Source organism: Sylvia atricapilla, chromosome 2 (assembly GCF_009819655.1).
Source record: "Sylvia atricapilla isolate bSylAtr1 chromosome 2, bSylAtr1.pri, whole genome shotgun sequence".
NCBI lineage: Eukaryota > Metazoa > Chordata > Aves > Passeriformes > Sylviidae > Sylvia > Sylvia atricapilla.
This window is the reverse complement of record NC_089141.1, coordinates 88,045,779-88,117,867: the sequence shown is the minus strand read 5'-3', so window position 1 is coordinate 88,117,867 and position 72,089 is coordinate 88,045,779. Positions and strand designations below refer to the sequence as shown.

General features: G+C 38.2%; 1 protein-coding gene across 1 annotated transcript; it reads right to left on the bottom strand.

Annotated features, from left to right (window-relative positions):
• Nucleotides 1-33,409: 33,409 nt before the first annotated feature.
• On the bottom strand, nt 33,410-55,512 carry SLC5A7 (solute carrier family 5 member 7). Its single transcript, XM_066339925.1, has 8 exons — nt 55,317-55,512; nt 48,068-48,181; nt 45,056-45,211; nt 42,350-42,498; nt 38,666-38,809; nt 36,708-36,861; nt 35,029-35,246; nt 33,410-34,291 (listed from the first exon to the last, which is right to left on the bottom strand). Exons 1-8 carry the CDS (start codon nt 55,492-55,494, stop codon nt 33,668-33,670), a joined length of 1,737 nt encoding a protein of 578 aa, XP_066196022.1. The 5' UTR covers nt 55,495-55,512; the 3' UTR covers nt 33,410-33,667.
• Nucleotides 55,513-72,089: the final 16,577 nt, after the last annotated feature.

Below are 72,089 nucleotides of genomic sequence, written 5' to 3'. Positions count from 1 at the left end.
TCTGTTTATGATATGTTAATGGTTTAACATCAAACTATATTTTTATTTGTTTCTATGTTTTTGTTTTGTTTGTTTGCTTTTCAGTCAGAGGCATTCTAAACTCCTTTAGCATAAACAAATCCTTATGTAGTTCTTTGGAATAAAAGCAGGGGTAAATTCAGTCCCTCAATGGGCAGATATTATGTACCACAGACAACATCCATCATACACTGAGACAAAGGTTTAGTGTTGTATTATGATAAAATACACTATCTTTTCTTGATATCTGTCTGTAAAAACCAGTCATCTGATCCCTGCTACATTTAATTCTTCATACACGTGGGTATCAATTCCTTCTTTGTTGTACAGTATCTGAACATTGCTCTGAACATGCTGATGAGCTTTGCTAAGGTATCACACAGCATTCAACCAAAGACAACAGAAATTTCATTCATACTTAAGGTGACATAAGGTATCAGTTGCCTTGATTTATGTCTGACTCTCTGCTGGTTTGTTTACAAGATTAATTATTCTTCCTAGGTGCATCCAATAGCATAACCCATAATATTTCTGTGTATCTGACTGCAAAAGGCATTAATAAATATACTTAATAAGTTAGGCTCATTTAGGACCACACATGTCAGATGTTCTGTGGATTTGCTAATTAGCAGTGCTGCACACTCCAAATAGGAACCTCCAGAACCTGTTACAAGCAGTCTGGTATTCAGGAAGATTAATCACCAGGCTGCAGAGCTCAGATGCTGAATGAGAATGTTCAGTGGAGAAATTAAATCCCTCCAGGCAAACTGTAACTTGCACACCCTTTTTCCACAGTCATCACTCAGCTACATGTTTATTTAAGATAGCAAATTACCACTCATGCCTCATCGTAAATGTCTTACTGAGAGATGAAAGATCCCCATCCAGCTCTACCCACAGGTGCTGAGCTTGGGTCCTAACAAAATGTATACACGAGAAACCACTTACTTGGTGTTTCTTCCACAGTGAAGGGAATAAAAACTGTGTGTGACTTAGAGCACCAACTAAATTTGTGAATATTACGAGAATCCTATGCCTCCTGTGTCAATTTTTCTCTTGTTGGTTTTCAAGTATGTGTGGAGGAAAAAGGTGCACAGTAGACAGTCACATATATTTGCCTAAAATACCAGCTTTACAGAGAAGGATCTGGGAGTCCTGTAGGGCAGAGAAGTTGGCTGTGATCCAGCAAAGTGCCCTTATGGCAAAGAAAGTTGATACTACCTTGGGCTGCTTTAGGAAGAGCATGGCCAGTAGGTGAGGGAGGGCATCCTTAGCACTAGTGAGAGCACACATGGAGTGCTGTCTCCAGTATGAGAGAGACACGAACATACCGGAATTAGTCCATCAAAGAGTCAGAAAGACGTTTAAAAAGATTTGAGCATCATTTCTACGATGAGAGGCTGAGAGACCTGGGAATGTTCATCCTGGAGAAGACAAGGGAGAAGAGGGGAAAAGGACCACATTAGAGGAGGCAGGCTTTTCTGGTCTTCTGATAAAATTTACAGATTCAGGATGCAAGACAGTATCTCCTGTCAGCTTGTGTTGTGCAGCAGAAAATATGTATATTTTTTGATTTTCTTGGACAATTCTATAACTGATCTTTTGCCCTTTCCAGAAAGAAATATGTCAGTGACTAATGGCTTCAGTCACATTATATGGCAAAATTAAACACACAATAGTATTAGGAAAAGCTATTTTTCTTCTCTTCTTCTGATGTTTATGACAAATGCTTCTGTGTCTAGCTGTAAATAGTTGATGACTAATTCACTAAATTAATGGTAGCAATTTAAGATGAACTATAGCAATATCAACCACGCAGAAGATATGCTTGTGAAAAAAATTACAGTGGGTTCATTCCTCCTCTATATTTTTAGGTTTTACCTAGGATCATATGTCTCTAGGATTTCCTTTAACAGCCTCATGTCCTTAAGCTTCTGTATACAAGAGCTGTTGTGGAAAAAGGCAGGGCATCTGGACTCTGTCTGACATAATGCAATTTTGTTTTTCTTCTAAGGTCAGCCAAGTTCATTGCTGAAAGCCAGCCCAGCTGGGAAGATTCTTCTGTGACTCTTATTCTTTTAAGAAAGCATTAAACCAGATTTCAGTTTCTGGAAATGTAATGGGTTAAAATACAGCAATAGGTTTTTTTTTCCCCTCTCATTTATTTTTATAAATTAATGGAGGTTATAAGCAAAAAAAGTCTACATTCTCAGAAACGGCGGCAGCAGAGTCAGATTTATCATGTCAGTTTTCTCTGAGATGTGCAGCTTCCAATAAATGTAATGTGCCATCAGCATGGAGAAAAATGTGTCCCTGAAAGAATAGGTATTGTAGAGCTGAAGAGATTCTCCTCCTAGAAGCAAAAAAATCACACTGGGTTCAAGATAACGTAAAGTTTTCAAATGTACAGGTTTTCTCAATGGATTTATTAGGCAGAAAAATAAAAAAGGCCTCTAGCAGTTTGTTTTTTAAGTTACAAAACTTATTGAAATACAGAATTCCCTAGGCATAGAAGGTTAAGCCTTGTAGCTTGGGCAAAGTAAGCTTTAGAAGTAACTCTGAACAGGCATTAGCTGGCAAAGAAGAATACTCTTCATGTCCCTCTAAGGCTTTAGATATGCTTTTAACTCTGAATAATAATACCTGGAAGAGATCTACTCCCTTTATTTCCAAAGTAAAAAACCAGAATTTTCATGTTGTATTTGGAGTAAAACCAAAGCACTTCTCAGCCAACCCAAAAGATCCCTTTTGCAATGGTGGGACTAGATACAACCTGATGAGATGGGAGTGGGCAAGAAAAGTCTGCGTTTCATCACAAACCGTCATGGCTGATTCTAAAAACTAGGGAAAACTGACATGCCTTTGTTATGTCAGAATTCCTGCCATCCCCAAATTAAGATGTTGACTCCTGCTTGTGCTATATGCATGCTTTATGTTCCAGCCATGTGTTCTTTCTTGTAGTCTTGCTGGTATGTGCCAGACCTCTGTGCCTGTGTTCTTATCACAAATTATTTGAACCAGTAAATATTTTTTTATTCATGCCTTTGGAGGCCATGTGTTGGTATTTAATAAACTGTATGAGACATTGTCAGGTAGTCTGCAACCTGACTGACCAATAAAATTGTCGACATGTTTCCATACATGGGCTCTTATCTGCAAGTAAGCTAGCAACTGTAGGCAACCTATGACCTTTAAAGTGTAAATCTAATTTCCATTTGGTGTAAATAAAAACTACAGAGACAGCATGGAATAAACTAGCCTATGCAATTTTCATAAAGATCAGTCGTCCTTCTAATTAAGAAAGATTAAAAGAGATTGAGAAGCACTGTGCTAGGTGATACTTAGGCAATCAGAATGAATAAATCAGTTCTCTCAATGTAATTTATATTTTCAGTTAATGTGATTGTCTGTGAACTGCCTGCAGTGTATTTTTAAGGTATGACATTTGCATAGGCGCTTGCTGAAAAAAAATCCAGCCATTACTGTTGTGAGTGGAATCTGAAGTAGTGGGAACATGCTGAGCAGCAGGATGAGAAGACTGGAGATTTAACCCTTTTGGGGATCCTAGCTTCAGAGGAAAAATTGCTGTATTTTGTTTATTATCTATAGTGCACAAAAATCAGAAGCAAAGCAGTAGCCTGCTGTGGTGGAAGTGAACTGAAAAGATCTGAGGAGGCTGTATTTTCAGTGGGCACTGATTTGGCCCAGGGTTTTTTGTATTCACTATGAATGACCTTGCCCTGAAGTACAAGTTTCCAGGCCAACAAACCATTATGAATCCTACAAAACTCTTGTGGCTCACTGATAAGGAACTGACAAGTTGCTACACCACACAACTCAGTACACCTGGTTAGTAGTACTTGGACTACCAATCATCTGACCAGAGTGTAGCCCCTACTGTTCAGCACTTTCAGGAGGCTTGAGAAAATGAATGTTTTGGATGTTTCCACACATGCAACAGAGAAAGGGAGAAAGGAGATATGATATCAACAGGTTCTGTAATATCCAAACTTAGAGTACATGGACTGTGTTTATGGGCTTATAACTATGTGATGGTAGTCATGAAACTGTAACATGTTGAGGTGATCAGTGATCAATGTGTGCAGACAGGGAGAACATGTTTTTCCTTTCCTTTTCCTTTATTTTATTTTATTTTATTTTATTTTATTTTATTTTATTTTATTTTATTTTATTTTATTTTTGTTTTTAGAAAATATTTTTATTTTAAGAAATAGATATTTCTTTAATTGAGAACAGCTTTAGGAATTTTTGACTCTTAGCAAACCCCATAAGAATTAAAAATTTGATAATGTATTTTCTTATAGGAAATTATAGGAAGCTTAGCAATCAAAAAATAACATTCCATATACAGAGCACTTGTTCACATCATCAGACACGTAATTCTGTCCCAAAAGTCTGAACTGAAGTGGGTATAAATAATGGGTTGCAGCACATAACTTGATGAACAATCAATAGCAATTTTTTGCAGGAAGCAAAAGCTTAACAACACAAAAAATCACCACATTCAATTGTGCTGTTGTTACCATCATTATCACCACAAACCCTGTTTCAACAAAAGAAGTGGATAGCAAAATGAATAAACAGAGGACAAAAAAATAAAAAACAGTCCCAAAATCATCCCTCAGGATGATCAGAGAGAAAAAATGGAGGAAAACAGACAGCTCACGGAGACACAAATATTTGCAGAAACTGTGTGAATTTTTTTGTAAGGGTTGGCTGGAAGAGTCACACATTGTCACAGTGACGCTTGCACTTGGCTGGTGGCAGGGCCTGTTTGCTTGTCCAGGTGTGTCTCAGTTTGGAAAGACAGGTGTCTGCTAGGGAAAGCCAGAGCTTCTCTTGGAATGGAGAATGTAGACTCCCTCCCTCCTAATTATTATAATTTTGAAATTAAGAGGCTTTTAGGCAAAGATGTGGGAATAGGAATAACAGTTCTTTACTAGGAATATTAAAAATAAAAATGTAGTATACTGTATGTTCATGTTTTTATCTCATAGACTGCAATATAAATATACAATGTGTAATAAAAATGAATTTGCTAGTTTAACTTATTCATTAAATTTTATCTTCATTTTTGTATTCTTTAATTATTTTTTTTTCTTATTCTCCTTGTTCCAAGTAATCTTCTTTGCTATTCTAATTACTCTTCTTTGCCATTCTAACTACTCTTCTCTGCTTCTACTATGTGTCTAAGTTCTTATTCCTTTACTTTTCTTATTTTATGTATTTTTAAATGCTTATTACTCTTCTTCTATTTTAAAATTCTTATTACAATTCTTCTTTTATGTATTTTTAAACTATTCTTCCTTGTCTTCTCCATCTTCTTAGTCTTCATCTTCTTCATCATCTTTAGCTTCATCTGCTTCATCATCATCATCATCTTCTTCTTCTTCATCGTCTTCATTTTCATCATCATTGTCTTCAACTTCTTTGTTGTTGTCTTGGAGTAATTTATGCTGAGAGTCTGCTCCAGCACTTTCTGCTTTATGGCCAAGAAACAGCTGCTGTACCTTCCAGGACCAGGGCAGGCTGTGTGTCCATGTATGTCACCCTTAGTTTTTTGCTGCTGCGGATTTGTACAACAGGCCCAGCTGTTGGCTGTGCTGGCACCCTGTGCTCCATGCCTGGTGACAGCAGAGAGGCTGCCATGTGACACTGCCCTGTCCCTGTTCCTCCTGCTGTGGTGCCTGCACCTTGCACAGCTCTGTGCTCTCCCAGGCAGTGGAATCCCCAGCCAGTGCCCTGATCTCTAATGAATCCAGAACCTCCTCTACAGTGCTAGTCCTTGTAACTTCAGCTGCCATGCACAGCAGACCACTCCCTGTGCTGAAGTTTTTAAGCAAAAGCCTAAAATGTCAAAAGCAGGAAACACCCAGCTAAATTTGCTCTTCAGGCATCAGCCCATCTGGTGACAGAGTCCTGCTGCTTGTTCTCACAGGACAGTGCCTTTGCCATCTGAGAGTGATGGGGTTTGTTCCTCATCTTCGCTGGAGTCACTCTGTAAATACAAACCTGTGTAATGTGCATATATTGTACAAACAAGGGGCAATAGCTGTAATGACAGACATGAATCCATAATTTAAGTACAGAATAAAGCCTCATAGAAGCACAGGACTTCGGTTCAAGACCATTAACTCTAACAAAAATGCACATTTTTCATTAGGCTCTGATAGCCTGCTGCAAAGTAGGGCAACTGCTGTGCAGTGTTTGTAAAAACAAATTGCTAATCAGTCAATAAGGATCTTTACTGTGCACTCTGCTACAGCCAGCTTTTACCCATTTTCTACTACAGTGAATTATTTTAACTCCTTGAATTGTTACTTAGTGAAAAAGAAAATATGTTTTATTTATACAGCATTCACTGCGGCCATGCATAGTGAATTTTGTGTCTTGAGTCCATTTTGTTAACATTTATACAGGTGATTTATTACCACTTGGATTTGCCTCATAACTTTTTTTTCTAAGGTTCAGAAAATTTTTATTGTATACTGAAAGCCGGTAATGAATTGAATCAATCATTCTTTTAGAAATAGATTTTATAATTCCATTACAAGTGCCCCATGCAACTTAAATCTTAATGACAGGAGCTGTTGTTACTGGAGCACAAAAGACTGCTGATCAGTGTGGGGTGTATTATTCACATTGAGGAAAACTACATGCTGTACAACATATATGTATGTGTGTGTCTACATACATATATGTATATATATATATGTATGTATGTATGTATGTATGCATGTATGTAAAATATATATGAAAACACAGAACTGATTTTTTTTACTGTTAGGAAATAAAGTTTAATCATTTTTTTTTACATACAATCAGATTTATTCATGTTAATGGTACTAGACACAAAACGCAAAAGTGTGTGCTATCTAGAATATGCAAGAGTTGCCACATTTCTTTTAACAATAAAATAGAGCAACTGTAGTGGTCCTTGCTAGGTATGAATTGATGAAGTCCTGTGGTTTTATGACAAAAGAGAATATGATATAATATAAAAGTGTCTTGATTTTGAATGGAATATGAGTAAATTCCTTATTTCTCTAGCTAATGATAGCATTAATATTTTGGATTGAAATGCTGAGAGTAGTATTTTGGTGGAACTGAAGTTTCTAGCTGTGGACGAGAAGTACTGATTTTAAGGGAAAGCCAGAGGTTTAAACACTAGTAGCTTGGAAAATAATGTTGGGACCTGGAGAAATGTAATAATTATCTGTAATATTTAAATGTTATCAGGATTAAATATTAGTCTTATTTTTAATGTTTGACCTTCAGATAAGCTGAGATGAGAGACAAATTGCTAGTTGGAAATGGGGTAAATAATTAAATATGAAAAGTAGCCCTGTAAGATGAATGCAAGAAATCTTAGACATCTTTATTTTTGAGGAAAATCCCAGCTATATCTCTGACATGTATTTGATCCTAAGGATGAAAGATTGCCTCATGAATATTTGGGAGACAGGTATTTGTTGATGAAATAATTTCACTATTATGACTGAATAGAAATCTGAATTTTAGCAGGATAAGCTTGAGAAATACTGTATTCTCCATATTATGGTAGTGTTGTACTTTGGTGTTGTATGTTGGATTAGATTATTTATTACAAAGATACATGTACATAGTTCTCTATAAACAAGGATATAGTCCTTAGTGTAAAGGAAATGGAAAGTGAACTGCAAGAAGTAAAATACTTTTATGCATTTTTCCCTTGTGAGATGCCAGTGTGTATTCTGAAGTAATTCAGGAGCTTTGTGCTACAGCATTATAAATGGCATTATTATATTGGCTGGCTGGATGTTATCAAATGAGTGTATTAAATCCCTTCTGCTCAATCTGACAGAGCTAGGGGATGCACATTTCAGTAAGGTGGCTGATACAGGCTTCTGGAAAAGCATTTTGCTTTTGTACAGTGACAATGAAGTTAATCCTAGTATTCTGAGAAGCACACATGCCATAAGGAACTATGAAATACCTGCTTGTTTTGAAGTGAGTGGTTGAAGTGAATGCAGGCAACTTAATGGTTCAGGAGTTTAAGCCTGAGGGGTAACAAGATGGGATGATGTGAAAGCCTGGTAGGTGACACCTCATTATATTCAGGAGTCTGGAAACCAGTTACTAGCACAGTCTTTATAAACTAATCCCTTTTCCTGTCATTCATCCTCTCATATATTCAAGAAAGCACCCAGTCATAGGAAATCTGCCCAAGGAGCAACAAATCTAAGATTACTTAGACAATTTTTATGCTCTATTTTTGGTGTTTCAGAAGAGTATCTGTTTGAAGTACCTGTTGGACCATCTCAGATTTGTATTCCTTTCACTCAGTTGTGTGTGTCCATAGCAATGGTGCCATCCACTAGGTCTGTAAATTAATTAATTTAGAGTGATGAACTGCAAATACCACGTGAGAGTGGTAGCAGCCATAGTCCATTGAAGTAAAAATATTCCCACTGACTGACTCATCATAATTGAAACTTTCTATGCTTTCAAATAGGTTTGCTCTGCTTTAAGCATTGAGCTTTATCATAATGTTCTCTTTATAAGGGTTAATTTTTCAGCTTTAGTGTTTCCATTCTTCTCCTTCAGGGTTTTTACTCTGAGCCAATGATGCTGAGGTGGTTGCACTATGTCAGTGTAATGAGTGATGTCTTGTGTCCAGCAGAATGAATCACAGAGACAATAACATTTAGAATTCCAGCCTCTGGGAGATGAGCTTTAGTGAGTTGAGGTTAACCCTCAGCTTACTGTAACAGCCTCTTCCTCAACTGGATTTGAAAGAAATCCAAGGGACTAGACACAAGGAAGAATTTTTTTATGATGAGGGATGGTGAAACCCTAGAACAGGTTACCTGCAGAGGTGGTGGTTGTCCCATCCCTGGCAACATTCAAGGTCAGACTGGATGAGGCTTTGAGCGACCTGACCGAGTTGAAGATGCCCCTGCTCACTGCAGAGGTTTGGGTTAGATGGCCTTTAAAGGTCCCTGCCAACCCAAACCATTCTATGTTCTACAGTGTCGTGACCTGTCTGGTTTGTCTTCATCTTGTGTCTCAGTATTGCAGAGAAACACTTGGAGTTCTTGTGAGATTTTTTTTGTCTGCTGCATGTGAGCAAGCTCTACTGCTCCACTCGACCATCTGGTCCCATCCCACTGCTTCTTCTGTGGGTCCTACTCCCTTGCCTAGTCTTGCTTCTTGGGTAACAGCACTTGGTTTACCTCCAGGGATAAGGGAGGGATATTAGATTTAGAGGTAACAAGACTGCTGAAAGCAACTGTAACCCAGCACCAGGTTTAGTTAGCTCAGGCTATGATTGTGAAGGTACATCTGCATTGCCTCTGTTGCCACATCTGTTTGTTTAGTCTATCTGAAACATGTCATCATATCATCACATTGTCCAAAATAGCCTTATTCAAAGTTGGTAAAACTTTGTTAGAGAGCTGAATACATGAAGATTACCTCATATTTGCAGCAATACAGTACAAATGAAGAGCTATTTCCAGACTCATGTCTAGACTCCTCCTTAGGAGTAATGCCAATGGTTTGGAAGGCTGATGAGTGGAAAAATTTTGCCCAAGAATATAATTCTGTTTTTTTATTTGGTGATAAAGCATTTTGAGGCTCTCCTAGCTTGTGACTATCTGACAAACATAAATCTAAGCATAGAAATGCAAGTAAAAAGAAGAGGAAAATTTCCGGTGCTCATTTTTTTCCAGGTATTTCACCCAATGGAGCTGCATGAAAAGATGACTGCTTTCCTTGGAGCAAATTGTGTTCCTCTTTGAGAGCTGAGGCAAAACAAATGCCTGCTGTAGTGACACTGATATGCTTTGGAAACACGTTGTGGTCAGTGCAGTTTCCATCACTTTTCTGGTTATCTAGAGTGATGGAGCATTTACTGGGATGCTCCTCTCTGCTGGCTCTGCTTCAGTGTGATCTCACACTGACCCTTAAGTCTCCAGGGCAGCATTTATATTCTAACTGTACAGAAGCTATGCTGATTTCTCTCATATCGAAACAGCCTCTGGGTTGCTTTTTTCTGCTTCACAATGGAAAACAACAGCTTTTCTAAGCTGCTCTCTTCATCTGTACAGAGTCCCTCTGGAACTCTGTGCCACAGAGATCCAAACCTCAGACCACTCTCTTCCCTTCAGGTGCTTTCTCTTCTGCAGGACACGCAATGGGAACAACAGACTTGTGTTCTTTGAAAAACCTTTTGTACTTCTAAATAGACTTGAGCCTATTTAATTGCAAAAATTGTACATGACAGCTCATAGAGGCAATGTCATCCTCTGCTGACAGGTTCTGCACTGTGGTAAAATACTGTCCCTGTCAGGTTTGACATGCCTAACAGAAACCAGAGCCCCTTGGCATCCCTCAAATCACATCTGCAAATTTCCATGAAAGTACTTGTATGTGGGCAGAATTCCAAATATCTAGAAGGATATTTGCCCAGCAGATGTGTGAGTTTTTTTATATTTCTGTGTGAAACTCATGGACAAACACTCTTAAACTAATTAGTGAACACAAATTATAATGTATTAGGCCTTTTAATATTTTTTTTTGTGGTAGAAAATAGATTTTGTATTGGTAACCTTGGATTCCGGCTGGATCCCACTAGTTTGGACAGAAATACATCAATGCTTTGCTGCTCACCATGCCGCTTGATTGGTTGGAAAGCTGCAAGGTAGTTCTAGTATGGAGTGAAACTTGTGGTTAAGATGGTCAAGGAGCCACAGTTGGCAGGGGGCAAGCCAAACAAGTGTGATGTTCTTTAATCCTTTGTTTTGCTGAGAGTGGTTTTGCTAATATCTGTGAGTTAGAGAGGTACTGGACATACCTGGCACATTCAGCTGAGTGAGAAGAAAGAATTCAAAGCAAATGGAAGGCCTGGCATGTCACCAGCTGACCCTCCAAAACCTTTGAGCTGATGTAGAATGGCTACAGGTTCCTAAGGAAAACAAATCCCCCACATTTCAAAGGATAGACAGTTTAAGGATGTGCTGTTTGCATTAAAGCCAATGAACACATCTTTTTTCTCACCATAACTGAGGGGTGGCTGTGTGCTGAAGTACATCCCAGAGGACAGAGTTCTCAGCCATCTGCAATGAGACTAGGACAAGGGTATGTTATCCTTGTCTATCCTGAGCAATTTTATTTTCTCTCTGTAATCATGCACAGTGGAGGGCAGGTAAGTTGTGTGCATGAATCTTGCTTTTACAGATATGCAGAAGTCAACGAGGGCATGGGCAGCAGAGTATAGATACTTGGAAGAGTTTCCAAGTCCATCAGATAAGACAGGACAAGAAGCTTAATATGAAGAGTAATATGCTTTAATGCCTTATTGGACTATTAGTCCTACATAGTAAAACACAGAACAAGAAGACAAATGCAATTTGCAAACTTTTATAGTACATGTTATTTGCAGAGGGAAAGAGTGAGCAAGAGGAAAAAACACAGTGGAGTAAAGCTATCCAGATGCTGCCTCCCTAGGCACAACACTGAGCTCAGCCCTGGATTATCACAAAAAATACACATGCATACTTTCATCCCAAGGGAACCTGTAGGCCAATGAAAATACAGATTATTGCTTCTGTCCTGTCTCAATTTCTCATGCTTTGAACAATAAAGATTTTTAATAAAGCCAGAGCAATTCTTTTTGCTCTTTCATTCTGACTGGCATTAAAAGCCAGTAAAATCTTAGGTGTTGATTTTTGCATTTTTCTGAGTAAATATGTCATCAAAACCACTCTCTTCCATGTAATTTATTGTTAAAGTAATGCTTTTGCTGGGAGGGAGAAAAGATATCCATCCACATCATGCAGCTTAAGTATTAAGCTTTATTAAAGCTTAAGCTTTATTAAACTCAGTAACACAAGGAAAAACAAATGATTCACTGCCATAAAACACTGTAAATGTTCTAGGAAGTAATCTCCTGACACCACAGATCAGAGAGGCATCTAAAGTCTTGTAGATCCAGTTTACGTATGCTTTCACTATTGCATGCTCTTGTATTAGACAAAGCTCAAAGCAGACAGCACCTAATTCTCTTTACTCAGATGCATTTGCCAATTCAGACAAAGCCTTGCTGCTTACTTGAACTTTCAGTACTTGGGAATACAAAAGATCTCTATAATGTTAGTGTTCTCTTGGGTTTCTTAGTCAAAGCCAGCTCTGGTAAACTGCATCTCTTATGTTTTAGAATAAGTGCTGCTGGGACTCCTCTTTCTGTGGTCTTGCTCAATGGCTGCTCAGCAGTTTTCCGGGATATGAGGATACCTCAAGAGCCTCTGTGCCTAAAATGGCATCTCTCCCAAAGGAAAGCGTAATGGAAGAGGATGGATTCATAGTTTTATTCCTATTTCCAGAACAACCAGTAGTAGTGCTTGAGAATCACGTTTGGTTGTTTTTTTTTTTTCTTATTTTTCCTTTATACCCTTCCTAGCAAGAGTGATTTGTACTGTACCATCAACCTGAGCTGGAATTTGAGCTGTACACACTGATGACTTACTGCAGTAAGCAACACTGTCATTCAGCTGCTTCAGTGTTTGCCTAGCTGCCTTTTAGAAACTAATTTGAGGTATGCTGACTTGAACAGTTAATTAAATTTGGGAGGCTGTGCAATTTGCCCAGCAATATTTTAGGAAGGTCTGTAAGCACTGGTTGTTGAGGGAAGAGGCATCTTTACAGAACATAAAGCAGAGATGAAGTCAGAAGTAATCCAAGGTCTCTGGTGTATTATATCATGGTATATTTGATTAGCAAACAGATATCAAGAACTCATTCTTGAAAAAACAGCTGCAATTGCAAAGTAATGGTCACATATTTCTCAAAATTGGGAGAGTGTGACAGAACTGCTATTCCTGTATCATAAATGCAAAAGGGGGGAAGCAGGACAACTCTCAGGTTTGTTTCATGGACCTGCTCTGAGAGCTGTGATTTTTCTCCCGCTATAATCCTGAAAAGTCTGTATTTTAATGCTCATTGTAATACCTTTCCAATGAAAGGCAGAAAAAAGAAAGAAGGAAACTAATGCTTTCTTTTCCAGAGACTTACCTGCTACTTAGGTTTTTTGTACAACTTCCTACTGAAATTATCTGAAACCTGCAGGCTGATGGAGACTTTGTACTACCAAGGGTCTCGGTACTGAGAGGATTTGCTTTTGTGATAGCTGTGATGTTCCCTGTCTCTGCAGCCAGGATTTCTGGCTTTAGAAGGGGGGCACTGGCACTGGTAAAAAGCTGTGGAAGACCTAGCACCCTTGTTATCCAGAACTTTCAAAACTGGTGACAATGTGAGTTTCTGTTCTGGTGTATAGATAGTGTTCCTTGTGGAAATAAGGGGATGAATTAGATACCTTCAAACAACTTTAGAAAAAGAAATCTAAACTATAATTGCAATCCCAGTCACACTTTTCCCTGATACTTGTGAGACACAGGTTTTGTTTGTACATGGCATACTCTAAGTTTACATTAACATTCTTCCACTATGATGCTAGGAGAATGGTTTTTAAAAAGACTTTGAACAAATAGTAAAAAATTTCCAGGAGAACTTTAAATCAACTACTCACTGTTAGCCAAATTAATTAAATAAAAGCAAAGCAAATGAAAACTCTCTCTTTTGGTAAGAATAAAAACCTCCAAAGAACCCAAACCCAAATATTTTTTGCATGCCTGAATAGGGAAAGTGTTTTACTGGATGGTGACAAAACAAAATTCATCCCCAGTTCACAGTATGTAGAAAGCCAAACCATTCTAGCTGAAACACTTGAGAGAATCCAGCATGTTCAGCTCAGTGGCTCAACAAACTGTGTTGCTATCTTGAAAGTGGTATGTGTACAAAGCCAAGAGTTCCTTAATCTGCTTTCCCAGAAGTTCATCACATTAAATGGTTCCAAGAAGACTCCTCTACTGCATGCTAAATCATCAAGCCTTTGCTCTGCTTATGCTATTTTGCTTTTACTTCCAGTACTGGGAGGTTTTCCATGCTATGCTTCAGCCAGCATAGGTAGCTTGACGTCTGCACAGCGGGATTTTAACTCTGGGTACACACAAGAGAGGAGAGAAAGAACACAAGTCACCCTCTAGCTTTCTCAGATCTAATTTTGGAGAATATGAAAACATGAGAAAGTAGTGTTTCAAATAAAATATCCAGGTTTTTCCCATGGATGTTCTTCCATCACAGCTCTGATAATAGGGCAGGAATATTAAGGTTTCTTTAGGTTTTGAATTTACTTGCCTGAATTGAGAGACCTGGACTTGGATGATTTCACTGAGGAAGTCATCTGTATATTTGCAACATATGTGCTGTGATACACATTATTTAAGCAGTTTACATAGGAAGAGTTATTATTAAGGAATATAGTCCAGCTATCCTTGTTTTTCATTAGTATGATATTCTTCAACAAGACTTGTTAGTCCCATTTAATCACCAGAAAATCAAAGCAGACATTCATATTTAGGAAAATCTGGCCCTGAACAGTCACTTGTATGTCCAAGTGTGAAGATCGATAGCCCTGCCTGCACAGTACTCCTCTGTATTTCCCTTTCATCTTTATTGGTATTGGTGTTAAATGGGCAGTTTGGGGACAGGAAACTGCAGAACAGATTCATTACAGTGACTTCTTACCTCAGGCAGCAGCAGCTTGAATTTAAAGGATATCTGCCCTCCCCCAAAGCAGAATGCATATATGAAGACAGATCAATGTCCACATCTCCCATTTGCAATAATTCATTTAGTTACATTAATAAAAGCTATCTATTTGATTTGTAAAATTGAATTACAAAGCCCACTGGAGCTGACTGAAATTATCTTGTCTCCTGCCCTAGTGCCTGACTGCCAAATCAGGGGGGTGGAGGTTAAGATCAGTTTTGCTATGGCTCATTTACTCCAGCTCTGCTGGTTTATTCCATTTAGCTCTAAGTAGGATGAAGGGAGACAAGGTTCAGCCAATTTGTCCTGTGCTGGAGTACAGCATTCAGACCCGTAATAACTGGAGTGCTGTAGGTACAAGTAGTGGAGCTTGTGAGCTCCTGCAGGTCATGAACTCTGGTACAATGACTGCTTCTGAGTCACATGCTGGACTTTTGCCTAGTTTATGTGAAAGCAGCTCCTATGGTTGTTAGTCATTGATAGCTCAGGTCTCCAGCTGGAGCACATAAATGAAATTGCAAAAGGAGTTTGAAGGCTAAGAGAATAGGAAAGATGGGGGGTAAAAAAATTTAAAAAGGCTGCATGCAACACTGCTGTAAATCCAAGACACAAAGAAAGCAGCTGGAGAAACAGAACACAGCACTAATTTTAAAAAAAGCTTTTATTCTCTTCGTTTTTTTTTCTCTGAAATGCATGTTTGGTGCCTACAGCGGTGCTCATGTGTCCATTTGGTAGATTGCTCTGTCCCATGTACCTCTTTCTTTTCTCTCTTTTTTGATCGCCAGATGTGGTTCTTTTTGTTGACAGAGGCCAATTTAAAATTATACCATATAACCCTACAAAAATGTTGTGAAACCCCCGGACTGTTTATGCCTCTGCATGACACTTGTCCATAGTTATGACCTCTAGCCTAGCCATACCTGGAGTGCTCCTGCAGCACTCAGCACAAATCTGGGAAGCCAGTGCCCATCTGTTTGCTCCTAGAAGCCTGAAGTGTCTGTAGGATGCTGCTGTATGGTGATTTAACCACGGGGTAAGACACCTGCTTTTTTTGGCTGATGTCAGACCCCAGGGAGGGTAGGTATCACACAGTGAGGCTGAGCAGTGGTGAGATGCCTAACTAGTACTTTACTGTGCTAAGAGGCCAGTAGCCAGCAGGAAAATGTGTAACATGAAAATGAAAGTGATTTTGCTCTCTGAATCCTGAGCTGAGAGTCTGTCATGGTTTTGCTGTTTACCCACAGGTAAGTGATGCTGGAGAAGGAAAACAGCCAGACATACACTTAGGCTGCAATTTTACCATGTTGCTAGCCAGAAGAAGTTTCTCCAAGATATATTCTGTGCAGTCACATTCCTTTCTTGTTATTAATGCATAACAGCTTGGGCAAGGGTAATTCTCCCTTTTTTGGCTTAGAACACAGTTGGGAATTGGCATTGAAGTCATAAGACCTTTACCTGCTTTCTGTAGGAGACAGCCTTCCCTTTCCCGAGTCTCTTTACTAAGAAAAGAAGACTCCCTCTCTCACATCTGAATTATGACTGCACCATCCTGAACATCTCATGGAGAAAGGGACGTACTGAGTCCCTGGATAGCTGAGCAGAAATTAAAAAGAAAACAAAAACAATTCACATCATGCAGGGTAAACTGGCCCTTGGAGAAACATCTATCCAAGTGCTTGAAAGATTTACCTCAATGCTCACAGAAAAGCAATAAAACATATCCCATTTATAAGGATAGATAGATTTGTAAGGAAGACTTGAGGACATCTGAAATATTCCAGATTAAAACAGTTTTTGTCACAGACATTTAATAGGTTGTTTAACTGGGAGACACATATGCATATTTTTAGTTTTATATGTGTAAGGGCTTATAAGTACTTCCCAGAACCCACTAAGAAAAGAATAAGCTGATTTTGGTGAAGAATCAAACTCCAAACTGTCAGTATTCTGCATTTATAGGTTTTGAGAGGTGATAAAAGTTAGTGTTTTAGTGGACATTGTATTTCTGACCAGGCATGATTAAATGTTACAAACCAAACTCTACACACTCAGATCCTGCAGAAATACTTAGGATTTCTAAAAGCCATATTTGCAGTTAAAGACTAAATATGGTAATCAACTGGAAAAGAAGAAAACCTGTTTTGTTTGAGGAGGGTTCATTCTCATCCTTTACAGGAATGACTAGAAAACAAAATATCACTTTGGGTTAACATAACCCATATAGCTCAGTCTTGCTTCAGTGCATGTTTCATTGTGCAAGAACAGACACAAGATGAGCTTAGCTGGATGCCAAGCTTGAAGAGAAATATAACCACATGATTCCTCTACCATTCACATTGTCTGTCCCCAGGCAGGTATTCAGTTTTTGTAAGTGATGAGCTCATTAGGATTTCTGCTTCTTAAAAGCCCCTCAGGGACATTTGTCTGTTTGCCATTCTGTATTTAAAGTCTGTAACTGCAAAAAATTTATTGCAATGTCGTCACTCAGCTATCAGAATAATATCAATACCTTGGACTGATAACACAAATATCTTCCTGAGGATGGTTAATGCATGTTGGCCAATCAGCTTTGGAAATCAAACAAAGAGTTCCAGAACTTTTAACAATATTACCATGTTTGTTTGGATGACAGTTTATTTGCTTTAACACAACTGTATTTTCAGTTGTCTAGCCGTGAAATTTTCTTGCAGGCTACAGGAATGTCAAGGCCTGTGTTTGCATGTGCAGATCACCCACGAGGAGAAATTGTAAGAAGGGATGGAGAGTGGCTTACAAAATTGGACTCATGAGAAGGAGATAACCAAAATCAGAAACCATCTTTGGAAAATGTCACCGACACAAGCATTTGGAAAGATGATTTTAGGAGAAAATGAAAACTTTTGGCTGCAATAGAAGTTCTGGGCATAAGTCTGCCATCATTTTAAACTGGCGCACAAGGCTTATAAATGCCAAGTATATTCTGTCATGATAGAATAGGAGAACTATTAGAATGCAGTAACTCCCTAATTAGGGCAAGTCTCCTGTATGATGATGCTTTCATTCAGAGAATACATATTTTACTAAGAAACACAGAAAGCTAACTTAAAAAAAAAAAAAAAGTCAACTTTATGCAAGAAGCATTCCATCTCCCTATTGTTAATAGTAGACAGTGTGTCCAGGTCTTTTTTATGTAAAGGGATTTAAAAGCACCAAAAAAGGATTTGGAATCATCCTGACACAGACTGAGAACAGAGCAGCTGTTTAAAGTGAGCAATACATCCAGGCTTGTAGAGCTCCAAAAGACACAGTTGCAGGGACCTGTATATAAGAAGGCTGCGAGAGTGCAACTATCCTGAATGTGAATGAAGGATTTAACTAATGCTAAAATAGCCACGTCAAAGTTTTAGGCAGCTTGCCTTTGGCCCCTGAAGGAATTCCTAGGAAGCTACTTCTAGAGGCATTCACTGATGGGGAAAACTAAGCTGCAGTAAATGCATACTAAAAATAATAACTTTTTTATTTTATTTTATTTTTTTTTAATGCAACATCATGACCCTATCTTCATCACTGAGTTCCTGATACCACACATTCTCCATACCATATTTTGCAGTTCTGCAGTTGTGCTTCTGAGTGTCTTCTTCACTGAACATTCTAATAGCTCACTTTTGCAGCTCTGCCTGTGGTAAGATGATGAATTATTCCATTCCATTCTCCCTAATAAATAAGTCTTTTGAAACAGAACTTTACTGTTCATATTGTCCTATGCTTAAATTTAGATTAGTTCAGAACCCATTTTTCAGATCTGAGATGAAACTCTTTGCAAGCTAAATGTCAGAGTATGTGAAAAAGGATGAATCTATACATCGCTTTATTTATTCTGTGTACTGATATCTATGCATTGTCTCAGGGTCTTATTAGTTCTTTAAAAAAACAGACATTAAATATCTTTCCAGCTTCAGCTAACAAGCAATTTGTGGTGTCTGCTGAGAAGCTGTCATAGCTGAGTGTACCCTGGACCAGCCAGCCTGACAAATGGCAAAGTTTTTGCAGCATTAAACGATTTTTCTTTTGTTTAAACAACAACAAAAGAAAACCCTTTAAAACATACTGGCACCTTTAGACTGGGAAAAGCTGAAGTGACTATGACAACTCCTTTTTTTTCCTCTTCTTTTTTATTACTGCTTAGCTATATGAGTGGGATGTGATCTTATATGTGTTTTGCTGTCCTACATAAATACTGACATCACAGTACTTTTATAGTCTAGGACCAAAAAAGGTACTGGGCGATTTGAAACCTGTGCCAAGACAACCCTTAACCTTGAAAGCCTTCATTCTCTTTACCCATTCAGCAGCCCCAGAGATGTAACATAGCCTCACCTTTCCTCAGTGCTTTATTCAAACATATAATTCATTGAAATAGTAGATTACTATATTGTTTTGACTTCCTTCTGATCTATGTCATAGAATCAACCATAAGGTTGTTGAGTCCAACTGTTAACATGGCACAGTGAAGTCCACTACCAAATCATGCCCCCAAGTGACACAACTACCTTCAGGGATGGTATCCTTCACTTCCCTGGGCAGATTGTTCCAACGCTTAGCCACCCTTTCTGTGAATGAGTTTTTCCCAATGTCCAATCTAAACCTCCCCTGGTGCAAATGGAAACTCTTTCCTCTCACATGTCACTTTTCAGAGCAGACTGACTCCCAACTGGCTACAGCCTCCTTTAAGGTAGTTGTAGAGAGTAGTAACGTCCTCTCCTGAGCTTCTTTTTCTCCAGGCTTAACAATCCCAGCTCCCACTCCCCAGCCCCCAGCTCTTCAGAAGATTTGTACTCCATATTCTTCATGAGCTTTGCTGTCCTTTTCTGGGCACTCCCCAGTATTTCAGCATCCTTCTTGCAGTGGGGGCCCAGAACTGAAGAAGGATTTGAGGTGTGGTCTCACCACTGCTGAGTACAAGTGGACAATCACTGCCCTGGTCCTGTTGGACACAGTATTGCTGATGCAGGCCAGGATGCCTTTGGGTTCTGGGCACACTGCTGGCTCATCTTCAGCTACTGTTGACCAGGACCCCCAGGCCCTTTTTTCGTCAGACACTCTGCCCCCAGCCTGTAACTCTGCATCACTAAGCAGGTGCCTTTATCACAGAAGGAGATCAGGCTGGTCCTTTGACAAACCCATGTTTGTGCTGGCTGGGCCTGATCCCCTGGCTGTCCTGTACGTGCGGCATGACAGCACTCAAGATGATCTGCTCCATGACCTCCCCAGCACGAGGTCAGGCTGTCAGACCTATGGTTACCCAGATCCTACTTCCAACCCTTCTTAGAGATGGTCAACATATTTACCAATTTCCAAACACCTAGGATCTCCCTGGGTAGCCAAGACTGCTGATAAATGAGGGAAAGCATCTCAGCGAGCACTTCCACCAGCTCCCTAAGTATCCGTGTGTGGATCCCGTCTGGTCCCATATGCTTGGGTGTGTGTAAGTGGCATATCAGGTCTGTGACCATTTCCTTCTGAATTATGGATTCATCATTCTACTCCCCATCACTTTTTTTCCAGTGTAGGGTGCTGGGTACCCAGACAACTCTTTCAGACTGGGGCGATGAAGGCATTACAGACCTCATAGTTTTCTTCATCCTTTGTCACTATGGTTCTAATAAAGGATGGAAATTCTCCTTAGCCCTCCTTTTGTTGTGGATGTATTTATAGATATTGTGTCATCTTTTCTGGCACTAGCAGACTAAATTCTAACTAGGCTTTGGCCCTTCTAATTTTCTCCTGCATAATTTCATGACACCCTTGCAGTCCTCCTGAGTTGTCTGCTGCTTCTTCTAAAGGTTGTAAAGTTTCCCAAGTTCCAGCCAAAGCTCTCTCTTCAGCCAGGCTGGTCTTCCTTTCTGGCTCATCTTCCAGCACATTGGGATGGGCTGCTCTGGTGCCTATAAGATTTTCTCTTTGAAGAATGTCCAGCCTTCCTGGACTCCTTTACTGTTCAGGACTGCCTCCCAAGGTAGGGATTCACTCAACCAGCATCTTAAGCAGGCCAATGTCTTCCTGTGCAAGTCACAGGTAGCCGTTCTGCTGACACCCCTCCTTACTTCAGTGGCCCTTTCAATGGTCACACTTTTGCTCAGAATGATTTTGAAATTGCTTTTGCTTAACTTTATCTGCCTGAGAGCCTAGGGTTTGACAGAGCTGGTTAATACTAGTATGGTCAGACAAAAGCACTGCAGAAACTAAACTATCCCTCAAAATCTTTCATGGATTGCTGGTGGCAGCCCCCTAATATTAGTCAGTCATGCCAGTCATTACATGTTAAAGTGGAAAGGGACCAATATGCATCTGGGAATTTTATTTATTGGAAGCAAGGCCTTCAGCATTTAAAGTTTTTCATTTCCCCCAGTAATGACCTTGCACTGGGGACTTTGCCTGCAACAAGATCAGAATTGATAGCGGTGATTTACTTCACTCTACTTCTTGATTTCACTTTGGTGTCTGGACAAAATGATTGACTTGCAAAGTATTTCTTCTTCAGCTGGGCCTTGGAGAGTGAAGACAAATAATTGCTCTTTTTGCTTTAAGTTTTTAATTTAAGAGTTTTTGCTTAAAAAAGAATATCTGCATATGATTCTTACAATTTCAGATGAAGGGAATACCACAACAATGAAACAATGTTTAAAGTGAGCAATATGTCCAGTATATATATCTGTGTATCTTCAAACATAGCACATTTACTATGGAATTCCTGACAGTTGTCATGAAGGCTCCCCTGAAGTTTTACATACACTTACACTGCTCTTTAAATAATTTTAAAAGTCTACAAGAACTAGAACTATAGGATGAAAGGATTGTGAATGAAATATTTCTCTTTGTTATTGCAAGTGTATGTGTTTCAAAGATTCCATGCTTCAGGTCTCTTAAAGATAACATATATGTAAGTTCCAGTTGTTCTAATTAAGTTATTTCACTGTATATGTACTTGAAAAATTACATGTATGTATGCAGTTAATTTTTACCACTCTCTCTACATTTTTATTAAAATAACTTAAGTCTTTTAGCTATTATATTGCCATCCATCTGCAAAACTCAAGCAAAGTCTACCAAGAGGAGATGGTAGATCTTAGCTAGTTGGATAACTAATCTGTCACCCATGCAAAAAATGGTATTGTGTTAAGGGTTTGGGGTCTTTTAAAAATATTTGGCCAAGAACAGGAGACAAGTATAAACATAAGTCCTGGCTTTAAGAGCTTAAAAGTTTGAAGCTCTTCATAAAGTTACCTACATTGGCATGGAAAATTCATTTACCATTAGAGTTTTATCCTATGAAACCCAAGGAATGGTTGCTTTCTAACACAGGATTAGTATAAATATATGATATTGGCAGTATACATTTGACAGGCTGTCTAGGGCATGTTCTGTTACTCCAGGATTTCTTTAATAATTGGCTTCGAAGAAATATTTCAATATTTGAAAGAGCAGAGAGTTGTTTATTCTGAAAGTGCCAGCAATGAAACTCAAGTATCTTCTAGATCAGGTGTAAAACCTTGAGCCTTAGATAATAAAAGCACAAATAAATTAGAAAAGCCATAGCACAGACCTTAAAAACAGGCTGGAGAAATGAACAACTATGAAGTTCATTACCTTCTAATCCTCCAGGATTCACGTTTCATTAAATAGGAGATGATTTCAGGCATTGAGACAGAGCACTGAATTTATAAGCCTCTGAGGTGTTTCTAATTTTCCTATCCACTACAGGAATGTTGGAAACTGGTAGGCAGCTTGTGTGAAATGAAATGACTCTTTAAACAATAACATTATCATAAACAATTAGCAATTGCTAATTTAGCAGTAAATACTGTGCTAAACACAGTGCTGGCCTGGAAGAGAGTGTCTTTGAACAGCAACATGAGAGTTTTATAAATCCTCTACTACAGGAGATGGTTTTGCATGTCAAATTGCCAACACCACACTGCACGCACTACAAGGTCGTAGAAAACCAGCCAGACATTACTCAGAACAAATGAGAGTCAAAGAACAGTCAGCTTTTGAATTAATTTTGCTAATAATGTACTGGGGAAATGGCTGTCGAAGCAGAAGGCTAGGGATGTATTCATTATTTCTATCATTATTTATGTTATAACAGCATATAAGTATTCTAGACAACTTTAAGCCTTCTTGGGCACATTGCAGACACATAGGAAGAGACATTGCCTTAGAGAACTTAAAGCAAAACAAACAAGTGGAGAACAAGCAAAAGCAAAGAGGTGAAGTGACTTCTGACCAGGCAACATGTGAGAGATAGGAGGACACCCTACTTCACCTGCTCTGCCCTGCTGCTTGCCCAGCTGGCCTGAACTAGAAGAGTAGCATCAAACACTCTTTGTGTAAACGTGCCCAAGATGGTCTGAGACACCCAAGAAGATATTTTGGATGGATCTGTCACCCTTCCAACTTGCTGATTCTACAGACAATGACATTCCCTTCCTGATCCCACTGCACTGGTTATAAGACAGGACACTTAAGAGGCATGTAGCTTAATTTGGCATTTATAATTTTATTTTTAATAAGAAACTATAAACTGAACCTCAGGAGTTGTGCACCCACCCTGTTTGTATGAACACTTGCCTTTCTCTTTCCATTCAATTCCTGGTAGCTTTACTTTATGTTCATCTTCTTCAGCTGTACAGGAATAACTGGCCAGAATGTGGATTGTCTCCCTACATATTTGTGTTTTTCTTCAGGGCAGTGAAACTGCAGCCATTTGACCATTGTAATAATTGTATAAACCAACATAAATTAATGAGAAGTTATATAAGGAGAAATTAGACAAACCCAGAGGAATAGTCTGGCGCAAATCTTTGTTACAATAGAAAAAGCAAATCCAGGAAACAGATCCAAACCTTTTCATTATCTCATGCCCTTAGTAACAGATCAGGAAGAAAAAGATGGGAAAGAAGCAGTATGAAGACTTTGAAGAGGTCACATGCTTCTGAGGCCTGCTTCAGCTACTTCGAATACATCATGTAGTGAAATCTAAATTATACAACCTATGTGAGTCCTATTCTTGTCCTCCTTGTCACAGATCCCCAGTTCCATCTGCATATATATGATGTGGTAGACCTGCACTTAGAAAAGTAATTTCTTGTTGGCTTAATGATTGGTAATTACAAAGACCCTGCTACTTATCTAGAAGTTTAGTGTTACAGCAAGCGCCCTTGTTAGAGGGTAGAAATGAGCTGAGACCCAGACTTCTTATTTATCAAAACATGGAAAGGTTTCCCTTGCAGCCTCTGACTGCTGGTTATTTCCTGCTAAACTATGACTGCACATGTTAATTTGCAGACTCTGAATGCAGGCTTTTACTTATCTAGACTGTGACTGCAGATTCCAACAACAGGCACTAACTACAGACCCACACTGACCTCATAGCAGTGATTCTCTTGCCCCAGGCACCTCCTTTTTCCTGATCATCACTTTCATGATCCTCCATGATTCTCCTCTCACCAGCTAACCCACTCTCTTTTATCACACTTATCTTTACTGGCTACAGCTGTGACTCATTGGGGCAAGGCTGTATTCGGTAATTAATGCTGCTGTTACTTACCAGGAACAAGTCACCTGTATTCCCTCCTCCTGCAGTTTGGTACATCTCCTTACAAAATATTTGTACACAAGTCATTGCTGGCTACATCATAGGTGTGATGGGGTGCAGGACAAACACATCTAACTCATCCATTCCCATCCTAATTTGCTGGTGGTGCCTTGATTTAGAACCAAATGTTAGCTTGCTATTAGTAGTTACCATTATTCCTAACTTGCTTTGTCTCCATACATAAGTTGTTTAGTAAAGCACCATATTTTTTTATTTTGGTCTTGTTACCCTATGGTGTTCTGTGTGGCTGAGAACCATCCCAGACCATGCATGTCAAGTGGGTTTGTAAACAAGAATTTCCTCACTGATAATGCCTATCACAATGGCTCATTGTGTGATTAACAAGAATCTATTACTAATGTGACTTTTACTTTTGAATATTCTGTTATAGTTGGTAACTCTTCAATTGCATCCCCACTGCTTGTTTCCAGGATTACTCTGGCATACAGTGACAGTAGAGACAGGACCATTAACCTTTATTACTAAACTGAGTAATGGAAATGCTCTGTATTGTCCTGGTATTGTTATTCAGTGTCATATTGCCAAATGCCTATTTTTTCTAATGTTTCTTCTCTTGACTGTAGATACTGTAATAGCTGTGAGACATCTGCTTGTTTTATGTCCCTATTTTTAAACTTGAAACATGTTGGTAAATAAATCTTTTTGCTGACAGTTTCTCTAGGTTCATTAAAAACCTTTGCAGAATTCCTTAGGTTGTTGGAAAGAGACATAAATCTACAAGAAATGTTGAGAGGGAAATGGATGAGCAGTGCAGCTGTAAATGCTTTGCTAGGTTAAGTAAAAGGGAATGACATGAGAAATCCCTCAGACAAAGCCTTTCTTTCTTGGGCTACAAGAAAACTAATTTCTGTTTTTGCCTTACTCTGGTGCATGTGTTTTTCTCATAGTACACCTGAATAGAAACTGCTTGTAAATGAAAATTAGTTATAAAAATTGTGCAAAGTTTCCCAAATTTTGATGCAAGCATTCATAAAAGATAAGCTAACCATATACTTTATTCAGTTCATCATGCATGGGACTAAACTGTGTGTACAATCCAGGTTTTTATAGTTTGTATTTCTGCTTTGAGCTGATTTAGTGTTCAAGGAGCAAACATCCAACTTTTTCTAAAAATGAGGTCCCCTTAAAATGTTAGCATTGAAATCCCGTGAGAGGTCCTGTTCAGGAATGAAGGGTTCATCTTTCCTTTTTAAAGAAGATAAATAAGCTCTTTATGAAAATATAATAGTTCATTTTCCTTATTCAAATAATATGTTATGCTTAATCAAAACCACTTATATTATAAGCGGTTTTGATTAAGTGAATCCCTGAGGACGCTTCACCAGAAGTAGAAAACTTGATTTTAAACTGATGAGAAATACAAATTTTATTGTCAGTCCTAAAATTGGGTAGCTGCTTGTTCCTCAACATGGACACCTTGCTTGCATAGCTGCTGAGTGCATGGACAAATATCAGACAACATGCAAATATATTAACTTACACGGTAGAATACCAATCAGTCCCTGTCAGCAACAACTGCATGATTGCTGGATAATTAGAGATTTAAGTCCATGAGTTCAAATATTCCTTTTTTTGTCTCCTATGGTAGGTGTTTTTACACCTTCTGCCTTCACACAGCTGATTCTGTTCAACAGCATGTTCTCATGTGTAACACCAGGGAGGTGTCATTAGTCTGTAATGGCTACAATTCAGAGGTTGTATAAGATGACTTTCCAGATATTTGCATTTTTATTGTCAGGTTTTTTGGTGTTATTTTGAGTAAAACAATCTCCTGTCTTAACTAGGACCCACAGTTATTTTTCTTTCCTGGTTTCATAAGCCAGAGCCTGGTGTTGTGTATAGTTTTTTACAGATGAAAAATTAACTTTAATAGCCTACCTTAAAACTTAAGGAATAGAGTTGTCCTTTTCAGGTTGGCTGTCTTACCTTTTGTTATTGAAGTTCATCACTAATCTACAATTAGTATATGGCTTAAAGTGTATAATAATTAAAATGTACATTTAAAAATATCCAGCGGAACAGATAATTGATGTAAAAGAATATCATGTCTTCAAATATTACTTTTCTGTTGGGCAGGAAACAAGAATGAAGCAGAAGTTATTAGTTCGTTGCTCTGTTGGATCATAATATTTTCTAACAGTCTCAGAGAATAATAAAGTTTACACAGCTCTCTGATACACAAGCCCTGAGAAATTGTATTACTTCTGGTGTTCAGTTAACTACACTGTCACATTTCTTTCACCTCATCTTTGTGGGTATGAGAAAATCTGTAGAGGATAGAAATCTTTTTTTGTTGTTAACTACCTACATTCTTATGTGCTGAGCAACTAGGCTTGCACTTCAGTGTTGGCAAAAGTAGCCGTTGACCATTACTGGAGTGGGAAGAGCACATTGTGGAGGAAGCCAACTTAAGATACTCCAGATCCCCAAGATGCTGGTATATAGGAAAGAAAAGAAGGAAACTTTAACATTGTTAAAGAAGGAAATGCACAAGTTTCCACAAGCAAAGTGGAACTGCTCAGCATAACATGCAATCAAACCCAGCAGAACTTCATTGATGATGTATTTTTGTGTGTGTTTCTGTGGGATGGTGATGTGGTTTTACAGATGGCTCTCTCCCATTTTTGACTATTAGTAGGCTACATGCTAGTTCATACCCAGACAACTCGTGATGCTGAGGACAGACTTACTGTGCTTGACCATAGACCAGAACAATGCAAGTACCCAAGGGTGGAGAGACAGCAAAAAGACTTAGGGGCTGGTAGGCAGCAGGCACCTTTTCATTCCTCTCACCATGGCCATGCTCCTGCCCAGCCTCACAGGAGGACAAGCCTTACACAGCCATGGCTCTGCAGTGGTGAGTGGCATAACATAAAAATTGACTCTGCTGTCAAAATAGCAGTGATCAAAGATAATCTGTGTTTCATCTAAACATGCTGAAATCACAAGAAGCCATATAACTGGAGTGGCCCCATGCCTTGACTGGCATGCCCTCAGTGACACATAAGCTTTGGGAGCATCTTTCCTTTTCAGTCTTTTTGAAAATTATGTCCAATGTTTTGATGGATGTGAACTGCTGAATAACACAAAGTGCAGTTCAGCATTCTAATCTCTGTTATTAACACATAGATAATAGTTATATTCCATTAGCAAATTGGCAGGATATATTTAATTCCTTTTGCTTGCAATGAAATTAATTAGCTTGGCAAAAAAATGACCTTTTCAATTTTGAAAGAAGTAAGTGAATTTTAGTGCTTCAGTCATAATCATGGAAAACTCTTACGTGGAAGAATTAACAAGTGGCTAAGTGCCAGTATACACTGAAGGATGTCACTCAAACTTACTTCACGTGTGCTTAGACTCCTAGAAAGATGCACATTAGGAGCAGGAGCAACATGAGATGTAGGTCTGTGACATGCAGGACATGACCATCATTCCCATTTCATCCACAAAATCTATTTTAGCACTACTTCTGCTTATTGTCTGCAGTATCCCAATTATTTCAGATATTCAATCACATGATAAGGATTTTGTTTCTAATTTCCATTACAAATCTACTCTATACTATTGTTTACTCATATGTCTTTTACTTAATATATTTCTAATAATATTCTCTTAATTAGTATATTTCCATCTTAAATATCTCCTCTCATTGATTATTTAAAGATGATCTTATCACTCTTAGCTTCCAATACAAAGTGATTTTCTACCACCAGATATTTTTCAATAATGTGTTTTTGCACTAAGTACAAAGCTGAAATTCTAGCACAGTTTCTTGCTGCTTTGTCTGTTTGAGGCAGAAATCTATTACCCACAGAACTAAACCTGCTATTTTTTGGGCACTGCAAGAGTCTTTCTTTCCCACTTTCTGTCAGATTTCAAATGTTTACAGGTTCATACAGGTTGAAGTAGGGTTTCTTTCACTAAAAATACTAATGTGTGTTTTTCCACATTCATGTTAAATTCTTTAGGCCTAAATAACCTCAGAAAATGGTCTTTTCAAATCCTTTTCCATATTGAAAGCCATTCTAACATCATTCCTCTGCTCTGCATGAGAGGTTTCGACATCTTGCTTGCAGTTCCAGTTCTTCCATCTCATTACCCACATTTCCTGCATTAGTCCAGAAACATCGTTGTTTCCTTTTGACCTCGCAGTGTTTCCTAAGTCAATTGAATATAGCCAACCTGATCAATTCTTTCATTCACTGAAATACTTTATTTCCCTTGCTCTCCATTACTTTATTCTCTAGCATAGACTTATATCTGACTATATCCTCATTTACATAGACTTTCCCTTTTATTTATTAACACCAGTTGTTCACATAGAATCTGTCTCTCTCAGTCACAACATGTCCCCTGCAACCTTGATGGCTGTTTATCTGTTTTTCCAGTCCTGGTGGCTGAAGGTCAGTGCTCCAGACAGTCAGGTGGAAACTCACTCCTGGGAACTGTGCTCTTTCTTGAAATGTTTCCTGAAGGTTTAAATCCCCAAAGTCCCTAAGTAGAGTTTCCTAGGGAGGGTTTTGCTGTTTTTGGCCAGAGCTGGCCTGCACGTGGCATTTTCTCTGTCATGTAGTATGGCGAAACCATTCATGAATGTCTTCACTGCAACCATCAGTGGAACATTACTTAAGGCTTTTTCTTTTTGTGAATCTGTAGGATTATGGACTTGCTTTTTTTCTGAGTTACAAGTTACAGGATATCAGGGGTCCTGTCTTAAAGCATGCTTCAGTGTTTCAAAGATGCAGGTGAGAACTGAACTACTAATTGCAAAAGAGACCAGAGCGTTACGGCCTCAGGGAAACGTCTACAGTATTTGACACTCTTTGAAAACCTCAGACTGTGCTTATTCCATAAGGGAACACCTCAGTGCCCTGGAAAACAAACCAGTGTGCCTTATTTTTCTTATCTGTGGGTGGACAGTACTGTTCATGCATTTTTTCAAAGCATTTGAGGGATAAATACTCTGTATATTTGGCATGTCCCATTATTTGGCAATGTCATTAGCATTTGGAAAGCCACCCATTTGTATCTTTCCTATGATGATTAAGCTCTTAATAAGAGTATAAAAGCACAGATTTAGTTTTCAATCCACTAATTTTTGTATTTCTAAATAATTATAAAATATTCAATGCCCAGGATGCCTTCTTGTCTTCAACAAAGGGAAGAGTTATCAGACCCTTTCTCCAGGGTCACACAGAAGTGGATCACAGCTGCAGTCCCTAGGTGTGGGAGTTCCTGCTCCCATAGTGCATTTTGTGCTCATTGTCAAACTCACAGCCCCTCTCCCAGTGTGGCACCCCCAAGAAAAAGATCCTTGGCAAGGGGTCTGCAGGAGGGACTCTCACTGGGTGTAGATTATCCTGAAGCTCAGGGGCTTCTCTTCTCCTTTGTGACTGTGAGGATAAGGAGGAGATTACCGAAATGAGAGCTCTATTTCCAGCATTGAAGCAAGATTTTGGGTTGGGGCTGTAGCCATTTTGACCATGCTGATTGCCTGGGTGAGGCCGAGATCCCATTTTGTCATGACCCCCTCATCTCTGTGGGGCTGTGCTTGTGAGACAGAACTTCAGGTGATGCTGAGTGATAATAAAATAAACGTCTTTATTTTTAATAGATGGACAAAACAAACCCAAAACCAGACAGTATTTTCCTGAAATGCATGGACACTATTGAATACAATACAAATGAAGTTAAAACATATATATCTATATAATGCTTCCTATCTGCTTTGTTAAGTATAATCTTAATATAACATTTCTGACACAGACAAAAATATACTTTTTTTTAAAACTACATCCACAAATACTGCCCTGATTAATAGCAGACTTACAATAACTTACTAACTGCACATGGAACTTGACCAATACACTTAAAGGGCAGAAGAAAAAATTAATAACAGTTTTTTCCCTATGATACTTATATTTGAAATCCTAAATTCTTGTACTATATGAAAATAAATGACTAAATCTGACTTTATTTGATCCACTTAATGTTTACATTCAGTTCAGTTTCACAAAAGTATGGTTTGTTTATAATACATATACTATCCCATTTGGACAAGCAGAGATGAAATAATTTTTTGACATGTCAGCTATGTTATCAACCTCGATTTTATGAACACATCTCATGCAAAAGAGGTAAAAAAGTCTCTGTCAAATAAATGTTATTCACAAATGTTAAGAATATGAAAGTAAAATGTATGATTGTGTCATGAATATTTTATCTTAAAATCATAGCCTCTGAAACAATAACCTCAGTGTCTGAAAATGAGCTGTTTGCTTCACTGATTACAAATTCAATTTACTGCACAGTACTACTGTCCACAAATTGCAAAAGAGGAGAACGACTGATAATTCCTCTGAAAATAAAATCTGCTTAAAGAATCACTTCCTGTTGGCATTTTGCTTGGAGAAGTAACATTGTTTTTGTTTGTTTGGTTTGTTTTCTTTTTTTTTTCCCACCACAACTATCAATGGATATGGGCTTTGGTTATATGAACAGCTCTGTACAAATTTAATGGTAGGAGAGCTGAGCTAAGGCAATAAAACCTGTAAACAGACTTTGCATGGGGCTGTTTGGTTTGGCTTTTGTAGTCCATCTAAGCAGGAATACTGCATAAAATCACATCAGTTAAAAAAAATTCTATAGGATAAAAAGTGTAAAACATTCTGATAATGTTGAAAGGATCTGGTTTGAAATTTTTTGACTAACATTTTTTTATCTACCTTTTTGGAGCATTTTAAAACCATTTACATTTTTATGGTAATAATGGAATACAAATAGAAATATTTTTTATCAAAATTTCTTGAATTATTCCAGCTTAGTCTCCTTCTCTTTTCTTTTTCCCTCACAGCTGGGCATTTTGAAATAAATAATATAGAAATGTTTCTGTATTATGGTCACTAAAACATCTGGTCACTATGCAGCATCTCATAGTGAAATTCTAGCAATTCCTAGACAAAACTGAGGTAAGAAAAAAGTTTTTAGGAAGGCCTACAGGTGACTGCAAAATGGGATCCTTTAACTTAATTTGGAACAGCAGCATAAGGCATTGGTTATGTAAGCAGGTAAAACTGTGACTTGATATTTTCCCATAAGAAGGGATTCAGACTAATGGATTTGGGCTGAAAATGGAGAATAATTCAGCAGTGGCTCTGTTCTTCCCCTCTTTCCTCTATCAAGGCTATTTCCTCATCTCTCTTCTGTGGTTCATGAAGGAGTTAATACTGCTGGGCTCGTGTTTGGTTTGTGATACTCGGCACAACTGAATTTTGTTGGTAGCCTATTCACTCACCTTGCAGGAATTTTTCATTTCTTTGATATATTGGCTCTTCTGAGTTTTTAGTGCAGATCCTGGTTTTGATTCCCTCCACCCAGAGCACACTCATTGTACATTGGTAAGTACAGTAGTACTGCATATCACAATGCATATTCAGAACTGAGTTGCAATGTTGATTTTAAATGCAGTGTAAGGAGAAAAAAAAATTAGTATCTCTGAAATAATTTTTTTCTACATATTAAATATATATATATATTCTGTTTAAGACTCCACAAAAGGAGCAAAACATATCTAAGGATTCAACCTTGTGAAAGCTTATGTCAACATTGAATGCACAAGTCGATGGCTTCTTCCTTTTGCAGCAAAACCTATTCTTACATCTCCTATCCTCCTATAACTCCTCGTGCTGTGAGTGTTAAAAAAAGAAATCTCACTGGTGACAAGCAACAGGAGGATATCTGGATTTCAACGGAACATTTTGCGTCATACACAGATTTTAAAAGGAATTATTGGAGCATAACTCTTAATTGTAGAGAAATGTAGCTACTGGAGCTCGCACTGAGAAAGGCACATACCAATGAGGACAGACACAATCACCTTGGCCGTGGGCGAGTGGAAATGACATTGCGTGTTCCTGCCAGCCCAGGCACAGTCAGCAGAGGCCTCATCTCCCCCCTTTGCTGCTTCTGGCCAGCATTCCGTGGGTGAGCCAAGTCCTGTCAGCACCTGGCCACGGCTGCTGCTCTGCAGGCTCCCTGCAATGGCCGGGAGGACAGGGGCCAATGGAGGAGTCCAGCACTTAGGGAAAGACACCACTGTGCCTCTCACTGTGTTTGTGGGTTCAGCATTCCTTTCAGCTCCTCTCCAGGCTGCTTTCAGAGGCAAGCACTTAGAGACGTGAAAAGCTGTCCAGCAAGCCTGTTTTTTTTGAGAACTTCATTAGGAAATGTTATTTCCTATTGGAAAACCTGGAATTTCCAGAGTAATTCCAGCATGACCAAGTCAAAAGAATTTTCAGCATCTTTAAGAATAGCTTTTTTAGTAAGTGAAAATTGGGAATTTTTTGCAAGGAAAACCCTCTCATCTCTCTTTTCAAGCCTTCTTGATTCTCTTTACTTTTCAATATTTACTTCATTGGTAAATTTGCTTGGTGTAAGACTACTTTGCTTGTATTCACTTTGATGATAAATCAAGATAAGGCTTCTTCTCCCAAGACTGAAAAGTTTTATCTAGTTTACGCTTTTCTATAAGAGCCATTTTTGACAAGCTGAATTTCAACTCCAGTTATTGCTCTAAGAATTTTGGTGAGTCACTAACCACAGAAAAAGGAAGCGAACACCTATATTAACATATTTTACTTGAGGTTGTCTTATATCAGATATAGAAATTTTAAACCAGTGATTTAATTTTAACTTTTAAAAATTAATATATCATGTTTAGCAGTCCTATAAGGAATTTATTACTATTTGTGCATTTTACTGTCTCATACAAATAATAAAATACTAGGTTGTATTATTTAAATTTCTTTATGAGGAAAAAATTACTAGACCAAAACCCCAGGGAAGTTATCTATCTTTCTTTGCTCAAGCAACTAGCTCTTTAGTAATAAATCACTTATAGCTGTGGCAATATATTTTCACCTAATGCCAATAAAATGCTGAGTGATAATATTTCAGATTTGCTGTACTATAATCTCTTCATATGATATCCTAGCTAAGAACTGTTGCACATTTTCTTCTAGCTATATTTTAAATTTTAAATATTTTTTAAATTGTACAGTATGTAGCTCTGGATGGATGGAATGGAATTGAGTGTATACTTTAGTATACATTCAATATATGCTCTGTGATCTAATCCAACATATTAGATAATAGCAGAAAAGAGTTCCTCCCATGGGATAGTCCTGCTCCCAGAAACAGCTTAAGAATGTGCAGCGGCATTTTATTCCCAATTCTTGCTTTTCTTCTGACAAAATGCTTCTCACTATTATTTGTACAATATCCTGCTTCTCATTGTTTTGCCTGTGGTTACAAGATTTTTTAATTATCTTCAGTGTTGGACAGTTCTGGACTTGAATCAACGTAGTTGAAGGCTTCCTTGTTTGTGAAAGTTGAGCTCAAAGTTTGACTGTGCCGTGGATTCACAGGTGCAAGTTCATTTAATACAATATTGTCACTTTTTACAAGAGTCGCTTTGTCCATGTGTTCTCTACTGTATCTGGCAACAACAGCATCAAGGAAGTCCAGCTTTGGAGGCAAAGTCCCACTTTCAAATAGGTATTTGGCTAAATAGGAGACTGTGACATTAGTAACGAAGGAAGTGAGCATAGAAAGGGTTTTAAATGGGAATCGCTGGATATAGAGATTGTTGTCATCTTGATACCAGCCAGGGTAGAAGATCAAGGGCTGAAGGTAGAGGTACGGCTCTCCTCCAGTTATTCTGAGGACAAGGCCAAAGAGGTATCCTGCAATGGCACCGTAAGTGTTGGTTCCTTTAATAAATAACACACACAGGAGCTGGGGGAATATGATGATATAAACGAGGTCAGAGCTGAGGTACCAGAGGCCGTACACTGACGAAGCCAGCAGTGCCATTGCTGTTGCTGATGCTCCAAACAGAAGAATAGTGATTCTCATGACCCACACAATTTCCCTGTCTGAAGCCTGCAAAAAAAAGGGCAGTGTTAGATGGTTTTTTCATGTCTATGCATGTATGTCTACACTTATATACAGTCAATATAAAGTACTGAATTGTAAAAGAAAGCTTTTCATGATTCATTCAATAATAATTACAAACTAATATCTTATTTCAATCTCAAACTCAGAGAAAAAGCCCTAAGTGTTACGGTTGCCATTCCAAAAGCCATTACTCTTTGAACATAGCAAAAAGCTTGATGATGAGTCAAAGAGAAAAAACAGCAGTGTAAGAAATAACTTTTAAATAGAATTGTGATATGGCTCAACTAGAAAAAAACCTGTCAGCATCAGAATTTCTTCTTCTCTGTTTCCTAAGAAAAACTCCAACTCATTAGACCATTCAGTTGCCAAATGATTTCTCAATAAATGAAGGATTAGAAAAATGTCTCATTTTGTGAAGGATTTAAGTAGAACTTAAGCTTGTAGCAACAGTAATTAGCTGTTTGGATGAATTGCAGTTCCATAAGAAGTCTTGACAGCTGCCCTCCGCAAGCCACCTTTTTCATTTCTGTCATCAGTCACAACCGTAATTATTTTTATGATTTTCAGTTTGTTCAACATACTGTTAGTAATTAAATTTTTTTTCTAGTTATAGGCAGGAACATGAAAGAGGTATTTCATTATGAAATAATAGTCCAAGTATCACCTAGTTAAGGTCTCACCTAAAATTTTCTCTAAAAGTAAAACCAAAAACATTATCTCACATTTTGCCGAAAGGAAAGCTGGTAGATGTTCCGAGCAAACATAGAACTTGCTGATAAAATTGAGGAGTCAGCTGAGGACATCACAGCAGCAGATACAGCACCGAGGCCAAAGAGTGAGATATAGACTGGGCAAAGGTACTGCAGCACGATGGGTAAAATCATATCTGCTTCCTTTTTGCTCTTGGGGTCAGGGACACCGTATTCAGTCTGGTTCCAAGCTGCAATATGGACACCAGTATCTTATCAGTAACAGCAGCAGCCACAGCACCTCTTGACTTCACATGTAGCAAGCTATTCACATTACCACATTTTCATGCACATTCAGTGAACAAAGTGTAACTAGGACCAGACTGATGGCATTTCAGAGAGGCAGTGTCACACTAGTTTCTGATAGGCAGATTCAGTTCAGCTCAGCATTTTTGCTTGTCTCTGAAATAAACTTTAAATTGCTCATAAATGTAGTTTTATTTAATAAAATATGTCTGTGATCCATGTATTTTTGTGATGTATTCAACTACTCTTTTGGATTACAGACAGGGCTCAAAGCAATGTAAACACTTCTAACAGAATAATTTTTACAGTTCAGCTACACAGTCACCGTGATGGGGATCACTGTTGCCAGATGGATATGAAAAGATTACACTCACACCTTCAGGTTGTGAGACGAGAAAGAAGAAAGAAGGCAGTCTATTTTGGGTTTAGGGTTTAAATAGGGTTTGGAGTTTGACCAGCAACTGGGGGACAAGGTTGACACCTCTCTGACCCCACTGGTCAAACCAGAAGTCCATCAATTTGTCCTTCCCCCTGGAAAGGAATGCATTATTTACAAAACATCACTTTTTGTTTATCTTACAATTCGTGAGAAACTCCAGTACAGAAACGTAAAACATCAGAAGGCTGAAAAATCACGGTGACAGATCACTCTTACTATGACAAAGAAAACCTTGACAAGGATATATTGGTCAAGGTAAGAAATTTCTGATAAATCAAAGAATAATTTAGGTTGGAAAACACCTTTATGATCATTGAGTTGAATCATTAGCCCAGCACTTCAAGCCCACAAATAAACCACATCCCCAAGAGCAACATCTACAAATATTTTAAATAGCTCCAAGGTGGTGAATCCACCACTTCCCTGAGCAGCCTGTTGCAACGCTTGACAAACCTTTTGGTGAACACATTTTTCTTAATATCCATCCTAAACCTCCTCTGTTGCTACTTGAGGCCATTTCCTCTCATCCTGTTGCTTGTTACATGGAAGATGCACCTTGCTACAACCTTCTTTCAGGTAGTTGTAGAGGGCAAAATGTCTTCCCTCAGTCTCTTTCTCCAGGCTGAATAACCACGGCTTCCTCAGCCATTCCCCATTATTACTGTTACAACCAAACAAAAGTACCAGAATCTAATGCAAACACTGAACAGAAGTGTTGTATCTGTATCTAGAAAGCACAAAATTATTTAATTTCATCCACTGTGGTAGGAACAATTTCCTTTGGGAGAAATATTCTACAACATGATTTTTCTCTGTAGTCTTCTGTTGAAGGAATCATGAGTTGAAAAATGATGCCACCTGGCTATCTAACCTGTATGTCACCTATGTCTAACACAAGATTTATTTTCACACACTTATTGAACTATTCATTTTCTATTTATTGTACTACTGATTTTTAATTGTTTACCTGTAGATGCTCCAATTGCACCAATCAGTACTGCAGGAATAGCCATCACAATACAGCCAAAAGCAGCCAGGAATGACAGAACTTGAGCATATGTGGCAGAAGATGAGGAAAGAACTCTCTGGAAATATGCTTGCCATGGAATTCCTCCTAATGTCTGCAAATACAACAGCATGCTGTGATTTTCAGGTAGCTAAATCATTTTACTATCACCGAATAGAGAACATGTACAGGGATCATTTGAATGCTGAAAGCCATATTGCTAATTTAAATTTATTTATTGAATATCAGGCAGCCAGTAATAACTGAAACTTTCATTCTCACAAGCAACATCAAACCAGTGCAAGTCCACTTAAATCCCATTCTTTTAGACAAAGTTTTTTTTTTTTTTATATAATTAGCATCAAGACTTTGCACTTTCATAGTCTCTATAGCCCCCAAGTCTTCTGACTTGATAAAGCTTTATGAAAAGTACTATTTTTCATATTTCATATCTGAAGAATTTACCCTCCAATATTCCACCTCCACTAAAATTAGATTAGACTCTGATATTAGACTTTGTGAATGCATGTAGTCAATTACAGAAGGCGAGACATTTTGTATACATTGAACTCCGGAATCTGAAAAATTATTCTCCCATTGCCTTAAGCAAATACAATACCAATAGAAATGGAAGACAAAGCCAAAAGAAGGAAAAGTTTTGTTTTACGGTTAAAAACCCTTATCTTTTATTTGGATGTGTAACTAAAGATCCTGATTTGACTTAAAATCATTTCTGCAAAATATGACACAGAAGAGTACTACCGCAAGTTGGAAACTCGAGTGCTAACAATTCTGTCCTGAGAGCAGGATTTGAATAGTCTCCACTAAGTAACCAAATCTCTGTCTCTAAACAGCATGAAAAGAAAACCAAGAAAATTTCATAACCCAGTTCTATACACTAAATGGGGCAGGAGGCATTTGGACCAGAAAGTGTGTATACAGGTGTTTCATATAGCTTCATGCACACATAGGGACTAAATTAATGTTTCACAGAAAAGTCTGTTTTTTGACTTGCTATTTATGACTGTTTTTCTTTGCTGCCTTGATAATAATGTTCCTTTATCAAAGCTTTGCAAGAATGTGTAAATTTCTTTAGCTATAATGAAACAGACAAGACGAAAAGAAAATGTGTCATATTTGGCAATATCAGACCTTTCCTTTCCTCAACAGCAGAAATAAAACCTTTGGGCTTACAGGAGAGAATACAGCCATTTGAGCTAATGTCATACTTTGGATCTCTGAGAGAATGCTGAACAAAACAATGTGTTTTAATAGATCAATTATTGAAAAACCCTGAAAATTTTTGGCTGAGAGGATTTAAAAAAAAAAAAGCCAGAAAATGTAATCCCAAAGTACAACATGATAATAAAACCAGCGTAAATTTGCATAGGGACACTGAGAATGGAAAATGTTAGCATGTGTTTTAGATCCTCTAATGGAAAGCACTTAATAACCACTGATCCCATATGTAATATATAGGTATTAAATAATGAAAGACCTTGGTTCATTCTGGCATGTGTGCATGTATGAATTTATCCATTCTGCTATCTATCTCTGCATAGCTTTTTGTTCACCTATACCTAAGGCATATTTAATAATTTGTATAATGTATTTATGGCCTTCTGCAATATATGAGTTCCTCTGCCAACAATGACATCAGTTAAGCATTAGCTGCACACTTTTATTTAATTTTAACATGTCAGCTCTTTCAGCCTGATGATATTTAAATTGCATTCCTGGCAATGCTGGCTGATATGTCACTGAAATCATTCAAAAGTGCAGAAATATTAAGCAGAAGTCAAGAGGGTAAAAGTTTTCAGTTTGATAGAAAGTCTTAACTAGACTATTATTTTCAGCTGTCACAGTAGCATGGTGTAAGTGCTTAAATGCTTCACTCCCTCATACAAATCACAACTTACCAGTAAAAAGAAATTGTCCAACCATGTGTAAATGTCAAGTGAGTTGATAGATCCAAGCCAAGGTGCTTGGTACACCTCATGCACAGCCGTGAGCCCAATGTCTGTTACTGCAGGATGGGACATGGCAAAGGGGACACTGATCCACTGTAACCAAAGAGAAACAATGTGCTCAGGTCTAAAGAAGATATTCCCAATCTGTGAAATTTTATTATTAACACTTGTCTAGCTTTCTTATTCTTGCTTGCTACAGATTGAATACTAAATTGTCAATATGACTTGCAAAAAGTGATCTTATGTGCAGGTGGAACATCTCTGAAATCCAGGTAATGAAATCTTGGTAGTGGATAGCTCATCTGTGTCTTGGAGAGTGTGAGCAGAGAATTAATCAATGGAAACTGCAAAATCAGCAGCAAAGACACATTTATACAACGTTTTATTTTACCTAACCTCTTCATATGCTGTTTACACTCTTTCCTGGACCACATAGCAGAGAAATATTTACATACAAATCTTCATGTAACAGCATCAGGACCTGGCAGCATACAAGTGTAAGACATCACATCTGAGGAAGGCTTGGGAGTTCATTTTTAATTCAATACCAAATGAAGTATTGGAAGACTGTGAAAAGACAGGATTGCTGTTGGTGCAGCCTCATCTCTCTTCCTCTAGTACTAATATTAGCCCACTGTTACAGCACTTCTGTGTCTTGCAGATGTTTTCTAGGGGTCTCTTGACCATTTGCAGTCTCTTTGGTTCTTACCTAAATCAAAAAGTCTTCCCAGTGATGGTTTCTGCCAGGAGGTCCAATTCCTTCATCAACTGACTTTATGCGCATTTATTTGCAAAGCCATTTTGAAATTGTGTAAGTCATTGACCTTCTGTGGAGGAGACACTCAGCAGCTCCAACCGAGCTGAAGACCAGGCTTTGTGCTATATGGACTAGATCATCACAAGTACAGCATCCCTAAGGATCCAGTGATTTCCAAAACCACACAGATGGCCACAATCACAGCTGATCACAGTTAAGTGTATAGGGGCAACAGGAGCAGGGAGGGGAAAAGTCAAACATCTTTCTCTATTTTGCCACACCATTATTGCAATAATGTATGAGGAATATTTTGTAGCACTGCCTGTTATTCAGGCTTTTTATCCTGTACCATAAGATTCTGTTCTCAGTTAAACTTTGCCAGTTTAAGCAGTTGGACAGAAAAACTCCCTTCTCAATTTCTGCCTGAGCTTTTCTGTGAAAAAGCAACAAAATTTTTCAAATATCTTCAAGACATTTTGAGGGGAAAATAAACATATTGTCAAAATTAATGGATATTAATACACTCTTTCCTGAGAAATTCAGTGGGAACAAGGATGTCAAACAGATTATTTCATCCGCTTTCTGAATCTCAATTGTCAAACATCCAAGGGATGAGCTTCTGAACAGATGCAGTTTGGCCATACTCTGCTGAGATTTTCAGTAGAATAAATGTCTAAAAGTCCATCTGGAGTTTGCATGCCACTTCCCAGGATTTAATCAGTACTGTATTGCAAATACTTTATGACCTTTTGTGAACCATTCCAGTTCCTCACAGTAACCTAGCTCTTTATGGTCTCAAAGACTACCTTTCCATTAATAAATAAAACAAATCGAGACACTTTCTTTGGCCTTGCAGTTTACTGGGATGTCATCATTTACACCTGTATATTGAGACTCCTTTTCCTGCCAAAAATGACAGCCCTGAACTATTCCTGGGAATTATTTGGGAAAATATAGAGTTTAGAATAGGGAATTAATAATACAGATGAGTTGAAGAGGTAGTTAATAGTGGGGATACAGGCTCAGGAAAGATAAATATGAAGAGATGAGAATTGCAGGTGTGGGTACAGGAAAGTCAGGAAGGAAGGAGAGGTGCTACATGAGACCATAAAGAATAAAACAAGGATGCACATGGAGTGGCTGAGGTAGAGGTTGTGGAAGCCTAAGGAAAAAGCTGTGGCTGAAAGGAGGAACAGGGGTGATTATAACAAGCCTTTTGTCTTGGATAAGAGCAGGAGAGAAACCAGACATTATAGGAAGGAGCAGCAAAGGTCCGTGACAGTGCAAGTAAAAACTGCTCCAGAGCCTTGAGGAGAAGCTGGGATAACTGAACCTGTGCCATCCTCTGCTGTGACATCTACTGTGAGAGTGGCCCATCTCATCTAAACCTGTCTCCCTATAACATAGCTATTTAGATACTGACTCTTCAGCCACACTGATAACACTCTTGAGTTCATGAACATGGGTTCTTCAGCATTACATTATTGCTGTTTATTTCAAACGGGAAATTATATACAGAGCCCAACCTGAATTAAACAGAACACTATCTATACCACCTAAACACTACCTATAGATCTAATAATTTGGAAGACTCCCGTACAACCTTCATTTTCTTCCCATCCCCCATCAGATTCATGCTGATTTTAATGTTATTCCCATGGGATCAGGCTCTCTAGTGGTTTATGAGTTGATCACACTGGAAGACCATTTCTGTACTTTAATTTATCTCCAGTTTTGAGAACTTTTGTAATGCATGCCATCCCTAGAAACTTAATGTTTCACAAATATTAACATTTATGTTAGGGAAAGAGACAGTATTTTCCCTGCTGTTCAGATGAAGAACAATGATACGAGGGAAGGTCTGGAGTAACTTTTTATTTGAGGTGGCCAGTTGGAACTCAGATTTGCTTTTTCAGGCTATTTAGCACCATTTCTATTAAATCACTTAAATCACTTATAGTCCTCACAGTAAGATGCCATGGAGTAAGCACACACAGAGGGCTGGTTAATGACCCCCTGTGTAAACACCGGCTGAAGCAATTTCCCTAGAGCTGCACAAGAACTCTGTTGAAAGCAAAGAACACCAGTCCCCCAAGGTGACCTTTGGTTCCTTCATCTTGAGCCACCCTGTTTATTTTAGCACCTGTGACTGTCTATTACTGCCACTGGCAAACAGAGCCGGTGGCTTCTTTGATTTCACCCTTGTGATCTGGACTCTGTCACACTGATGCTTTTCAATATAGGGCTTAAAGAACAGCAGTAAATAAAAGGCTACCCACTAGCATATCGCTGATAGCTGATTATGGGTATTCACACTACCACATTAAAATAGCCAAGACATCTGGTGAGACTTCTTATATTACGGTTGCCAGGGGTGGTGGAGGAAAATGGGGGAAAAACCAAGAAAGTTAATTAAGTCAACAGGAGGTTAACTAAGCTGTGTAGGTGATAACCACAGAGAAGAGAAGCAGTAGAGCATCAACTCTGCAGGTCCAGTGACAGCGTTTCTGGAATACTTTGCTGACAGCTTCCTATGATGCCTCCTTCCAGTGCCTGAGTCACAGTCCTATAGACAGACAGGAAAGGAGTCTGCACCAGTCCTGTTCTGAGTTAGATGTATACTCTAGAGGAAAATTGCAAGAGTGGTTGGACTGCCAGACTGGCTGGAAAAGAGCCAAAGAATCAGACCTCTTGGACAGCACTATTTCCAAAGTACAGGCTGTACAATGATGCAAATGCAGCCTTTTTCTAGTCAGCACTTTGTGAGTCTGACCAGTTAGCAATGCTCTGCCTGGTACACCCCAGGATGCACTTGGCCAATCTAGCTGTTCAGGGCAAAATCCTTGACAAAATAAGGCATAACCCCCCAAACTTACCAGTCCCAGGAAGATGCAGAAGAGCTGAACTACGTCGGTATAGGCCACAGAATAAACCCCACCCATAAGTGTGTACATAGTGGCAATCAGGGCGGAAATAATGACTGAAATATTGACATTAATGTCAATGATCACACTTATAGTTGCACCTAAGGGGAAAAGCAAAGCACTGTGTGTTAGTGTGTTTATTACAACATGACTGATGAGAAGGCTCACCGTTGGTAAGTAGCATATATTGGTTCTGGTCTAATACTCAATAACAACACTAACAATTCCCCCCCTCTATATTCTGCACATCCTTTCTGCCCCTTTGAAGGGAATGGGAAAAGAGATGCTCCTGTTGGTCTAAGTTTGGCATCTGTCATTTTGCAGGTTCTTAGGAAACAAGGGAGAGAAGGCTCCCAACAGCACTTCCTTATGTTGCCCAAGTCTGTAAGGACTACACTCCCTTGTTCTGTCTGGGGAAACCAGCTATGCACATCCCTCATTGCCACAGTCTTCAGAAGGATACTGAGAATGTTCCTTCAGCACTACCACCTGCTGCCACAGCACTTTCAGGATGCACCCCATGAGGTCCCATGAAACTGTGTCTGTACAGTGTATTTTAAAGTTTCCTCACTTGCTTCTCGTCCGGCAAGTTTTCCTTGCATTAGACTTTCCCAGGCTCCTCAGGGTCCTGGGATTCCTAAAAACTGGTTTTACCAGCAAAGAATTAAGCAGAAAAGGCACTGAATACCTCAGCCTTTTCCACATCTTTTGCTACCAGGTGCCCTGAGCATGGAGGAGGTGATCCTTGAATATCAACCTGTTCTTCTTGACTCCAGGACAGTCTCCCACAGGATTCTTCCAAGCAGAATGTTGGAGAGGCCCAACTCTACTCCTCTGAAGTCTGTGGTTGCCATTGTGATATTTGCCTTGTTCTTCCTTCTCAGGACCATGAACTCCACCATTTCATGAACTTTGCAGCCAAATCTGCCTTTGACCGTTATACCTCTGACTTGTTCTTCCTTGTGTCTAAGTAACAGGTTCAACAGAGCACCTCTCTACATCAGCTCCCTGATGATTTGTGTTAGAAAGTAGCTGCCACTGCACTCGAGAAACCTCCTGAATAGCTTGTGTCCTCCTGCACTGCCCCTCCAGCACCTATCAGGATGGCCATACATTTCCCTTAGATGTATTAGCTATTTCAAGTGATTGCAGTGTTTTAAGACCATTTTTAAAAATTTCCTCTCCCTCTAATTAGGATGATTTAAATGAAACATCTTGCAACTACTATTAGCGCTTGGAGTTATTGTAGATGGATATTCTGGATCATGTATTTGGAAGAAAGACAAGATGATGTGGAAATATAAGAGCTTCTGGGAGCTGACAGATGTGGCTTTTGCTGTACAATGAGCCTTCAAAGTTTTTGTGCTTAAGAATTAGAAGCTCAGATCTCTTCTACCACTATAAGATCAGTGTTTCACATCTAGAACCCTGCCAAGCAAGGAGTCGTGATGAAGATCAAGTAGTGAAGAGTACTGGGATTAAACATGCATTAGTGAGGATAGGTGTGAAAAAGGAACTAGATTATCCACAGAATAGTTAAAATCAGAATCTTCGATGATCTTTATAACCATTGACAATCTTTAACTGTTGGCTGTTATATAAATCTAGAAAGGTATTCACACCACTTGTGCTGAAATGAAAGAGAATGGTTTGTGCTTAATCAAAAATATTCCAAATACTCTGAGTGTTATTCAAGTTATTCAACTCCTATCACCTCAGCATGCAATTTTTCTTAGTCTTTTAAGGATTTTGTGATGAAATTGTGGTAAACAAGCTCCCCATTGCTTTGCAGTTCATCAGAGCGCAGTTGGAGAGTACCTTCAAAGTTTATTTTTTTTTAAAATAGCTTATGCTAGAAGGCATTACCACATGCATGTGCATTATTAGAATGATTACTTGGTAAAAGTCAATTACTGGTGCTTCAACTCAAGAGCTTTCTCTGTTCTTAAAGGGGTTGCTAAATTCAGGCCTGAAATATAATTAAAAACCCTGGAAGCTGATTTGTTTTTCAGGACTGGATGAGTAGTTGAGTGATTTTCTACTGAGTCATAGTTTCACTAATTCTTCAAATCCTTTCTTGGATCCAAAGAATTTTCTTCATTTTGTCAAGAAGAAAGCCATTTAGAATTAAAGAATTCTTTAATTTATCAATCAGCATCTGGTTTACTTCTATTATTTGTGTTATGGAATGTTCTGTATATGTAGATCTCCTATATGTAAAGGATTATTCTGTTTACATGCATTGGAAATGCTGTTACATATCAGCATTTTTAAGCAAAATTTTGACTGGCTTCTGTCATCCCAGAGATGTAGAAGAAAGCTGGGTCAGATTTGACACAAAAGAGGCACTTGCAACCACTTATGTCACCCTCACTATTAACAGAAATTTTTTCCTAGATCCTTTCATGCTCTTTGAAAAGGGGTAACTTAAAGGTACATGAAAATGAATAGATAATTTGCATGTCTTTCCCTTATCAAAATAATAAAGGGGTAACATTACTGGATTTATTTGCTAGTTAGCATGGTTCTTAGAAATGTCGCAGTCTGACTCATTTGGCTTAAATAGTTACCATTTGGAACCAAAATTTTAATGCATTTCTGATAGTCTTAATAATTTCTACCTGTAATAAATTAATATTTATACTGTTTGTTCCTTACCTAAGGCAGAGAAGATGGCAGCAGCCCAAAACATTTCTCCCATTAAAGCTGGAATAAACAGTAGTCCTCCCATCCTTTTTCCATAAATCTGCTGAAAAGGGTCCAGCATCGTCACATAGCCTTTGGATCGCATGGGTTTTGCAAAAAAAAGGCCACCTACAAAGAAAAAGCAGCATAAGACACCAGCCGCAGTTTAGAAATGCATTACCATTATAGGATAAAGCATTCACTGTCAGTTAAAGATATAAAAATTTCACTAATACTGTTTGTTTGTTTGTTTGTAAGTAAAAAGTACAGTTAAAACATCCTCTGGAAACTTTTACATATGTCTACAGAATTACTTAAATACACGCGCTCCATTAATATCTATAGTCTGATAATTTTAAAAAAAGGCTTTGTCTTACTTTTTCTGGCTCAGTTTATGTAATCTCCCATTATGGATGCTGTCAGAGTTTTGTCTAATTTTGGATTAGTCTAAGAGAATGGCTTTTCCACCTAATCCTGTTGATTCTTTGACCAGAATCCCGCATGAAGTTTCACACAGTCCTACTCTAAAAATAAAACAGTCTGAGATTCCTGCATCAGAAATAGAATTTCACATGTGGTTTAGTACACACACAGCAAATCTGATTCTTTCAGGACAATTCAGATTTATTATGTATGTTTGAAACACCTTTACTACACCTGCAGGATAGGTCAGAGGTTTCCTGAGTTCTGCCCATGTCAGATTCCACATGTATTTGTCATACAGTTATTTCATTTATGTATGTTCAGGAATTTTGATGTATCACAATTCTGCTCAGCCTAGCTGGTATATGGGCTGGATATGTACATAAATGTCCCCACCTCAAATTCCTTCTATCTTGGGGAAAAAAAAAAAAAAAACAAACAAAAAAAAAAAAAAAAAAAAAAAAACAAAAAAACAAAAAAACCTATCTCAGGAAAGCTGAAAGAGCCCTGGTAATGAAACCTGTATAGTTGAGATCTGCACATGACTATATCCAAGTAGACTTCTACCACAGGAAAACTGCTGTATAAGGTATAATAATAAACTGGAAACCCTGTCAGTTCCCAACAAGATATACTGTATGGCATTTGGCAACCCTTAGTTAGGTTCCTCATGACAAGATATGCCATTCATTCATCATATTGTGCAGAAGATTTTCATATTTCTATATATTGCCTTTTATAACTCATATTCATTTCATCAATTTGCCTGAACAGAAGGTACTGGGTCACTGACATCCCAATTTATAGTGTTTATGTGAATGCTGTGTTTAGGCAGGTAGGTGCAGAAACCCTTCACCATTTTTATTTTTGGTGATGATTGGTTTGGTAATGGAACCTTTTCCTATTCCATTTGTTATGCCACCATTGCAAAAGACAATTAAAGAAGAAAAAAGCATAATCTATTAGGATGTTCAAACATCTATCAAAGAAAATAGGAGATATCCTAACCTTTAAAACTAAATTGCTTGAAAAAAATAAGGAAAATAAAATTATATGGGGAACAAACAGGGAGATTACATCAATCTTAAATGCTTCCTGTCTGAAGCATTAATATTTCTCCCAGCCTTGTATTAATAAATTTGATGATTTATTTTTAAAAGAAGGATAAAGAATTCCTCCCCTCAAACCTTCATGTACAGATCATGGCTACAGAAATTCTTTACTCTCTGTGCTCTGCAGAGAAATACATGGTTACACATATGGACTCTTTTTCTTTGCAGTGGCCATTATAATTTTCAGGAAAACAAGTCTGGGTGTCTGTAAACAGCTGAAAACAAGCAGAGAGGCTAGCTCTTCTAGACTATTGTTAATTTGTGTCAATTCTGCAGAGGCTGAGAGCCAGGAAGATGGTTTTGACTCCAGTCTTTGCAGTTGGTTAATGACATCGATGGATTGTGACCCTCATGAGCTCATAATGACACCATCTGATCTCCAGGCAGACTTCTACAGTCACTGCTTCCCTCACTGGAGGCAGAGCTGTTCTCAAGGATGGCAACCACTGCCAGAACTGGAGCTGGCCTGCACATGCCAGAGAGGAACATTTTCTAGTGGGGAAATTTTCAGCCTGGGAAGTGAGGATAACTAAGACAGGCCATTGGAAAGCATTTTCAATGGGCAAAAAGAAGGAGGAAAGAAAACAAGTTGTATAGGAAAAGATAAAACGTGAAAGAGGCTCTGGATAGGCAACCAAAGGAAACAAAGGGACAGGTTAGGTAGGAGGACTCTGAGAACACACTCAGAATAGACTGAGAGGTCAAGCAATATTAGCAAGGGGAGTATATCAGTCATGTTAAGGAAATATGAAAAACACAGGATCTTCTTTTCTATAACAACATGCTTTTTAAACAGTTGCATCATTATTGCAGCATTAAAACTTCTAATGCTGCCTGTATATTACACTCTGACCCTGCATATATCAGGATTCTACATCTGCATTCTGACATGTGATTTAGAGTTTTGTACTATTTTTAAGAGCTTGCACATTCCAGTTTTAAGGAAATAGTTTCCAGTTTAAGGAAATATTGATACATACTTCCTACACAAAATTAGAAAAGCTACCTAGATTCTACAAAGTATAAGCATTTTGCTGACTCAAAAGGATATTTGTATTACTCCAAGATTTATAGATGCACTGATACCTGGGCACCTGGGTCATATTCCAGATCATATAGGCAAATAAAGAAAACTTAAATATATACAACTTGGTATTGATAATCTAAACACATCTCCCCAACCTCTAACCTGCCCCACACCCCCACCCCCCGCCCCCCCCAAATATATTTATAATAATCAAATAGATCTTGACAAGGAGTTGAGGAAACTTGAGATATCAAACCATTTATAGAGATTTTCTGTTATCTTTCAATAGCCAAACGTACCAGCAGAAAGGATCCAGTTTACCTCAGCAACTTTTTATCAGACCCTAGTTTTTACATTTCAGAGAATGGACTTGACATCAGAACTCTTTAAAATGAGGGACTATAAGTTTTAATCTTTGCTTACCTAAAATCAGGCTAAGGGAATATCCAATTGGGGCCTGAGCCCAAGCTAGACCATAGCCTGGGACATACACAGCTTCTGCTGTCCCATTGATGTAACCTCCTCCAACCCACGTGGCTGAAAAGGAAGAGATGGAAAAGTCTTCAAAGTCCACAAAGAAAGAAAAGCTCACACATTGTATAATAAAATGGTCATTATGTATGGTTATTTTTTATTAAATGAACAATACAAATTGTTCCTTTACAACAATACAAATGAACAATACAAATTGCATCCTTTCATTAAAGGCAGCCCTAATTTGAATTTACAGTCTATGAAGCATATGAAAAAAGAAATAAAATGGACTGAGGCAATCATGAAGGTGTCTAAGTCTCTGTATAGTCAACGAAGATGTGAGGCCATATAGACAGCGAATGAGTCCCCCATTACCTATTTACTGTTTTGTTTGTGTTAGTACAAATGAAAGAGAGGTATAAGGGCGAGTCTGAAGAAGAACATTTAAATTAGACAAAAGTTTAATGAATGCATTATTTACCAGGACCTTCATGGAAAAAAAAAAAGCCATTTTAAACCTTGGTAAATTTTAATTGTTGCTACTTGAAGCGTATCAATAAACTCTGAGTTATTGAAATATTTCTCTGTACAGTTGTGGTGCTTTTTTTTTTTGTTGCTATATAAGTTTTAAACTTTGATTCTTTTATTTTATGCTTCCTTGAGCTATATTCCATAAGGGATATGTGCTATCTCAAATATTTCTGATTTTATCTTGCTCTCCAAAAAGCAGTATTTTTAATATACTAACCTTTGACACTTAATGAGTTGCTTCTCTGCCTTTAAAGGAAGTTTCTACATTTGAGAATTTGGGATCAACAGTATATATGAGAGAAAAACTCCAACAAAGAAATGTATTGTGATTACATCTGCAAAAATACTTCATAACAAATTAAGTGATAAAGTTTACTTCTTCCTGTTTGCAGACTCCATGCAAAAAATTTTAAATTATATCTACTGTATAATGGGTAAGTTTTATAAATCTAAGTTTGCAGTTTCAACAAGGGCAGACAGACCATTACAAGTCCTAGAATTTTGTAATGGTGTTTTGGTTTGTGTCAGAAGCCTTTACTTTTTCATATGAGAGTGTAAAAAGTCATAATAGTTCGAAATGTGTTTTTCTTAAACATTACTAAGAATTTTCCCATCACCCACCATTGTACAAGTAAACTTGATTTTGTGTTTAAGACAAACAATTGGAGAGAAAAACGAATTAAGAAAATTTAATAAAATTTCTTAAGAAATTTCATTAAGAGCTGAATAACCACTCTTTGCCGCTTGACTGTGATATCTCTCAAGTACTACTAGAGGGAATTTTGCTGAATTGCACTATGGCTTTAGAATCAAAAATCTTTGGCAACCAGAGAATTATAGTTGACCCACTTTCAGCAATTTGAAGTACAGGAATGGACCATTCTGTTGTTGGAAATGGTATAATGGACTTTTATGAAGGGTGTGCATGAAGAGAAAGACTGAAACAAAAGAAGTGACCCAAGGAGACCTGTTACAAGTAGACTTTTTGTTGTCAAGAGCTATTGTGTACTACAGAGGTGAGGGGTGAGTGACGCCCATATGGGTTCCATATGTGGAACAAGGGTTAAGGCTGATTCTTAATGAGAAGAGTGAGAAGACATAATCTACATAAAACGCCATCAAACATTCTGGATTTTGTGATTCTTGGCAGTGAGAATTAAGATAGAGGGGAGTGTGATACTTCATTTACCAGATTTCTAGAATCATAGAATTATTTGGGTTAAAAGGGACCTTAAAAAGCTTCTATTTCTAATCTCTCAGTGATAGGCAGGGATGCCACTCACTAGACCAGGTTGCTCAAAGCCCTGTCGAACCTGTCCTTAAACACTTCCAGAGATGGGGCATCTACAACTTCTCCGGGCAACCTGTTCCAGTGCATCACCATTTTCACAGTAAAGAATTTCTTCCTAATATATAATCTAAATCTGCCTTTCAGTTCTCTACCTCTACATCTCATCCTATCACTTCATGCCCTGCTTCCCATCTTTTCTATAAGCCCCCTTTAGGTACTGCAAAGCTGCGATCAAGTCTGCGCAGATCTTTCTCCTCTCCAGGCTAAGCAACCCCAACTCTCTCAGCCTGTCCCAGAGATCAGTGTTAGGCTCAGTCCTGTTTAATATCTTTACTGATTATCTGGATGAAGGGATTAAGTCTACCATTAGCAAATTGGCAGATGACATGAAGTTGGGTCAGAGTGTTGATCTGCAGGCTAGAGAGGTGGGCTGAGGCGAGCTGCATGACGTTCAACAAGACCAGGTGCTGAGTCTTAGACTTTGGTCACAGCAACCCCAGGCACATGCTGTAGGCTGGGGACAGAGTCTGGAAAACGGTCCAGCACAAAAGGACCTGGGGTGCTGCTCAAGAGCAGCTGAACATGAGCCAACGTGTGCCCAGCTGGCCAAGAAAGCCAATGGTAGCCTGGCCTGTACAGGATGGTAATAGTGCAAGCAACAGGAAAGTCATCATCCCCTTGTACTCAGTACCTCTAGCACTGGGTCCAGTTCTGGGCCCCTCACTTTAAAAAGGACATTGAGTCCTGAAGTGTGTCCAGCAAAGGGTGGCAAGGCTCATGAAAGGTCTAGAAAATGTCTGATAAGGAAAAGCTGAGGCACTTGGGTATGTTTAGTCTTGAGAAGAGTAGGACCTTATTGCTTTTTACAGCTGCCTGATAGGAGGATGTAGCGATGTGGGCCAGTGTCTTCTACCATGCCTGCAGTGGAAGGACAAGAGGAAATGGTCTTAAATTGAGACAGGGGAGGTTCAGATTAGATATTAGAAAAGAATTTTTGACTGTTAGGGTGGTCAGGCATTGGAATAGCTTTCCCAGGGAGGTGGTGGGGTTACCGTCCCTGGAGGTGCTTCAGAGGTGTCTGGATCTGGCACTGGGTGATGTGGTTTAGTGGTTTAGAGGTTTACAGTGTTGGTGCTGGGTTGACAGTTGGACTCGATGATCTTAAAGGTCTCTTCCAATCCTGATGATTCTACAACGGTGATTCTAAGCTTTTCTCAACAAGGCTGCTCTTAATCCACTCATCACTCACCCTGTATCCATGTTTGGGTTTGCTCTGATCCAAGTGGAGGATCTTATATGTGGCCTCTTACACGAGGCCAGGTACCTCTGTATGGGGTCCCTTTCCTCTAGAGTATCAAACATAGCACTCATCTTGGTGTCATCCACAACCTTGCTGAGGGGGCCCTGAGGGATGCCACTCCCTACAAAAAAATCCGTGACTACATGGGATGTGTGTTGCCTATTGTGTCTCAAGCAACATAGTCTTATGGAATAGGCACTGTCTACAATATCAAGAAGTAAATACTTAGAAAATTAAGCATATTTGTCTCTTTCCCCAGAAAATGCATAAGCATGAATTCTACATTAATTATATACTTGGTTACAGGTAGGAATAATATCCCATAGTCAATGACAGATGTCCAACATTGCTGCAGCTGTGGTGACAGGGGATTTCAGTTCCAGCATTGATTTGCCAACAGTTGCTACAGAGGTTCTCCAAGGGGCACTTAGATGCCATGCCTAGCTTCTTTATTTTCTTCTGGAGGAGATCAAGTCAATTCCCTTCTGTGTGATGTTGTAGGAGTCATTACCCTCCACTGTTTGCCCTGCAGACAGATATTGCTGTGTAAGGTGCCATAAAGGCTTTAGTGTTTATATTTAATTTTATTTTTTGATTTCTGGATTGGGGTTTGAAAAATTGCTGCTAATCAATTTTTCTGTGCACATGACTGTTCTGGAACATCTGTCAAGGACCACAGAGCTGTAGGAAGGTGTTATATATCTTCTTCTGAGGAGGTGAATGGGTAGTCAGCACGTACACTGACACAGGTAAATACATTAGAAATGAAATAAAGGGATAAGATAGGATGGGATTTCAACCTTAGATATTAATTTTCTGATTCTCATTTGCTAAGCCACAATTTAAAGTTAGTTTAATCCCTTTATTTTTGGTGAAATTCTTTTTGTTTTTCCTAAATCAGCAAAAAGGAATATAATATTTAATAATCTATGGAAGCAATAATGTGGTAATCTATTTTAATCTTCTCTTTGCCTGCTATTTGAAGAAGAAAAAAATGCAGCAAATACCAACATCCATTTAAAACATGCACCATAAGAAATGATCAGACAAATACTGAGGGTAAGGAGTGCAAATTTTCTTCTAGTTCCTATGAGACAGAGAAATTGATCTCTGGGTTTGTGGTATATATTGATATATACTAGGAAACAGAATTTTTTGACACTTCCTCAGGAACAATTTTCTGACCACTCAAATTATTTAATAAACTCATCAAGTTCTGTAAAATGAGAATTCTCATCCATACATTTGAATAAAATAGAATTATGCAGTATTTCTTTTTAGTTTGGTAGACTATGTAGCTCTATCCAATGAAAATGTAAAAATTAAATCAATAGATTAATAGACCTTTCGGGCCATGTTTGTGAGCATTTAGTTATGTAATCTCAACTATGTCCTTTGAGGTTTAAACTTGAAAACCAAAATCAAATTACATTCAATTTTGTTGCAGATATCACTTCTTAAAAAATTCATTCACAAAAATAAGGAAGACTAATAATTAAAGCAAAATTTTATCTCAAATTATGTAAAAATTATACCCAGAATAAATGTGTCTATTATGGTACAATGTTATTTCATTTTAATATTAGCTGCTGTGATCCTTCCACAATTCAACCTTTTCACTCTTTCCATTTTCTTACTTGCAGACACACTCAACCTTCAACAGGCTTCGTGTTCAGCAGTTCAGTAGCTGGTTGATATAGCTCTTTCTTCTTCAAGATCATAGCATATTTCCAAAAATACACACAGCTGTTATTCATAGGTAGTGCTTTAACATTTTTCAATGTTGTTTAGAAAATCAACTATAATTACTTTGGAATCTGGACTTCGATGCTTATGTTCTGAATTTTATTTTAAATTTATAAGCTAAGTGCTGTCATCCTCTCCACTAAATAACCCTAGAAACTTCTGCCACCTTCATAGCCAGTACCCGTGGAACACTGTAGAGTTTGTCTCAGGCAAAAAAGAAAGAATAAGGCCTTGTCTCATAACCCAAAATGCTTCATGTACATACAAACAACATCCTTTCTGGAGAGCTTTAAAACAATTCTTGTTTTCATTTGTGGGGTAGGCTTTGCTTTCTAATTTATAATTAAACCTGAAAAATATAAAGACGATGTTGGAATAGTCATGTATTGCAAATAGTCATGGTTGTGAGGTGCAAAATCAGCATCGATCATTTTTTGAAAAGCAAGTATGCCCTCGAATAATGTGTCCAATTTGTAAAAATTATCATCCTGTAAAAATTATTGTGGATTTTCATCAGCTTACTTTCATAATTGTTTTGTTATGACTATAAACCGAGTGCCCCAAACACCCTCACTGAGACAGAACTCGGACTAACTCCTGGCTCAGCAGATTTGTGCCCAGATCTTGCTTTATGCGCCAGGCGTGGCTCGCTATGAATGAAAGTGTAGGTTAGTTGCCATATCAAGCTTTAATTGCCAGATTTAAGGAAGGCATAGGGGAGAAAGAATGTCAGCCCTGACAGTATAAAGTCCATGACAGTTTTAGCTACCCGAAGGCTTTGAGATCAGTCTGATATTCTGCTGCAAAGATGAGATACGGTGCCATCTCTAGAGCTTGCACAATACAGGATGAACACATGTGGGTGTGAATTAGTGGCGGCTACAGAATGTGCCTGAGATATAGGAAATCCTAGTTCAATCTCATCTGTGCTTTAGCTGTTACACAAAATTTTCCTGCAAAATAGGATTAAGGAGACCAGAATTTGTATCTTCTATATGCAAAGCCATTAGTCGTAGCCACTTCTGTGGGAAATGCTTTTTTTCATCTCAACTTCCTTGATTTAATGTTTATTGCTTTATGGCAACCAATATTTCTGCAAAATATTCTGGTTTCAGTGCTCTTGAAAACATTTCATCCAGCAGAAAGCAGTCTAACCACCTATTGCTATGAGCAGAGTCTCGTCATATCTTACGCACCAGTAGCCGATGGATTTGTGATACAGCAAATTACAGCATAGTGCAAAAAGTAGAACATCTCACTGTATTCAAACTTTATTGACTTTTACAAACATTCTTCACTCAATATCTAATTTTTCAGTCTTTGAATGAGCAAAACACTCCTGTAAAACAATGTGAATTTCTCTCAAATAAAGAACGCAAAGTTTTGGCCCAAGTTTTACCTGGCTCTTCCTTATTAGATAATTGTGAAAACAGAAAAGGGAAAACCAGCAAAACAACTGTAGTCAAATAAATTCAATTTGACAATTGAAAGGGCTTTGCCTGAATAGGATTTAGAATAAATTAAGAATAAATAATTTTAAAAAGGCATGCCTAAAAATTAATTTTCCTTAATATAATGGTGGGCTAATTCACTCATCCTATAATGTATTTTTGTTCCAATACCATAATATAAGTTTTGAGATTTTGGACAGTATTGGGAATATCCTTTTTACCCAGGTAAGACAGCTGGTTTGACTGGCTCTGGGAGTCAGAGAGCACTGTTTACAAAATCAGTGAAGAGCTCTTCCTTCACCCAGTCTTTTGTTACTGATACTACTATTGAGAGTAATGCATTATTTTGTCCAGCTGCTGAAAAAGAAGCTTAAAGAATCCATAAAATAAGTTTGCTGAAATCTGTACAATTACAAGTTTGGAGTTAAGCCAATTTTATTTTTAAAAGTAAATTTATGTTGTACACCTTCCCCTTCCCAGCAATCTTTTTCCCTATAAACTTTGTTTTATTTAGATGAAACAAATGCAAGAATAATGCAAAAGTATGGATGGTGTTAAAAACAATAACAGTTATTTTAAAACTTTCTAATTAATCTATATTAGTTCCATACTTTTGTCTCAAACATATCTGATCTACAGATTAATATGGAATGAAAATACATGAAAACTAATGAAAATATATTCTTCCTCTAAGATTTACAGCTATTTGGTTTTTTTATGATGATGCTACATTCAGTTGTTCATTAAACAATTGGATAAAAGGTATATATATTTTCCCCACTTTGTATTACTCAACATGCAGATTGCAATTCATTCAGATGGAAAACTGACAAGTTACATTCTGGCTAGGAAACAAAAAGGTGTTTTTTTTTTACATACCTGTCATTGTAAATCCACCAACTAGCAAACCAATGTCTCTGCCACCGACTATAATAGCTTCGCTGCGATCTCCATCACTGCCGGTGTTCTTGGTTTTCCAAGCAGCCCATATCCCTACTGCCAGGATTGCCAGGTAGAAGACAATTATGGCCACCAGTCCCTCCACATGGAAAGCCATGTTGAAGTCCCAGCTGGTTCTTTTACCGTTATTTCATTAAGACCTCTGGAGAGAATGCAATAATAGGTCTGCTTTTAACACGCCTGCCTTTTAGAATCAGTGTACAAAACCCCTCAGATGGTTATTAAAGAGACTATTCTGGTGAATTTATGAAATGAGATTTTCAGATGCATTTGAGATTAATGTCACTTGCCAATTAAAACGCCTATGGAACAACAACCAGTGGTTATAGTCCCTGAACACAAAGGGGAATGAATGACGTGGCTGAAAGCTACACTATCCTTAGAAGTCAGTTACTGAGCACTGAATTATTTTGGTATCACCAAGTCCTCTATGTCTGGGAACTTTTCAGTCACAGACTAGTTTGGTACAGGAGATAGAAGATCTTGGCCATGTGGACTATTACAAAAATCTCAGTTTTGAAGACAAAACTGCCCTAAGTAATACTAGAACTATGTACAAGTAATAGCTACAACAGCAAACCACATCTTTTAAGTGTTTGTATTGGCATGCTGAGTCTTTTCCCCCTCGAAACATCTCCCGTATTTTAAAACCTGCGATTTCTTTCTTGCAACATTTAATTGTCCAGGATGAAACGCATGAATCTGTTCTCTCACAATAAGGGAAGCAAACGGAAAGCTTATAAGCTGTCGGAAGGCAGAAATGTTGAAGTACACGAACTACAGCGGGGGAAAACTCCCGGTCCAGGCAGACAGCGGCAGCCCCGTACCCAGCCTCTCCCGGAGCCCCCTCCCCATCCCGGCCCCGCCGCTCCGCGCTCGCCCTCGCACAGCCGCGCCGGCAAGACCCGTCCGCGCTCCCGACGGCTCCGCGGCTCCGCCGGCGGGGCCAGCCGAGGCAGCCCTACCTCCCGGGGCTCCGCCGACGCAGCCCTACCTCCCGGGGCTCCGCCGAGGCGGCAGCGCCCGCCCGCCCCGCGCCGTCGGGCAGCGAGAGGAACCCGCGCCCGCCGCCCACCTGCGCTCCGCCGCCGCGCCGCCCCGCAGCCCGCGGGGCACGGCCGCCCATCCCCGGGGCCGTGTCGGGGCCGAGCCGCCGGGGGCTTTGTCTCCGCCCGGGGCTCTCCCGCTGGCGGGGGAGGGAAGGAGCGAGGGAAGAAGGATCGTCTGTCGGCCGGCGGTGCCGACGGTGCGCCGAGTGCTGAGGCTGCGACGGGGGTCTCGTGGATTAAAAAGAGGAAAATCCCTTTATAAAGGAGGAGGGTTCAGTGGGGTGAGAGGACCGCGTCCGTCAGAGCTGGGAGGAGGAAGGGGGAAAGACGTCAGAGTGATAGGGGACGTTGGGGGGAAGTAAGGATGACTCAAGGGAGCCTGATTGTCGTGTCATGGCAGGGAAGCAGGGTTAGGAAGTGAAATTGAGGTGAGAAGACAAAAGGGAATGAGGGGAGACAGGAAGGACCAGGATCATATTGTACCAACGGGAAAGAGGAAGGAAAGAAAAGGCTAATCTAAAAAGAAATATTGAAAAGAGCCATGGAGAAAGGGGAAGAGAGCAGAGGTACAGAGAGGGAAGGCGATCTCTGTGCTCCCCTTCCCCCCCGGCAGCCTTTCTTTGCCACCCCTTGGCCTAGCACTGGTAAGCACCAAGCCAAGGTATGGCTATGAGAGGCTGGTCAGGACCATCTTTGGCGCACCTCCCTTCCAGACCTCGCTGAACATGCATTGGCCTTTCCCAGATCTGGGACAGCTAGTTCTTTGGGATTTTTTTTTTTTTTTTTCTCCCCATGCCTCCAATAAACCTCACCTGCAGAGCTACGGTCATACCAGCTTTCCTGTGCTTGCACCTTTTGCTCTCTGTCTCCAGATGATACAGGACAGTGAGCTTCTAAGTGCTGAGAATAAGAGTATGCATGCAAAGAGGACCCACATATGCCCTTGCCCCAGTTTTGACAAAGGGAAGATCATGCTGATCTGTGGCATTCTCTGTCAGCTCTTGAGAGGCAGTTAACATGGACCATTGGTTCATGCAAGTTGAAAAGTAGAAGTGAAAAGCCCACAGGAGTACAGAACTGTTACTGGCAAAAGAACTAACTTGAAGCCAAAAATCTGAAATCATACTAGATTCAAGAGGAAAATGGCAATATGGGAAGATGCAAGACCAGAGAGGAGAAAGGTAGCAATTCATAAAAGCTCAGTCCACTGCAAAGAATGACCAAGGGCTGGCACTTTCCTGCATATTTGCCAACCGCCTGGCCAGCTTGGCTAGCAGAGCAGCTTTATCTGCCTGCTCACGAACTGCTGAGCACATCACACCACGTTAGCCCCAGCCATTCATTATGTCCCTCACGGGGAATAAATTATTATTGTGCACTCATAAATTGATTGTGTGCATAAGACTGCTTTCAGGTCTGGCCTCAGCTGAGAAACCCAAATGAAGCTGGCCAAAGTATTAAAGGTTGGAAATGTTACCATTTTTGTCAGCCAGACTCATGGTTGTTTGAAAGTGATTCTACTGGTGCAATGCTTGCCTTGGGAGTGTGCAGCAAAAACTTCCTCCCAGTAGTTGGCAGCTGAGACATATCTTAGACAGGTAAGCATCAACGCATCACCTAAACAGAAATACTGCCATGGAGGAAACACAAATAGGTATTTAGAGGTATTTCATATATATTTATATATATATGGCTAATATGTAAATAGTAGATAGAAATCATACATCTTCTTGGAAACAATGAGGGTGTCTCAGGTAGAAAAAACAACTTATAGCAATTAAGATACAATAGAAAATGCTTGGATGCTAAAATGGATTTTAAACTAAATTCACACAAAGTTTTAATTACGTTTTAGTCTGTTTTTGTTCAGCTTTAATAATAAAAAAGGTCATGACAATGCAAAGCATGGCTCAAACCTGTCTTAGGCAAATTAAAAAAAATATTAACCAACGGGCAAAAAAAATCCTTTCTGAAATTAAATTCCAACTCTGATCTTCAACAACGACTATAACAATTTCTCTTGTACTTAGTGGGTTATATTAAGACTTTTTAGTGAAACTGGATTGGGAAAATTATTTTTGTTATGATTATTTCAAGAAAATGTTTAATTTAAAATAAATTATATTTTAATAAAATGCATTAAAACAAATACTGAACATCTATTATTTTGAATTTATATAGACTCTTGTTACAAGTTTTGTATCTTTGATGCTCTAGCATGATTTGCAACTGTCCACCCAATGAATCAACTCTGTCCAAGTTTTGCTTCACATGTCTACTTTACTCCTGTAGTTACTTAACTACAAATAAGTTAAATTGCACATCTTGTCATACGATTTCCATTTAAGCTCTAGGTTCCTTTAGTTGTTATGACTTTGGACTTTGAAATTGCCATCTCCAGGATGTAGCTGAGAGGGACTGAGACAATTATTTTAGTGAATATTAGTTGATTTAATAATTTACTATCCCTTCTTTTCTCTACTACTACTATATCAGGTAGATTTCTAGTGCTCTCTTTTGGGAAAGCACTGTGCTATGCTGGATCCCTGTGTGCATTCTGCCAGCTGCACCCCAACAGCCTCCATCAGCCACAGCCCACAGAGCTCAGTTCTCATGGTATCTGAGGGTGTGCACTAATGAGGACAGCAAATTCTATGTCCCTTGGGAAAAGATGTGCTGTGGTGCTAGAGATATTTCCTGCAACTGTAACACTGATTCCATATGAGACCTGACCACATTTCCAAAAAGAGTTACTTCTGCTGCTGAAACACTTAGAACTGAGGTCATCTTTTCCAGGAATAGAGGCAGTACATTGGTAATTTTTGTCTTCTAAGGCAATTGCACTGCATCTAAACATAATTTTCTTTTTTAAATAGAGCATAGCCTGAAAATATGCTGTTTGAAAAGAATTCCTGAAACTTAGTTTTATTTATATTTAAGAAAGGACACGCTTTTCTAGTGGAAAGCTGTTCCTACTCATGGCAGGGGAATTGGAACTAAATAATCTTTAAGGTCCATTACAACCCAAACCATTCTACCATTTTTTGAAAGTAGACATGGACTCCTGCTTTTAATCACATTTTTTGATACAGCTAATAAGGAGTATTTTGTGGAAACAATGCAAGTTAGCTTTCATGTACAATACCTGTCTTTTAAGCAGAGATGTTACAATGTTTACCAAGATTTATTGAGGCCACATATGGTTATTTGGACATCCTCTTGGTAATAGCATAAATTTTTGAATTTTTAAGTCTACGTCCATCACCGAGACTTTGCTTGGGAAAAGGTCACCCTGGATACAACTAACTGAGCTGATAAAAAATAAAACCATTTTTTAGGGGAAATTAAGCTAAACAGTCACACGGTTTTGTGTTTTAATGCTTCCCGCTAGCTGGTCTCTCAGAGGAGTTTGAATAATAGGAAATGTGAGAGACAGAAACTGAAGTCTACTGCCAGTAAACATTTATGTGGAGGGATGTAACTTGCAATATTAAAGAAGTCACAAGTTTAAGTCGGGATGGACATCTAAACAATAATTATCTATATGGCTATCTAAATTTTTGAGGCAAAATTCAAATTTCTCATAGATTTCTATGTTTAAAATTTTCATGAAGTAGTTATGCATTTTATGATTTTGGATAAAGGGTTACTTAAAAACACTATTATTCTTAAGAAAAAACAAACAACAACAACAACAACAAATAAACAACTCCAGGGTTTTGAGGTGTGCTCCCTTAATAAAAAACCTTTTACTACAGCTCAGCTTAAGGCCTGTATTTAGAGTTTTCATGACACTTAAAAAAAGATTTATGTAGAATTATTCAAAAAAAGGGCCTCTCCATCTTGTGGTTTTTGGAGTAGTATCCATCTTAGATTCCTTCTGCAGTTTCTTGATTACCATGGAGTTCCCAAAGAGATTATCCATCCATTTGCTCAACAGCTCACAAAAACCCCACCTGGATGAGAACTCTTTTGGAAGATATATTGGATTGTTATTTGCAGTCCCTGGTTACGGTGCTGGGAAGATACAGCTGCAGGTCTGAGCTTTTTGGATTCCAGACAGTGTAGATCACTGGTGTGACTCTTTTGATAGTAAACTGGATAAAGTGTCAAAGAAACAGACTTTTTTTGTACTGTAACAAATGCTATGTGATATATTTTTTAATAGTGTGCTGTAGTTGCAGACAGCTTTTAGTATAAAACAAACAAGTAGAACAAAACAAAGAATTATAAGAATCTAAAGTTTAATACTTAAAAACATAAGAGAAGTATAGTTAATACTGTGTGCAAAATTTAAAGTCCTCCTGTCCATGTACTGTTTGAGTCTTTAACTGCATGATCCCATACTAATTTTTCTTTACCTGTCTCTTCCAAGAAGAGTTGATCTTCACTATTTCTTTTTATATTTCTGATTAACCATGTGGCCTTACAAGTACACTTCAATTCAAACATTGCAATGAAAATAAAACTGCTGATTTTCTCCAAGTGTCTATGGTGCAAAGAATTAGTGCTTTAAAAATACAGATAATTTTATCTACAGAACACTAAGGGAATATGTGACACTTTTGTATAGATTTATATACTTAAAAGGTAGGTCCAGTCAATTTCTATTGCTGCTTTATGCAAATCTCAGAAGCAACTAATGTTTTGTTTTGCTTTGTTTTCTTCTGAAGTTCTGAAGAAAAGAAAATCAATATTCAATCTAAGTCAGACATCTGACATGAAAAATTTCAACTTGTAGCCTGGTGCCTGGCAAAGTTGTATGGGATTAAAAATAAGCCTTTTATTGTGAGAAATTTCAGGCAACCTGAGCTGAATTAGATTTTGAATACCTGTTGTAAGAAAGCTGTCATTAATAAAATTGAAATTATGGGATTGAAAGACAAAATAGAGCGTGTTCTATTTTACTTTGTCTGGCACTATCTGTATTGCATTTTTCCTGTTTAACTTTGTAAATAAGAGCAAAGCAGATCAAAGATATACTGCGTTATGGTGATCTTTTATATTTTAATTATACTAATTAAAATTAAGAAAGTAAAGAGAGTTGTGCATTATTATAATTATTGAATACTGATATTCCCAGTTGTTTCCAGAAACCAGTGACATCAAAACTCCATCAAAACTGCAATAAGAGCTAAGCAAATGTATTGTAGAGTGAAGACACTGATGCAGAAGCTGCATATTTTCCTTTATTCTTTCCTGCATTGCTGATCAGTGTCACTGAACAAGATGAGAAATAAGCAAAAGAACGGTAACAAAATAAAACTAGAATGCAAACTATGGGTTCTTAATATAAGACATAATGATAGATATCTGTTTGGCAAGCTATTCAAAAGTAATGAATGTCATTATTTTGACTTTTTAAAAAAATACAGTAAATTACACTCAGTAAAGAGGAATAGATGAACCAGAGATGCCCCTTTATCTGAATACCATGAACTAAATGAGACCAAACTGATTGAAGTGCTTATTGGATTTCTGGGGAAAACTGTCCCTGAACAATAAATCTGCCTGAACGGGGATCCACCATTTATCAAGCTCACAGCAAAGGGCCTTTGAACTTTGGACAGTTGGCATCAGAACACCCTCAGCTACAGGCTAGCACTACTACCATTTATAATTCACCTTGTATGACAACTTCTAGTGTGTCAGTGACCAATCACATACTCCAGAAAGAAGGAACATTCCTACATAAGCATAATGATCTTGAAACCACATGAGTAATTTTCATCCACACAGGAAACAAAACCAAGTAAATCCATGAGCAGAAAGAGAATTGTGGTGAGTGGAGGCTGCCAGTGCTTCACCCCAGCAGATAAAATCACACAGTCATGAGCACACTGGTGGACAAGTGGGCCATAGATCTGTTTGCAGATCTTAGAGACAATCAAGTCTCCAAGAGTTTAGAAAAAAGTGCTTCTGTACCTTCACCAGAAAACCTGCACCACCCAGCATTATGCTGCTTTGAACTTTATTCTGATAGGACTTCTCTCTTTAGAGGAAACTTCTAAAGAATTTTGGTAAAAGCCTCTGATGACGGGTTCTTTCTCATTATGAACTTCAGATGAGTAATACAATATTTATAAATCCATGGATGCCACTATCTACTAAGAAATTAGAAATCAAATTGAATTAAAACTAAACAAAAATGAAAAACAAGTAAAAATCCTAAGCAGTAAATAAACCATACAGAAACTAAATTTTGTTAACTATGATCCAAAGATACTGTATGATCTTTACTTTAGATGTTACTATTATTACTATTAGGTATACTATATGATCTTTACTTTTGATGTTACTATTATTATTAGGTATGGTGCTCATGTTCTTATGACGAACATGATCTTATGTGCATAATTTTGACCAAGTAGGAACTCACAAAAATAATTGAAGAAAATCCCATGGTGATTAAACTGTGGCAATCTCCTTGGAAATATCTAGTGAGAACAATGTGAAAAACTGGCCTTCCAGGTACCGCTGTCAGTAACTGATCCCAAGCATCAAAAATTTATTTTCTCTGTGGCACTGGGTAAATTGTTTTGTCAAAACCTGGTACTCTTCTCTTTGCTCATGTCCATATATTTTGGCTAAAGGATAAATGATTTCTTGAGGAAAAAATCTTGAAAAGTTGATTGGATTTTGTGAGGATTTTAAAATTAGAGAAATCAAACCTTTTAAAAAAATTTTTGAAGCACTATTTTTTGAGTAGTAGAGCTGAAATATCCGCACAAGACAGATGACCCTGTTTGGGCAATGAATTAGTCTGTTGCTATGTGCATGGTCAGTAATAACAGGAAAGTTGAAACTAGTGTCTGTCAATTGCAAATCTTGAGAAACGAGAAATGTATCAGCTTTAAACTAGCTTTTAATAGAACTCTTGTCAGAACAATTCCTAAATCCCCTGTATAACATTTACAGAAACCTAATTAAAGCCTACATCTGCTTAGCTTGTTGTGAAAGACACATAAAATGTAATTTAAACAAACATGGCTTTTTTTTCCCAATGAAAATTAAGCATGTATAGATGGTCAGCCATTGACAGGGAGAAACCCACTAAACCATGATATTGCCATGCTTGTTGAAGCTTCTAAAGTTTTCAGAGTAAACATGATAGCTGCCTTCTACAGAGCTTCTAATTTCTGTTTTTAAAATTGGCCGGTGTCTCTTCAAACATTCATCTCCGTTCTCTTACTCCACTACTCCATTCATTCAAGAAAATTTAAGTCTGTACCTACATACTGATGCCTTAAATAACATGAGCAAGACATAGTGAGTGGATGAACAGAGGAAAAACAAAAATGGAAATCCTTCCTGTAAAAGCCAGTAATATTTAAAAAAGTGTCAGCTTTTTAGCAGCCAGTAAGCTACATACCGCCTTCAGGGCATATTTCAGAGCTGCTTCTTAATTCTATGATCTAATTTATAAGTGATCTACAAGAAATGCAATTTAGCATTTTCAAATTAAATAATCTGTCTAAATAAAAATAGAAAATTTATTATTTCTCTACTGTTAAGTCAGAGAGCTTGAAATAGCATTTGCAGCTAAATTTAAAGCAAATAGTAAAATTATTCTTATTTTATCACTTTTGAAGCAATTCCTCTCATCAATGTCAACTGATAGGAGGTGATTTTAAAAGCACATGTACTGCTACCAGGAATTTGAAAAGAATGCCTGTAATTAGTGTAGGAAAATCATATCATAGTAGATATATCCTTGGAGGAATGTGAAGGAAATGTGGATGGGTTTAGTCATAATCTTAGACAGAGTATTCAGGAGTTTATAAAGGTAGTGTTTAAGTGCAAGATGTTTGGTAGTTAAATCTCATTAAACTTTTCCTTAATTTATGTAAAATTGTCAAATTAGAAAACCTACACATTTAATGATGAGGTTCACAAAGTCAATACTTCTGGTCTAAAATGAAGTCCAGTTTCACCAGAACAGGAGTGACACTAGTTCTTTCTAGTCACAAGTTATGATTTCATGAATGGTTTCAAACTTCTTAAGAGAAGCAGATTAGTTTGTTGTTGGTGGTTATTTTATTTTATTTTATTTTATTTTACTAATGCGCATTCAGAAATATTATTGAACACAGAACTGCAATACTTAGTTGAAGGTGACTGGAATATTTTTTCATGTTTTAAAACAAATTTGAATCAATGGGATAAAAAAAGTTACTCCAATTTCAAGAAACACTCTTCCTTTTGAAGCAGTTTCAAATTATTTGGAACAGAAATGGAAAACAACAGGATTAGCAGGATAATCTGGACCTTTTAAAGGATATAATATAAACATATTCCTTTCAGTTCAAGAAATAGAAGTGTTTGGGCATTTTGTAGCCCTTGTACACAGATGGATCTGACTCAAGACATTGCTCTTTCTTCTGTGTTTATCACTTTATCATTTGCTTTAGTCAGTGCTACTTAGATACAAATATCTTATTTACAGTATCTGTAATGACATCTATTTAAAACAGAGTTATCTGATTATATGTCCATTGCTATCACTATTCAGTGGTTACATCAATATGTAGCAGTTTGGCTCTACTTCCAGTAATTCAGGTTCTCTTATGGATAACTAAATGCTCATCATGATAATTCTGTGGATTTCAGTGGTTCCACTAATAGATTTACAACTTCTTTAACTCTGAATCTCAGTACCTACAGATATACTGAAACAAATAAGTCAAAGTTGAAAAATGCTTTCACTGAAAAGTTCTTGACTGTGGGCAAAAATGTCTTATCTCCTCTTTCATTTAAGAATGCTTTCATCCAAACCCCATCTTTTTGTTTCTCTGATCTAAGTATGTATCAAAAATGTAATAAGAAGGCTTTTGGCACATAAATCTATTTTGACAAAACTACAAATAATATCTTGTGTCTTCTGTAAATCAGTAAGTGTATAATCCTAATTCAAAGAGACTCCTTCAGGGCCTGACAGAACTACTGTAACTGACTTCAGTGAAACTTGTATCAGTATGTAAAAAAAAGGTGAATTATAGAAATGAAATTGAGTCCCCAAACACCATAGATTTGTTGCAAGACTCTTGGTTTGCAAAGCAGAGTGTAAATGACCAAAACATTCCAGTTGTGAGACAGAGAATACTTGACAAAAGAGCATATGATTACAGAAATATTTTGAAAGTAGAGTTTGAGTTTAGCATGGCCAATATTGACCAGAAAACCTTGTACCTACCACTAATTCTTGGTCTCTCGGTGCTCTTGGCAAGGCATTCAAGGTTCTCTGTGTGACAACCCCCCACACTTCATCATCATAACTGTGGCCAGTTGCTAATCTAGATGTGCTCAAGAGATGAAGAATGTGACCTTTCAAGATCTGTGGTTCCTGCAGACCTGGGTCAGAGCAGGTCAAGAAAAAAGGAAGATTACATAGCTGTGAAACTAGTTTGTGAATCTGTAAAAGACTTAAGTATCTGGTTTAAAGTACATGTTACTAATGCTCTGCTGAAACTGACATGTTTGGTACAACATTCTTTAGCAGTTTTGACTAGTTCCATTTTTAATAAGGATAATTACTAATTAATCATTATTTCTATTTTTTTATTTATGAAGAAAAAGAAAGAAAGAACTGAGCTCACTAACTGATCCTTATAGTATTAGTGTTTTGACACATGGAAGCAAATGTAAATATCATGAAAGCTGGTATTTTTCTATTATTTGTTGCTCATTGAATTGAAACTGGGAAAAAACTGATATTAAAAATTGGAGGAACTTGTGCCAATTCTATAGATGCATTTCACTGGGGGAGTTTGCTAAAAAATGTGCCTTGGAGTATGATTTTGGAAAGGGGTCATAAATTAGTTGAGGTGAAAAATTAAAAAATAAGAGAAGGAAAGAAGCTAGGCCTCATTAACCAGTACTCTAGCAGATTTATTGGGAAGTCACCCTTTCAGCTAGTGTTTTTATAACTTAAACAAATTACAAGTAAACATCATATTTGTATGTGACTTTTCATGAAAGCAATGTTTCAAAGTGATTGATTATTTATTGCACACCGTGGTATACAGGCTATTTATCCAGCTGTTAGAAGCAATGAGAGCAAGAAAAAGACCTTGTGGACTTTAGCAGAAGATTGCAATCCTGGAGCAACTTTCAAAAAATATAAAAGGAAGGGATTTACCTGCAAAACACTTGTATCAATGAATGAGAAGCTCTTCTGAAACTCAGCAGCCCTTCCTGCTTGCCTCCTGACTCTGACTTAGTCTTTCAGTAGAGTCCCTTGTGCTTATGTATTGGCTTAACCAGTAAATATGCTTATATACTGGTTTAAATGGTCTATTCTTCTCTTTGTAGAGTAATCAAAAATATCAACACATGGGAAAAAAGAGAAAAAGCCAAAGGCATATACTTTTCTTTTAGAATTAATTTTTCTCTTATTTTTAAAACATGTTTCTTGTCATTTACAGACTGGCTTTGTGTTTTTATTCCAAGAAATATAAACCGCCACAAAGGATTATGTTATTATTTATAATGACAGAATAATTACTAAATAGTTGTTTTAAATTCTTATGTCTGTAAGAATTGTTATAGATTAGTTAAATTATTTTACAATAAAATCCTCTCACTAAAATTTGCACCACAATTTCGTTGCCTTTCCAGTAAAACTATTATTTTTAGTTTCGTTTTGCTCCCCACCACTCTCTCTTTCAGTTTAGGGAAGTCGGAGCTCAGCACCATGGACAGCAGCCGCGGTGACGGGCGGCGCTCTGAGATCCGCCCTCGGGAATGTCGAAAGCCTCGCAAAGGTCTGGGTCTGATTGCCTGAAAGACCTCTTAGCCTGCAGCGGAGACTGTCAGTGGTGTCATAGATCAGTCTCAATCACCCAAACAACCTCTGTGTGGGGAGCAAGGAGGTGAGGATTATGGTGTGTGAAGGTCTCGTAAGTTCCAAGACCTTAGAAAACGCCGCAATGAAAAGTGGAGTAAATCATCCTTTGCCAGCTAAGTAAACTACTTCGACACTGTTAACTCTTTGATGTAAGGACTGCATTTTTGTTTCTTTTTGTATGTTTGTTTGGAGTGTTTGTGGGTTTTGTTTCTTTTTAATAATGTCAGGCATATTGCAGATACTCTTAAAACATAAGAGACGCATCTTTGAAAATAATGATGTAAGCAATATTAATTATGACAGCCCTATTTATTCAGTTGCAATCATTAAATTATTATGTACTAAATAGCTTCTAATCAAACATACAGATAATTTTGTTCTCTTCCTCCCTTCCAGTGAAGAAAATGGACACTGGTCAGTCTTATCGGGAAGTGGGACTTCCACACAACCGATATGTGAAAGCATATGGGGTATATGACACTTCATTTATTTAAAAAGCCTTTCAAAACTCACCAAAATCCTGTCAAAGATTTTAATTTCTCTTTATTCTGATCTAAGCCAAGAATGACTTAGATAATAATTAAATTATCCATTAAGTGACTTGTAAGCTTGTATCAAACTCAGGTACTGTGGTGGCAGTAGATAGTATCTGTGCCTCAACCGAACTAATCTTAACAAAAACCATGAAACTTCTTACCTAACTTCAGAGACATCTTTATGTGACTTAGTCATTCTGGACTCTCTTCATGGTAAGTGAAGTGTGTGCTCACTTGGAATGAAAGGTGCAGGTCATCTGAATCTTTGAAGACATTTGCTAAGGACAAGGAAAACTGTGATCTTATTTTTTCCTAGAGGCTAGAGGGGATCACCGGGGGAATTGCTTCAGGAGCAGACTTATCCACTATAGATAGCTGTTTTTATCCAGACAAAGCCTTCAAATGCTGACACTAAGCAGCGTACAAGCAACTGGGCAAGCATCAAGAATGTCTTTTGGAGGATTAAATATCTAGGGGTGGGGAGGCTGCTAGGAAGCTCCACGCAACTAGTCATTTGCCTGGAGGATATGCCATCAGATGATAGATAGTACCTGACTTGATCAAATACTTCCACTCTTGCTGAAATACAACCAAAAGACTAAAATCTGCAGATTAAACTTCCTCTGCATGCATTTTATATCTCAAACATAAGCCTCTGCCAAGAGTATTACTTATGAGACCATAACTGATTTAGCTTCTCATTCTCCTCACTGTCTTGGGTGCTGGTTATACTTCTTTAGCTTGTTTCATTTTTCAACATCCCTTTCATTAAACATTTCAACAATAACAACAACAAAATAAAATTACTCAAAGAGATGCTAAAATCTGAAAATATGCTTTAGTTCAACTGCCTTTTAAAATTATTTTATTTTTTAGGTATATAATATTGATACAGAGTGAGTATAATATTAAAATAGAGTGAAAGGTGGAGATGAAGTTTACATTACAGGGTCAGACGATTAAAAGGAAAGTAAGTAAAACTTCCTCTTTTGTATTTGGGATATGCTTTGAGTGGAACCTCTTTTTCTTATCAGTCCAGTGAAAATCAAATGCAGAAGAAATTAATGCAGTATTGTTCTCTTGAGTATGCAGATAGCTGAAGCAACAGTTCTGCTTCAGGAAATAGGAAGGATGCTCATTCAATAAGTTGGATGACTGATAAAGATTGGGGATAAAGTCTGAAATTGTGCTACCCAATTTTAGGCATCTGATAGATCTACTTGAGCCAAAAGCTGAGTTTTCCCCGGACTACACAGCCAAGGAGGAAGAATGTTTTCTTCTAGACACAGACTGGGATAACTGAGATCTCTCTGCCTCCCTCACATTGATGGGAGATTTTGTATAATTAAGCTCCTATAGGCACTTTCACTTTCTGACAGACTTATATGGTATGGTCTCCTTTTCAGCCTCTCTCTGCTCCTCTCCATGACATTAGTGAATGAAAAATTATCCCAGTAGATTAGAATAGATGTTTATCCAATAGTCCAAAGCCATTTTCTCAACTCCTTGAATGATAGAAAGAAAGACATACAATTGCTACAGCTTTCAGCTTTTCTTCTAATTTATAGTGCCAAAGTGGTAGAAAATTTAAGTTATATCTATGCTTGAAACTGGAAAATTGTGGATAAAACCACAAAGTACAAGAAACATTGATTTTTAAAATTTATTTGCCTTTTTTTTTTTTTTTTAAATGAAAAAGCCAACTGTTCTATCTATTCTCAAATTTCACATTTAGTACTAAAGGGTATTACTTCTCATTATAAGAAAGCTGTTGCATTTCCAGTCTCCCAGGGCACCTCCCAATCCTTGCAACAGAATTTTGACCAGTGTGGGGACATAATGGATCAGGTCCTCCTCTCCTCTCCTCTCCTCTCCTCTTCCTCTCCTCTCCTCTCCTCTCCTCTCCTCTCCTCTCCTCTCCTCTCCTCTCCTCTCCTCTCCTCTCCTCTCCTCTCCTCTCTCTCCTCTCCTCTCCTCCTCCTCTCCTCTCCTCTCCTCTCCTCTCCTCTCCTCTCCTCTCCTCTCCTCCTCCTCTCCTCTCCTCTCCTCTCCTCTCCTCTCCTCTCCTCTCCTCTCCTCTCCCTCCTCTCCTCTCCTCTCCTCTCCTCTCCTCTCCTCTCCTCTCCTCTCCTCTCCTCTCCTCTCCTCTCCTCTCCTCCTCTCCTCTCCTCTCCTCTCCTCTCCTCTCCTCTCCTCTCCTCCTCTCCTCTCCTCTCCTCTCCTCTCCTCTCCTCTCCTCTCCTCTCCTCTCCCTCTTTATGTGATTCTTCTCCTAGCAACATTATTTCCTCTCCTTTCAGAGTATGGCAGAGCTAAAATAAGAGCAAATAAGAAAAACCAATGGACACATTTTGGTTTTCTGCTTTTATGTTGCTTCAGGGGAAATAGTTTGTGACAATCTCATTTTATGTCTAGACTGCATCATGCTCTTCAATAGCCAGCCTATGCTGAGCGGCCATTCTTCCTCCTGCCTTGTTCCCCACTCTATTTATTGCTAGTTCACCTGCACAAGGGGAAGAGCCACAGATCACTGAAATATTATTTTATGTGTCATGGTTTGTACCACTGGAAGCTGATTAGATGAAGCAAAATGGTATTGTACTGTCCTATACCAGTGTGCTAGGTAAGTGACAGATATATTAAGAAAAATAAAATTCAACTGTTTATGGCTTTCCTAACTGCTACTCACAGCACACTTTACTGTTACCATTTACAATTTCATGGCAGAGATAATTTGCAGACTAACATGTAGCCACTCATGGAACTGGATATTTATATTTGCTTAAGCCTGTGGGACTCACATGTCATGAGCCTGCCAGTTTCCTTGTGTCAGGGTAGATGCAAGTTGCCATTGTAAGGCACAGAGAAGGGAAGGAATTCCTCCCACAGAGGCATACTTCCACTTTGGCTTTGCTCCCATGTGCTATTAGGCTAGAGAAAAAACAGACACAACATGCCTGGATAGTTAGTGTCAGATATGTGCCAATCCCTTACCTATTTTCTCAGTCAGTAGTGAACAGCAACCACTGCCCCAGCATCCCAACCTGTGGTGTGTGGAGGTGACACCAAGCAATGAGTGTTGCCTGAGCAGGCAGGATGGTCTGGGCTACAGTCCAGCACACCCCCTCACAGCTCAAGGGCATCCTCACTAAAGTCTGTTGCAAACAAATTTGAGGTTTCAGGAATAAAGTGGCAATATAATTGTAAATAACATGTTTAAAGGGTCAAAGAACTGGGAGTTTAGTGATTTTTTATACTTGGTGTAAGTTTCTGTGTGTTAAATGGTAACTAAAATAAAAATGTAGTTTAGCTTTATCTTTATTTATTTTTTTTTATACCAAAGACAAACATATTCTTAGCATTTTCAGATTCAGATAAAGGTAGACTGTGGTACTGAACCACTGGAGGATGACCCCATGGGAAAAGAAAAGAAATGGATCTAACCATGAACACAAAAATTTTTGGAAAAGAAAAAGACTTTTGGAAAGCAAAATCACTGTCAGCAAGTAAATTACTTCATATGAATCAGACACTGACTTCAGTTCTCTGTCCCTCTCCTCACAGTTTCCCCCCTATTTCATCACAAAGGACTACATGGAAAGTGTGCCTCACTGTTAAATGATCTGAGAAAGGCAGAAAAGGGGAACAGACAAGATCATTTCACTTGTGTAGATGAGCAGACAGAAAAACAATAAAAAGTCAATCAATTGAGCTAACAGAGGTTGTGGCAGTAACACAAATGATCGTCGTTCTCAAAATCTGAGACACAAATAAATTTGTAAAGAAGATATTAATCATGATACAATTCTTAACAAATAGGTTTGCTTATAGAAGGACTTTTATTCATGCCTATAAAATACTGAAATACGAAACAAAATCAATAATCTTTTCCCTTGTGTCAGATTTGTAAATCTGATCAGACCCCTTTTTTCTCATTCAATTAAAATTTAAGATTAGATCTCCTGCTGCTCTAAATTACCAAGCTTCCAAGACATTCGTGGTACTTTGTTGATGTACACTACCTATGTTCTTTGTAGTGGTGCTGAAGATATGAAAATAAAGTATGGAGCTGAAAACCTATTTCTGTTCAAGCTATGAACACAGCCTGGGAAATGCAAACTTTCCTGCAGCACATGAAGATATCAGGAGCAATTACCCAATACATAAGAAAGCATATAAAAATTAGAGTCCATTCTTATTTTTAAATGGATATTTGCAAGAAGGGCACTCCAAGATGTCATTTAGACTGTGTTTCATTTTT

Bases quoted from the DNA above. Each gene is read 5' to 3' on its own strand.
- SLC5A7 (XM_066339925.1), bottom strand. From the start codon at position 55,494: ATGGCTTTCCATGTGGAGGGACTGGTGGCCATAATTGTCTTCTACCTG. The intron at 36,862-38,665 runs GTAAGTTGTGAT...TTGTATTTGCAG, and splicing joins TGGACAATTTCTTTTTACTG to ACATTAGGAGGAATTCCATG. The intron at 34,292-35,028 runs GTGAGATAATGT...TTTTTTTTGCAG, and splicing joins AGCTTTCCTTTCGGCAAAAT to GCTTCAGACAGGGAAATTGT.